At 34.1% G+C, this 72,089-nt stretch overlaps 3 protein-coding genes across 11 annotated transcripts; 1 reads left to right on the top strand and 2 right to left on the bottom strand.

Annotated features, from left to right (window-relative positions):
- Nucleotides 1–2,470: 2,470 nt before the first annotated feature.
- On the bottom strand, nucleotides 2,471–3,498 carry LOC145098938 (uncharacterized). The gene is made up of 2 exons (XM_079036528.1): nucleotides 2,907–3,498; nucleotides 2,471–2,850 (listed from the first exon to the last, which is right to left on the bottom strand). The coding sequence occupies exons 1-2, from the start codon at nucleotides 3,496–3,498 to the stop codon at nucleotides 2,471–2,473; spliced, it is 972 nt and encodes a 323-aa protein (XP_078892654.1).
- A 34,464-nt stretch (nucleotides 3,499–37,962) lies between these two features.
- On the top strand, nucleotides 37,963–43,120 carry LOC145102822 (uncharacterized). 9 transcript variants are annotated; one of them, XM_079040295.1, is made up of 16 exons: nucleotides 37,964–38,119; nucleotides 38,772–38,870; nucleotides 39,314–39,492; nucleotides 39,578–39,712; nucleotides 39,839–39,905; nucleotides 39,999–40,086; nucleotides 40,176–40,202; nucleotides 40,285–40,381; nucleotides 40,466–40,549; nucleotides 40,620–40,642; nucleotides 40,721–40,786; nucleotides 40,874–40,933; nucleotides 41,075–41,126; nucleotides 41,375–41,515; nucleotides 42,591–42,852; nucleotides 42,934–43,120. In XM_079040295.1, the coding sequence occupies exons 3-14, from the start codon at nucleotides 39,333–39,335 to the stop codon at nucleotides 41,461–41,463; spliced, it is 948 nt and encodes a 315-aa protein (XP_078896421.1). In that variant the 5' UTR covers nucleotides 37,964–38,119; nucleotides 38,772–38,870; nucleotides 39,314–39,332; the 3' UTR covers nucleotides 41,464–41,515; nucleotides 42,591–42,852; nucleotides 42,934–43,120. The 9 variants fall into 9 exon arrangements, with proteins under 9 accessions (XP_078896424.1, XP_078896428.1, XP_078896421.1 ...); XM_079040297.1 differs by lacking the exon at nucleotides 42,591–42,852 and adding an exon at nucleotides 38,958–39,048; XM_079040294.1 differs by lacking the exon at nucleotides 42,591–42,852.
- Nucleotides 43,121–63,950: 20,830 nt separating this feature from the next.
- On the bottom strand, nucleotides 63,951–64,863 carry LOC145100411 (uncharacterized). The gene is made up of 3 exons (XM_079037694.1): nucleotides 64,558–64,863; nucleotides 64,344–64,471; nucleotides 63,951–64,202 (listed from the first exon to the last, which is right to left on the bottom strand). The coding sequence occupies exons 1-3, from the start codon at nucleotides 64,714–64,716 to the stop codon at nucleotides 64,127–64,129; spliced, it is 363 nt and encodes a 120-aa protein (XP_078893820.1). The 5' UTR covers nucleotides 64,717–64,863; the 3' UTR covers nucleotides 63,951–64,126.
- Nucleotides 64,864–72,089: the final 7,226 nt, after the last annotated feature.

Below are 72,089 nucleotides of genomic sequence, written 5' to 3'. Positions count from 1 at the left end.
TGATGCTTTTGACGCTGCCATTGAAGTTATGAAAAAGACAAAAGAACCAGTATGGGAGTACTTAAAAAGTATAAATCTAGAAACTTGGTCTAGGGCAACCATTTCGTAGTCCATATGCAACCATTTCACAGTCCAAATGCAACCATTTCGTAGTCAAAGTTGTAATTCATAGTCTTGTATTTATTAATATAAATAGATGTTTAAGATCTAAAAACCAAATACCCATATCACCTAAACGAAACCAACTCCCATATTTAGAAATGTCGTCGAATGCAGCAACTTCTTCGAATGAAGTACCTGGTTCCAATTTTGAACGACCATGGACGAGAAACGAGGTGTTGGTTCTAACACGATGCTGGCTAAGTGTTAAGGAGGGTGTACCGTTACTTGCTCCCCCGCATTGCCTAGTAGGTGATGAATGGACCCGCATAACATCCTTCTTCAACCATGAGATGGGAGAAGGGCAACAACAACAACAATTATATGTTGTTAGTAAATGGATAGATGTAAAGGAAGAAGTCACATGGTTCAATCGAGCGTGTAATTATGCGAAAAGTCCCAAACTTCGTTGTCGAGACAAAAAAGAGTTCTTGGAAGTTGTTACAGATTTTTACATCTTTGAGCGTGAAGACAGAGACTTCGAATATGAGGAAGTTTGGAAGGTTGTTAAAAATAAAAAGTATTTCATGTAGACCGCTCTATTTTCCGTTAAAAATAACCCATGGACTTGTTTTTTATTTTAATGCTTTGTTTGTAGTAATATTATAAGTTTAATGTTTCATGTAATGGTTGTTAGTTTAATAGTTTAAGTTTAATTCGTTGTTTTTAGTAATGTATGTAATGTTTTAAGTTTAATGGTTCATGGAATTGTTGTTAGTAATGTATTGTAATGTATCGTGAAAACTAATACAATGAGCATTTATTAATTAAAATTAAACATAGGAGGTGCATCCAATACATACGTAATACATGAAAATAACCTAGTACACACCTAATAAATTGAAATAGATATTAAATAAACGAGATATATTTCAAAATATTTCAAGGGGCTTCAAACTGGAATTCTAACTCGTCACTTAATGACTTGTATTCCTCCTTAGCAGCTTCCAAGATGACCTCCTCGGTAGCATTTAAACGGGTGTCGTCAATTTTGGTATAAAGATCGTTGAATAATAGAACTTTAGTTTTCATTTCATACCATATTGGTAAGATGCCCAATTCATCACGATCGTTTGCTGTAGTCATTCGCTTTTCAACGTTGAAGATATTGGTTAAACGAGTCCAAAACATAGGATCGTTCAACTTGCTGGTCTCGTACACATGAATATATGCACGTGTAAGAACCAAGAACTCCTCATTGCTCCATGGTATAGAACTCATTTTAAGTGAAACAAAGAGACTAAAATTTCAAAAATAATATATGAATAACTGTAACATCGTTTAGTAAACTGTTTTTTTAACTTAATGTCAATTTATAGTAGTTTATATACAATATCACAGTCCAATCTTCTAATTTGTCTAAAATTCACAGTCCAACTTAAACGCAATGTACTAACTGAGAACACAACAGATCACTGTTCGAGTTGACAAGTCATTGCATCAAATGACAACACAATACACTGCTACTTGAGTTGACAAGCCATTACACCTGGAAAATAAAGAGTCGTTATAAATAGTTGTTCATATCCATTTTAATTGTATCGCATTACTTTTTCCCTTGCAACTATGGACTCACCTGTACCACATAGATGGAGCAACGAATAGGAGGTCGCTTTGGTTCAAGCTTGGATTGTAACTGTAGAGGACAATTTTCCACCGGGCCCGCTAGAAGTTCGTGCTGGATCATTTTGGTCTCGTGTCTGTCATTTGTTTCACCATCAAATGGGGCATACTCAATATCGAAGAAGAAGAGATGTCAAAGCGAAGTTTCTAGATTTGAAAAGAAAGGTCAAGCATTTTCAACGTATTTATAACGAGCTGGATAATGAACATGCGAATATGGATGGAGATATTCTCATACATGTGGATTTGGAACTATACCGTTTCGAATCTGATGGTAGAGAGTTTACCCACAGAGATGCATAGAATCTTTTAAAGAATGTCCCTCACTTTTAATATGCATGTTAGTTAAGTTGTTTGTTTTTCGTTAGTTACGTTGCTTGTTGTTGTACGTGTGTTTTGTGAGTAGTTAATAAATCTCTCTTACTTTTTTTTTGAACGACAAATATACTCTATTCTACTCCTACAATTCTCCTAAATCTCCACCTATGTCCCTCAGGGGACTTGAACCCTCGACCTCAAGGAGGGAGGGCAATTAAAAATGAATTAAGATAACAGGTCCGTAATCAATTCATTAAAACATTAACCCATAACTAGTACATAACATGACATAAAATGCAACGTCGTACATAAATAACTAATACATAATAGGACATAAAATGCAAACGAGGTACATTAATAACTATTTCTTTTAGGGAGGTAACAGGACCACCCTTTCATTTGGTATTTCCCAGTGCACATGTGATGGTATAGAATTCACCGACTCAGATCCAAAAGCAACTCGATACACGAAAGCAGTGAACTTATAATCAACCATTACGTGAATGGTTTCAGACGTACGGGTTCTTAGAGATGCTATAGCGTGGCCACATGGTATACTGCTTTTTTGCAATTTCCCACAACTACATACCCTACGTTCAAATTGTACTTTGTTGGTGGCAAAATTGTCATCGACTTCAAATGTATCCTCATACAAACATTTTGCCACCCAATTATAAGACTCGTTGACACGTTTTTTAACCTTATTCTCAACATAAGGGGTCACCCCCACCAGACAACCTCCCTGCAAAACTGGATAATTTTAAAATAATAATACAAGAAAAAACTAAATATAACTATAAAGTTACCCGCCACTTCAGCCCGTTCAACATACTTTGATTGTATCGACGTATTTATTAACTCAATTATCGTTGTTATAGGAAACTCACGTGTGGACTTGGATATAATTTGCAACATTTCAGGGACATCAATCGATTTAACATCGTAACGTACTTTTGGGAAAAATGCTTGTGTCCATTTTGAAATTGCTATATCGTCAAGCCAGATAATTAGACTCCTAAGCAAGGTGTAGAAAGGTGGTTTCCTATATGAACTTTGCAACCTTTCCAGACACAAGTAAAAATCATGAACACTATATGCATTACATGACTTCCAAAACAACATTTCGACTTCCGTATCATTATGTCCGACAAAATTACGTATTTTTCGAGCTATATCTTTAGGACAATATCTATGATACGAATCTGGGTAGACACTCTGAACAACAAAGTCTATTTTATCACATAGATTGCTTATGAAACCATCATCTATATCCTCACCTAAACACTCTTTTAACTTCATGATGAACCATCTCCATGATTCTTCACACTCTAAGGTTCCCAAACCAATTGCTAAGAGTAGGGGTTCATTGTTTCCATCAAAATCCACTTCGAAGTACATTGTTGTCAGATAGTTCCCAAGTAGGGGTAAATAACCCACATATATTAACGGTATCATGCACCTAAGGAAGGTACGAATATGCATAAAAAACAAACGTATATTAGTGATAAGTAAAGAGTAAACAAGATACATTACCAAGAAATATTAATTAACTCAATAAAACAAATATGTTATACTACGCAACCTAAAGCCACAAAACATAATTGAAAGTGGTTGGTATCCATTTTCTTGATGGCTGTGAAGGTGTTACAATTTGTTCTTTGAAGATTATGCAAGAATATTGGTAGCTGAGAAAAGCTTATTTCAGTGTAAGTACTCATTTTCACAAGCAATGAAAGTGTTTTACAATCATCACATGAATACAATTATAATTATATACAAATTGGTGTTTCTTTACAGTTCATACTTCATAGTTCAACCTTTTAAATTCATAGTCAAACCAGTTCATTTCATAGTTAAACATCACTGACCGACAAGACAAGACAAGACAATGTACTTGTCTGCAGTTCATAGTTAAACTTTTTAAATTCATAGTCAAACCATTTCATTTCATAGTCAAACATCACTGACCGACAAGACAAGACAATGTACTTGTATGCAGTTCATAGTTCAACTTTTTGAATTCATAGTCAAAGCAGTTCATTTCATAGTCAAACATACTTGTCTGTAATAAAATTTCTACTATAAATGGGTGTAAAGTCACTCCATGAAATTTATCTTTGAAAGTAATTCATATTTGATAGAATAAATAAGGCGAATGACATACTGTAATTGCGGAGGTGAACGTATCATTAGGATTTCGGGTACATCTAAAAACTCAGGAAGATTATTTTACGCTTGCCCATATCTGGTATCGTGTTCTTAACTTCATTCATATTTACACCCTCATGATTATATGGACTTCCATTGACGTCAATTGTAATTCCCCAAATAACCTGTGATTAGGGGATGAATGAATCGGCATTAGGACCTGTATAAGGATAAAAAAAATATATGTTTACATATCAGAATACAAAAACATAACGACAAAAACGAAAAAAAATTCAAAAAATAAAATTCAGTTTACCGTATCGACATCCCACCAAGTAACCATGAAGTTGGGGTATGTAGCAATACTAGCCATAAACACCCTCCAATCGTACCCTTCCACCAGAACATGGCAAACAAAAAAACTTGGAGGCATTATTGTATGCCGGTCGCTATCAAAATGTCTCTCCATCAATAGTCTATACCAAATGGTGATATGCTGCACAAAATTATGATACTTTTGTTATTAACTAAAAAACAAAAAACTTTTAAAATAATAAATTAAAAATTATTTTACCACTCCCTCCAACCATCCATCATGTGTATGCCCAAACAAGGCGCTCCAAAAATCTCTATCTAACACCAAATTAAACAAACGATGTTGCACGTCATATGAATGAAATAAATAATTCTGGATCACAACCTCACCGCCTGCTACATAAGGTTTCAAGCGCAACACGGAGAAGTCGTGAACAACAACAAATGCTGGAGGAGGAACGGGGATGGAATTGATTTCGTCTTGTCTCCTAAAATGGTCCTGTACTGGGGATGGAATTGATTTCCGTTCACCATATACATACTCTTGAAATGACATATAATAAAAATATGTCATCTCATCATCACTCAGTGACATTTTATTTCTTGGTCATTTTCCCTCCTAAAAAATTGAACATATTAAAAATGCATATAAAAGTATAATAATGAATTTTATTAAAAAAAGAATTATAAACCTGTGTATTTGAAAAAATCTTGTTCACATCAACCCATTTCAATTTTTTTGTGCCACTCCATCGTTTCATCCGAGGCGTGTCTCTATTTTTTCTCAGTACAAATACACAGGCACGAACAGCTGGAAGCATATCATATATCCATATCTACAATTTTTACAATTATAGTAATAAAAGTTAAAATTAAAATAACTAACATAACAATAAAACCATTTAAATATAAATAATTTTTTATACCCTAAATGGAGCCGTAAATCTTGAGACAAGGTATTTTAAAGTTTGATGACGCTCAGACAGTGATAAATATTTATTTATCTTGTTCCACATATCCTCAAGGTCCTCATAGGTAAAATCCCATAAATAGCTACCCCAAGCAAAACAAACAAAACAAAAAAATATTACTTATATTATACATTAACATTAATAATATGAAACTTTCAAAGTAAACAAAAAGTACTTGTTCCAGACATCCAAATTCTCAGCAACAAAAAAAAAAAAAAAAAAAAAAAAAATCTTGTGGCACCCGATCATTTATTTCTTTTCCCAAAAAACTTTCACACAAAATGTATATCAAACATACTCTAACTGCATCAACATCGCCAACTTCTAAGAATGGATGATTTAAAATAAAACTTTTCAGGTCACCGATTTTCACCGAACTATTTGTATGGTTCGGAAATAGACGTTCACGCAATAAACATCTTTTTTTACTACTAACTATTTTTTCTGACACTTTTTCCCCGATATTTTTAGGATACTCGCCAAAATTCGACCCGGTTATGAAACAAAACTCTTCCAGGCCATATACCATTTTCGTATCACTCAGTCTAAAATATAACTGTTTTATTCCATCTGAAGATAAAACAACGTCCGACCGTATCTGATGACGAAACATATTGTGGAACAACAATCCGTCCCCTTGTAAATGAGGCACGTCCAACAAGTAACCAAATACTGTTTCTTTAAAAATATCATGTTTGGCACCATCTAACACATCAAATACTTCTCATATGTTACACCCCGATCTTTTTAAGTTCACAATAGCTTTAACATTTAAATTATTAGAATCATGTTGCACAAAAAACAATAACATATTAGAAAACTAAACAACTATTTCATTTTAAAATACCAATTTATTAAATGCAATAATAATCCAACATTCAAATTACAAACATAAACAATACAAAAACCAACATTTAATGTGACATCCCCAAAATCACGGCCAGAAAAGACCAATTTCATTTATGCTTTTTAAAATAATTTAAGAGTAAATCCTTTTGATTTGAAAGAGTTGCGGAATTTGTTCCCAAAACAAAACATGATAAACTAATATTTATCAAAGCATTTCATCAAGAGATGCATTTTCATTATATAGTCAAAACTCGGGATGTCATGTTCCGATACAGACCATAAAGCATAAACGATAACATTACAAGTCATTCACAAATATATACATATACAGACTTGTAAACAAAACAACTCGATGATTCATCCATCTTACGCCCTTGCGCCACTTCCTGTAATACAAATAAAACTGAGTGGGTCAGGCTTGGGAGCCTGGTGAGCATATCGGGTTTTCAACCCACAATAAATTAATTATATTTAATTTCACCAACCAATCACTATCCTGATTACCCATTCCCGTTTCCTCACTTTACGTCCCTAAAATAACATCTATCTCAAGGGACCTAATCTAGGATTTTCATCGGGACGGACATCACTGCTAAGGGGTTTCCTTAACAATGGATATCCTAAAGGCAACCATGTGGGGGATAGAGTACACCGGTGAACACATCGTTCACAACACCTACAGGTTATGAACCTGCCAGCGTTCCACTGGACTGTCTAGAAAGAGTCTGTGGTCGTTATCCATACTCCGCTGAATAACTAGATCAACAACAACAACAACATCGAGGCCTCTCATCTGTTTATTACACACCAACTATCTACCCATGTTCTACCCAATATATTAGTAGATAAAAATATATATTTTCATACATAGTTTGAAACCTGTATATCATTTTCATTCAATATATATTCCACATAATAGATGAGGCATACCCACGTAACACGTATTTCATAGAAAGCAATTCAGATCTATGAGATAGAATAAAGTGAATATTCATTCATGCATATAATCACAAAATATACACATAACAAGTATATCGTATAAAATACTTCATAGTTACGCGTTAGAAGAAAGTAACTACGCACTCACACATATAAACAGCAATATACTTAATACACTCGAACCATACTTGTATTATTATCGTGTTTAAGAAAGGTAGTATACACTCACTTGATCAGAAGATGATCGGACAGCACTACGACTTGCAGAAGTAGTAATCCTCAGCAGACCTGGAAGATCTCTACAAAAATCGAACTTCTCGCGGGCAGAGCTTCGGCTCGGGAACCGCACTTCTCGGGATCTTCGGGATCTCGGGACTTGAGAATAATACCGGGGCTTCGGGGTATTTCTGGCACGCAAAACGATGCAAAACGGGAGAGAGAAGAGAGAAAATGAACAAAACTCTCGGCTGCCCTCGCAAGCCTTTTATAAAGGCTGAGCCTCGCACGTACGCGGGGCGTACGCCTGTACGCGGGGCGTACAGGTCCGAAATCGTCACTGCGTTCGTCATCCGAAGCCACTTGCTGCGAGTGTCAACATCTTCGGAGTACGCAGGGCGTACACGAGTACGCGGGGCGTACTTCGGATCGGATCGCTGACTCCCCTTCGGATAATGCCGGATTTTTCAATTAAAAATAAATACAAATTATTTAATAAACTTCTCAAATTCATATCTTCTTTATACGAACTCCGTTTTCGACGTTCTTTATATCCACGCGAAGGTGAGACTACGCTCTACAACTTTTATTTAGACTTCGTCGACTAATTTTGACTTTATTTTTATTATTTATTTTTAATAGGCCGCGACAGAAAAACTTCGTTATAAATTCATAACTTCTTCGTTTGACGTCCGTTCTCGCCTAACTTTTTATCGCTTCGATACCAACAACGAGACCTTCGATCCTCGTTTAGAATGCTTCGGCTAAAAACCGCTCGATCTCAAATCGAGTATTTCAGGCTGCATACCGCAAAGTCGAAACTTCGATAAATCATAACTTCCTCATACGAAGTCAGATTTGGGCATTCTATATATATTCGGAAACCTCGTTTCAACTACTACAACATTATCCAAAGATATTAAGTTTATTTTACACTTAAATTTTGACGCTTATTTTTATTCTTAATTAATCAAACCACATAATTACGCAATTAAGCACAAAACACATAATACTCAAATAATACACTCTTATTATTTCAAAACGGGTTACAAAGGTTAACCTAGACTATTACATTGCTAAAAATGGCAAGCCCGGAAACACAGACGTTACATTTAATCAATAATTTCTATATTTACGCTGAAAAAACAATAACATACTATAACAAATTTTCAACTTAAACGACAACTATATACAATTTTTGAAGTTATACGATAAGTTTACAAAAGATTTTTAACTTTCAAATTAAATAAAATAACATATTCTAACCATACTATAACAATTTTTCAACTTAAACGACAAGTATATACAAATTTTCAAGTTATACGACAAATATACAAACGACTATTGTAAACATATTGTAAACATTATTATAACCATTTTTCAAGTTATACAACCACTTATACAATAAGTATATACAATTTTTCAAGTTATACAACAACTATACAAACGACAAATAACAAATTCTAACCATGCTATATCAAATTGTCAACTTAAACCACTAACCAAACATATTGTAAACATTATTGTAACAATTTATTTAACTTTTAACTTAAAAAAATAACATATTCTAACCATTTTATTAAATATACAACTAGCCAATGCACATTCTACGCAGTCTATAATTATACATTCATACAACCACTAACAAAATAACATTAAAACTTCAAGTTTACTAGTAAATAATATTAAAGTTATCAAATACAACAAAATTACTCAATCACAAACAATATGATTTCATTTTTTTACACTAACTGTTACAATAAATAATAAAATAATAAAAACATATATTAAATAAATGTTAATTAAAACATAAAAAGGGTTAAAATCTAACCATATTTTCGGGATTGTTGAAAAAATCGTTTATTTTCTTCAAGAAATCGGCACAGGGAATCGCCGAGATAGAGAGAGTTTTTCTATATTGAAGAGTGAAAAATAAAGGAAAAAAATGGTTTTATACTTTTTTTCGGAAAATCGCAGGTGAAAAACGAAAATCGTAGATGGACTATTCCATCTACGAAGGTACAAGTGCCTAAAGCACAACACAGTTGTGCTTTAGGCGCTTGTACCTTCGCAGATGGAATGGCAAAATCGCAGATGGGTCATTTCCATCTGCGATTTCAGTGGTTATTATTGCAATTTTTTTTTGGCTAAATTTGTAAGGTAATTAGTGTATTTGACTAATTTTGTAATTATCTCTAAATATAAATATTAATTACTAAAATTACTTATCCTCACACATTTAGAGGGTATTTGGCAATGATTGTTAACTTTTGAGTTATAGCTATTACTTTATAACGGTATTAAAACAGAGTTTTTAAAAAGAATGTTTGGCTAAACTTATCCGATGTCAAACTGCTATAAGCTTATTAACTTAGAAAGTATGTTTTTGTGTCGATGTAGATTTATGTTAAGGGATATATTTGTCGATTTCTTTGAATGTTGAAATAAGTAGTTTTTAATAAGTAAGGGGTTTTCTAAGTCGATGTTAGGCTAAGAGGTATGATGAGTACATCCTCATTAGAAAAGTGTTGTCACATCTACGCCACGTCATCTTCATTACATGTTCACTACTACACTACCATCCATTGTAAATGGTTACCACTCCACATTTTTTTATTTTGACATTAGATTAAGCAACCCTATTGTGATCGTTTGGACCATTTCGAAATCAAGCAATCCTATTGGGCATAAACATGCGTAGAGAGGTCCACTATACATGAAACCCACTTGTCCTTAAGAGGTTGTTCACTAGCAGACATGTCCGTCACGTAGGATTTCACGTGTGGGTTTGTACTTTGTATGCCATATCTGATAGCCTTATGATACTATGGTATTACTAAACACTCAAACTTTTGCATATCGATATTACTTTTTCTTAAAAATTCGTATAAGAATTGTATGATTATAGTTTTCTTGAAAGTGAGTCCTATATTGAAGCCATAATTATATATCCGCCATCAAGAAAGAATCCACAATGATTGTTATTCGATTAAGTTGATTAACACTAAATATGATGGATCCTTTTTAACCTTTTTCAATACTATCTAATTATCCACTTGATCAGAATATATATTTAATTAATTCTACATGGCACCTACTTTGAGGACCGAGTTTTTGAATTTTCTCCCATAGTGATATTTTACCATTTATCTTTATTTATGGGGATTCCTTTTTTTTACTTCTAATCTTTGCATCAATACTATCAATTAAAATGAAAATATGTTGTTTTTCCATCAACTAGTAAATAATTATTTTATGTTTTCTACCATGACAAGTATTATTTTGATCATATAACGTCTATTATTTTATTTCATGCTTTCAAAGTAATTATCTGTTTTTTCCATCGATTGATAAATATTTTATCTACATATAAATAATTATTTTATGTTTTCTTCCATGACATGTACTATTTTGATAATATAACCTCTCTTAAACTTGAGATCTTTTGTTCCTCATGATAATTGTTGTGACTTAGGTTTTCCATACAAAACGAACGTAACAGAATTATCCATTTTTTAGAGTGTCGAACATATAACCTAGGATCATACATAAATCGTAAGTCATTTACCACAGATGGTATTCCTAGGAAACACTTTGAAGATCAAATTAGGTTCGAATTTGATAAGTGTATTCGTATGCTTTAGGAGTGAGAAGAAGTATATGTATAACTTAACTTTCTCTGTTGCTGATCAATTTATTTATCTCTTTCTTCTTCTTCCGTTCATGGTAATTGTTGTTGGTTCATCTCCTTCTCCTACATATGCAACTATAATAAGATTGAAAAAGAAAACTACAAAGTATTTGTGTTCCTGCTATACTCGACATAAAATAAGGAAGAAAACATATGGGAAATCTTTCTTGTTTTGATTCAAAAGCTACTACACATTAACCTAAAATCAAAAGGCTTTAAATAGCCTACAATGACTCAAAGGAAGTAAACAATATCAACCTAAAAGCTAGCTACTACCCCTAGAGAATAGGACACTACAAGGACCAAGTACACTAATGTTTATCCACTTTATTAAAACATTAAATAAAACTAAGCAAAGAATAACCTTTTACCTATTACTAAATGCCAAATCAACTCACTCGTATCAATATTACCCAACATTCACCCCCTTAATCTTGGTAGTATTATGTTCGCTCAAAGTAATGTTGGCTCATCGTCATCTTGGATCAAATTAGTTTCTTCTTCCTTTGTTTCTTTCTTAGGATACTCGGTTGCATAATGTTCATATTTTTGACAATTATAGCATTTAATATGTCGCTTATCTCAATATGTACTTTGCTCCCTTTGATCTTCATAGCTTTGGAACCGGCCATCTCGACTTCTACCACGACCTCTTCCTTGACCCTAACCTCGTCCTTGTCCAACTTGATCTTGACTAAAATTACCATGCCTAGTTCTCTCTTTCTAATCACCTTTTTACGGTAAAAGCTTGCTTTGATTATTGTCATCTTCATCGAGAACTTTGATTCTCTCTTCATATGCCTTCAACCCCCTATAGCTTCCTCAAGTGACATTGTAATGCCCACAAATTTGGGCTATAAATTTTAAAGATTATAAATTATAAATAAGAATCCTTCGTATGCGATACGAGTTATATAAATGATATTTATCTATAGTGTACATGTTTTATTCACAAATATTATGGGCTTATAGTATTTGTATAAAATATTATTATAAATTTAATGAATTGCATTAAATAAACGTTTAAAAACAAAATATTATTTAGGCAAATAACTTTAACGAAATGTGTAGTAGTCGTGATGACGATTATGTGGGTATAAAGAATTCTCAAATCGGACTTCATATGAAGATGTTATGATTTTTTGAAGTTTCGCTTTCAGCCCTATACGACAAAGTGTCATAAAATATGAATCAGAGATAGGTTGTTTATTAGCCTGAGTGATCTAGAAGAAATTCGTACTAATCGTAATTACGAAAGTGTGCATATAAACAACGCCTAAATTTGACTTGGTATGAAGAAGATATTATTTGTTGAAGTTTCGGTGTGACACGGTACACTAGTGTGCGACACATAAACTGAAATTAAAATCAGTCAATTGTTAGCCAAAACAATCTAAACGAAAGTCGAAGTTCACATAAATATGAAACTATCAATATAGAGAACGTCGAGAATGGAGTTCGTATGAAGAAGTTATGAATTTTTCACGGCCTTTTTCAGTGTAATCTTCATAGACTGTAAATTTTAAATATAACGAGATTAGCTAAAGGAGTCTAAATGAAAGTTGTAGCACTTGTCGATACGAAAGTGGTGATATAAAGAGCGTAGAAAAAGGAGCTAGTATGTGAAAGATATAATTTTTCTATAATTCAAGAGTTTACTCGACAAAATCGACGCAACACCGACCATCGTTTTCCACATATCAGCATCTTAGAGGAAACCGTGCTCCCCAAGCCAGAGCATGGCATGCCCTTATAGAAGCGTGGCGTACCTCTCTTATGGACATGCTACAAATTAAAGCCAAATGCTCCTCATGTTCTCATAACTTGCAATTTCATTTCCTCTTAAAATTTCTACTCCCAAGTCCGAATTTCTTAAGCATTTGGGGTGTTTTAGCAGATCGGTAAGTCGCTAAGAAGCCCGACAAAAAGAAGCCTTCCGAACCAAAGTTTTGCATGCGAACTTTTCGAGCTTTTGTCATAAAACTCAGTAAGTTAAGCTGCACTTACTACGCTTTGAGTGTAACTTATATCTATATTCATAATCGTTATTATGATCCTATAAATAAGATTTACCAATGATTTCTAGTAATAATACTGATTGAACTACTTACGGGAGTGATATCTTGGCTAGATCTAGTGAGGTGTTTAAAGTGGATTTCCGAACAGTATACTATGTATACCAAACAAATCATACCTGGTTATTCCTTATATAATAGAACTTGAAGTATTCATTAGGGTTATTGAGGAATCTGGAAATAGTTAATATAAGCTTATAAATAGGAACAAATACCGAGACATAATAATACTTGTATACAGGTTATTTTAAATGGATAAGTTGAAGTATTAGCTGAGAAGCTAGTTTACCACGAGTCTTCCACCTAAATCAAGTGAGTGCATAGTTACTTTCATGAACATGATTTTAATACAAGTATTTAATAAAAGTATTAAATATATTTTGAACGTTTATATGTGAATCAAATGCTTATTATCTGGAATGTGTGTTAGATGTATATTTGATGACATATAATGTGCGAACCGGATATAGTTATATATGTGTTAAGGTGTATATATTATTACATGATAATCTTAATAGAAGTATTATTACTTAAAGATTGAATGTATATTAAGTGCCTAACACTTTGTGTTAAGTATATACACTAAGTTATGATAGTGTTGTCTAAATATAGTCAATATTAGAAGTTGATTACATGGATTCTAGTATGGTCTAGTTTCTAAACTAAGACATATAAAGGATGCTTAGATCTAATTAAGTTAGATAATAGTGTAGTTTCATACTGTATTACGATAGTATGGCATGAACAAAAAAACGGTTTTGGATGTTGATTGTAAGCATTATAGTCTTTCATAGTGATGGTGTAAGACTTACAAATGATTCTTAGTTCGAGTTAAGTTGGAAAGGATTTACCTGTTTTGTAAAGATATTACATAGGTAGAAAATTTGTGATAGAGGTTGATTACGGATATTGTAATCTTGTCTAGTCATATATTGAGACTAAAAATGGATGCTTAGTTTAATTAAGTTTGGATACAAGGTAGCATCATATTAAGAGTTTTTGAGATTGGAATGGAGGGTAGAACTTTGTTCGATGACATTAATGATCGGTGGGATACGCGAGCATACTGGAGTACTATATTAGTATTCCTCATCCTTTTTAGACAACTAGAAATGGTATGTTTGTGTAACTGTTAAGCACCTGGGTGACTAGTCATCTACCGAAGTGGGATGATGACCACTGATTAAACCCGGTCTTATGGCATACGGTAGAAGAATTGTAGTCTATAAGTGTTAATGAATTATAATGTTCCGAGGAAATTAGGTTGTATGTTCATTCGATGCACTATATCCCCCTCATGGTTGCCTATATTGTAACGTCTCGAAATTTAAAGGCAATTTTTTTCGTTTTTATTTATTAAAATATAAGTTTTACAAAACATCAGAATTCATTATTATATAAAAAGAGTATCTTAGTGGAAGACTATAAAATTTTATTAATGCTTCAATGTTGATACAGTCATGCGGGAGCCTTTCCACAGTCTGATGAACAACCTACAAAGTAGTTATTCAATAACTGTAATTTGAGGCTTAGTGAATTCCCTCAATATGTTCCATACCACAACACATATACAATGCATACACATAATGGCCTTCAACATATAGTTGGTCCGCCCTATCTTGCCTACAACATATAGCTATACCGCACTTTGGCCTTTAGCATAAAGCTAGTCTACCCGAGTCTATTGGCCTTTAGCTTAAGGCTGGTCCGCCCTCAACTCTATATATAATCACATACACATATAACAACAGTCCACATAACTGGAAACTAACTATCCTAGCCTAATTTCCTGAGTGCATACTATAGGGTAGCTATATGCTAACATATAGAAGATACATATTGGAGTAAATAATTTAGTGAGAAGAACTCACCCGATGGTTGACTGGACCCATTATATGTCGGCATTCAAACCCGATGGTTAAGGGGCTTGGGGTATTCCAACCTGATGGTTGATTGGACCCATAGTATGCTATTATTATATATGTTTTGTGTTGTTGGGTATTGGTATTTTGGGGAAACTCACTAAGCTTTGTGCTTACAGTTTTTTATTTATGGTTTCAGGTATTTTCAGAGAATCATGGCAAGGTGAATGTGTGACCATACACATCATGATCTTATGTCATTGATCTTGGGAGACACTAGTTTTTAAATAATGTTTTGAGAACACTAATTTTTTAAACATTTTTATTAGTAAAAGGGTCGTTTTGAAAAGTTTAAAATTGTTGAAATTTTTGGGGTGTTACAAGTTGGTATCAGAGCCTTGGTTTGAGTGAATTGGAGGAGCACTCGTGTGAATCCAATCTTAAACTAAGGAAAAAGATTTTCCAAAATAATCAAGGGGTATGCGATATATATGATCAGCTGGAGCCAGTAAGCATACCCCAAGTTACCACACTGTTATTTGATTTTGTGATATGATAGAACATCATGCTAGTGATAGGCTAGGGATCTTCAGGAATTGAATGATAGGATTGTCTGATTATATGATGCCTTATCTCTTATAGAATCCCTGATTGATTATTATATGACTCTTTCATGTGTGAACTGGCTACTGAGTGAATACGCTAAGTCACATGCTACATGGTTTAAATGATCTTAGGATAAGGGGTTTGGTCCTGCTGTGCAACTCTTGTCTGAGTCCAACCATTGTAGTATTGAATCTTTTAGCCTAAGATTGTTTAAAATATGGGGCATTTGATTGTATTCATGCGATAGTCATCTGGCACCAATGGAGATTCGTGTGGCAGTTAGTGGTTTGTTGAGTCGTGTGGGGTCAGCCGACCAGTTGTGTTTTGGGATGAAGAGGCAGTGGTTTCCTTAGAATGGGTGTGATTCATGGCAGGTCAGTGTGAGGAATGATTAGCCACTCTTGAGAGGGCGAGGGCAAGGCAAAGGTGCACTCGAGTTGCTGGGAGTATGAGATCAAGAGTTTCGTATGAGGATCTGTCTGATTTTATGTGTTTTAGTGCTAGTCGGCTCCTTACTCGAATGTTTCTTGCTTTGTGCTTGGTAGAAACCATGTTGATGAGAGTTAACCATCAAATGAATACATTAAATTCCATGTTATTGAGGTTAAATAATCTTATAATGATGGACTTGGACCTATTGCGCAGCTCTTGTCTGAGTCCAACCATTGTAGGGTTGAGTCCTTCAGTCGAAGGATTATTTAAGCTTTGTTGCATGTAATTGTATTCATGAAGTGGTTAGATGGCATTGGTATGGTTCTTCTGCAGCTGATGGCAGAGGGGTATGGGTGGAATCCTAGAGGAATCGAGATGATCTTTGAGGAAAGTATGGATAGGTGTGGAAAGTAGTATTGGGCCTGTACTACTGGAAGCACAGGATCCCTACTCGAATCAAGGAGAGTCTCGAAGATTCTAAGGAATGGTCGGGGAGATAGAATGGTTTGATACCATGACTCGTTGCAGTGGTTCCGTACATGTTGATCTTTTGGTCATTGTTTCCTAGGCATGAGGATGGGCCTGGTAATTGTTTTGGGCCCCAGTGGCGATGTTGGTTTGGTTTGAATGGTTCAAACCAAGATGAATATGTTGGTTTGGAGGTCTCGAGGGTTTTGCTCGAGGTCGTGTTTGAGTTACGGGATTCAAGAAGGAATAGGTGGTTATGATCGGCTTAGGGATTTCAGCTGGGAGTTGAATGGTTAATTAACAGATTGGATTGTCGCTATCTGTGGCAAGGATCTTGCCCTTTCAGTTTCCGATTTTGGAGGAGTGAGCAGGCTTGTGACTTCCAGAGTGGGGTCTGTTGGTCACAGTGGTTGGCGACAATATGTCAGCGTCAGTGCGTGCAGGTGGATTGATGTAATATGGGTACTTTGTGATGCGAGCAAGGGCCTGTATTCTTGGGATATAGGAAATACAGGTATCGGATTGTCGTTTGGGGTTGCAAGCAAGGATTTTATGTTTGGATCGTAAGTCGGTAGTTGCTTATACTTTTGTGTGAATCCTTTAATATTAATTGGTTATAATTGGAAATTTTTCAGAGGTCATCTTGTGTATATTATTCTTTCCAGGATCATGTATGGTCATACATGGTTAAGCCAGTTGGGTTATGATTTGGTTTCAAAACTAGTGGGTGGTAATTCGAGCTCTAAGTAGGGGGACCTGGGATTCTCGGGTGAAGTATCAGTCATTGAGGGAATTTTCAGTTCGCTGTTTGGATTGCTATTGTCAGATTAGTTTAGGCAGATATTGATCGGTGAACCATTTACAGAAACATGTATGTTCAGTTCTAGATGGGTTTGTGGTTCTCTGGGTTAAGTGTCAGTGTGTTCTAGACCATTGGTCGTTAAGTTCATCATTTAGCGGAGATTCTCCGATGGATCCAAGTGGTGATAGTTAAGGTTCAAGGAATGTGTCAACTACCATCAAGTTCAGTGTGTTTATGTTCCTTTTGCTTCGGGGTATGTTTACCCTCTTTGGGGGTGTGAATTTTGGGTTATAGCAGGCTCAGGGTTTTGGTAGCATTCGGGAAGCCTTCAGGAGCTAGATGCGTATTGGTGTAACCTGTCAGTCTCAATCAAAGGATGAGGTCTTATTCCGATATTTCATGGGGATGTCTTTTGGTTATGTTGAGAATTGTCGTTTTGTTGGAACCCTGGTATTTCTTCCTTGTTTGATCGAGGTTATGGGTCTTCTAAGGATGTTCATTGTAGTAAGTTCATGATATATTTCCAAGGGGGGTGTTTATGGGCTATGGACCCATGAATCATGATTGCTCATTTCTCCTGCTTGTGGTACCTTTGGTTTTGGAACGTTGAAGGAGTTCGGGAAATCTCTTAAATCAGCTAGTTTGGATAAAGGAAACAGTAAGGGCTATTGGGTGTATCAGTCAGGTATCAGAAAGTATCGGTGGAATGTATGCATTATATTTCCATTTGTTCGCAAGCTGTTTTAGGGGTTTGATTATCAAGTTTGGGATCGGTCTTGAAGCCGCGAATCATAAAGTTCGTCGTGAGTGTCTCGAGTGGTTTACTAGGTGGGGGTATACCTGAGCGGATAGGGGTTGGATGCGATGTGAAAATTTTTGGATTGATCATTTCGGCTCGTTAGAGCAGTGGTTGGTAATGGCATGTCAGAAAATCAAGGGTTATTTAAGGTTGTGGTACGTCATATGGATTTGGATTTGGGTGAAGTTCATAATCGATATGTTGGAGGATCATTTCTGCATGTTCTGGTAGTGTCTCCGGTCAGGACTGGGTGTAGGTTCATAAGTGGATGCTCATCAGTTTTAGGGAAGGGTCTACCAGAAGATATTATGAGTTGCCATTTTCGAGTGGGCTTTTGGTGGAAACTCGCATTGGAATCACAAGTGTATATGTGCAAGATATTATGTGACTGTGCTCTGGAATGGTTCTGCCTATGGGAAGGTCGGGCAAGTAATGGGGTTTCAGAATTATATCAGTAGCGTATCAGTCCGATAGTTAAGGTAAATAAATATCCTTTATCTCATTGTGTTCATGGAATTGTTATCATCAGGAGTTGAGTAGATAGTTTGATGGATAAGTGTCATGGATTTAGCATTGGTTCAATACGGGTGGTCTGTCGGGGAGTCAGACCAATTCGAGACTTCATATTTCAAGTAAAGTAGGTTGGGTTTCTACATGGGATTATGGATTCGTCTTCTTTGGTTTGGAAAGTTCTGCTGGGTTCGGTTGCCTTAGGAAGGTCGTTATATGTTCAAGGTTGTGGTTGTGTCCCTCAGGTTGTCGAGCATACCGGGGATGGTAAGGAATGATTTCGAGGACGAAATCGAATTTAAGTGGGGGAGAGTTGTAACACCTGGTTTTGAATCGCTTCATTATTCGGGGTTGTGGCCCAATCATCGGTTATCATAAGGCTTGGGACCATGGGGAATAAAATATTTGGACCTTTTTGGATGAGGGTGTTAAAGTCTAAGTGATCCGAGTGTTCGATGGTGTTTCGGAGTCCAAGGGCATAATTGTAATTTGTTAACTAAGTCCTTTATGAATTTTGGGTTTAGTTCGGGGAGTTTTAAGGCTAAGGTGAGTTGTTAAAAGTGTATGGAGGTGAGTTGTTAAAAGTGTATGGATTCTCGTTACCTTTTTGTGGATATAAAGTTCGTCGGAAACGGACTTAGATCGAGGAAGTTATGGCCTTCAGAGTGTTTTAGGGTTTAAGAGGGAACCCTAGTACGCGGGGCGTATTGTTGTGGAGGTCAGTACGCTTGGTGTAAATTGGTGTATGATTGGCATACTGCTAAGGGTGGTGCGGGAGTGCGAGGCTTCGTACGTTGGGCGTACGGGGGTGAGTAAGAAAAACCCTAATTTTTGTGTTGCACCCTATATAAGCTTTATGTTAGCCTCTTTTGATCATTTTAAGCCAACCTCTATACCCTAAAAACCCTTATTCTACACCTATCCCATGTTTGGTGATCTTGAGCTCTTGTGAGGTTTTGTGGATCTAGAAGAAGAAGAAGCTTGAAGACTTGTTCTTTGAAGGAAAGCTTTGGGATTCAGCATTAGCATCTCCTTTTGGTGGCTTAGGAGGTATAAAGTCAAAACCTTTCCTTTTCATTTCACGGATCTTCTTCTTAGTTCATTTTTGGTCAATTTGGTCCTTTTTGGTTGATGATTGGGAGTTAAGGTCGTTTTGGGAACTTGTATTCGAAGATCTGGATATTTTATGGGTTCCTTGGTCATAAAGGTGCAAACTTGATGGTGGTTTTGGTTCTATGCATGAATTAAGCCAATTATTAAGCTCCTTTGAGGTCTAGAATCCCATTTAGCCATGCATGAACATAAAGTTGGCAACTTTATGTGATTAACAACCTTGGGGAAGTCAGATATGAGTTTAGATCAAAGTCTTAATTGATTTAGTGCTAATTTGGAAAGATGGCAATGGCTGGTGAGTACGATGGGCGTACAAGTATGTACGCTGCGCGTACAAGCCTTTCATGATGGATGATGAGCGTACAACCTGAGTATGCCCGGCGTACCCAGCAAACTTGGGCTCCTTCGTTTTTGGCTTCGGTTTTGGACTTGGTTGTTTTGGGCCATGTTGGGCCATCTAGGTTTTTATGGTTGGGCTGTTGTGACTTGTGAACTTTCTTGGGTGAAGACCCACAAATAGAATTGGGCCCAATTTGGAAAACTGGGCTGTATTTGGGCCTTAGATACTTATTTTGGGTTTTGGACCTTTGGTCATCTAGTTTGGGCCTTGGCCTTGGGTCAAGCTTAAGGAAGGGTAAAAAGGTTTTTTTACCCTTATTTGGACTCATAATGTGAGTCAGGGGCTAGATGTTAATGGGTTGTCATTTGTGGTATTTGATAGCACGCAAATTTTAGTGGATCTGCAGTCAAAGATTATTCGTGGGATCAGTTGTTGATCGGGTATTGTCTTGATATTGATAGTTCGGGGATCTGTTGTCACACCCTCGAACCAGACGACGGAAACATGTGAGGGCTTGGGTGTGACTTCATCTTGTAATATCATCACAATGTATATAATTGAAACAAGACAACACTGTCATCATACATATCAAAATACAACCATCATTGTTTACATCAAGTATAGTATCATAGATTACAATGCCAAAATATTCAATGTAGGATGATAACAATATACGACAAATTCCATATGTTCTTGTAGACCTTTCCGCTTAACGATTCCATGAAAATACAAGTTATTTTGAAAATGTCAACAAATATAATGTTGGTGAGTTTATAAGCATGTTTGAATGAAAAGCTTTGTATTGTTCGTAAAACACCAGAAAATCCGATATTTATTGAAAAATGGTTTTGAAAGTGATGTGTCAAAATCAAGTATTAACGCATGTGTGTTTTCTATTTTTGGAATGTATGTAATAATGTATTCCGGAAAAAGATTCTGTATTTTCTATTGTAAGTAGGAGGTATTGTTTAAGTGTATATTTCCCCAAAAAATCCGATATTTTCTGTTTATAAAAGTGTCGTGGTCTCAACCTTAAGATCGAATATCAGTGTATGTATGTTTTCGTATCAACAAGATTTTATATGTGTTCCATAAAATTATGTTGGGAAGAATCTCTATGTGAGTCGTTTTAACCATATTTGATTATGACGAGTTCGCCTGTCGTGGCGTTTTTCAGGTGCCGACTTGTTTAAGGTAAGGTTTGTCACCCTAGACCGACCTAGTCTAACTGTAGCGAACAACTCAGGTATGGGGTGCACCCCGTATAGATCTATACACAAACTCTCGCTCTCCATCCAGGAGACTCTGATTATAACTACAAGCTACGATTGTACACTCAAAAGGTGTCAACCGACATGTCTCACTAGATTCTTAACTGAGTTTACGCGAATATTGTATTCATGTTGTGTATAATGTTTTCCCGTGTACATTTTATGTTTGTAAGGTCCAACGAGTACGTATGTGAATGTACGAGGCCCAACAGACATGTAGGAAGACCACTAAGGCCCAATAAACATGTAATGTATAGTCTAGGCCCGGTAAGCATGTAAATGGGCTACAAAGGCCCAATAAACATGTGATGTACATTCCATACCCAATAAGCATGTAAATGGACCTTTAAGGCCCAATAAACATGTAAGGTAAGTATTAGGTCAAATAAACGTGTAATCAATGTATTTAGTCTCTTTGTTATTACGTTGTTTGTTTTTGTTCGATTGTTTACCAAAATAACATAAAAAACCTAATTTTTGTAATAGTAATATTTTTGGCCCATTAAGCCGAAAGTTTACAATTTAGGCACATTTTTAGTAACGTTGGCACTTTAGGTCCCTTAAGATCAAAAGTTTACATTTAGGGGCTTATCTAAATAAAATGACATTTTTAGCCCACTTTGATTAAAAATAACATTTTTGGCCCAATATCATGAAAATTGACATCTTCGGCCCAATTGTATATAAGTTGACATTTTTGGCCCAAGTATATATAAATCGATGTTTTCGGCCCATTATTATAAAAACTTACATTTTCGGCCTATTTATATATATAATTTACATTTCCAGCCCTTTTTAGATAAAAATGTCATTTTCGGCCCAAGTTTTGTAAAAATAACATTTTAGGCCCAAATCCAAATAAAGTGACATCATAAAACCGTAAATTTACATTTTTAGCTCAAATTTGTGTTAAATGACAATTTAATCCATAAAAATCATAAATTTACAAATTAAGCCTAAAGAAACCGTGAAGGCCCACATTAAGGCCCATTATACGAAATTTTAATACTTTTGGCCCTTTTGAAACTATGATTAACATAAAGAATGGGCTAGGAGAAAAGGAAATGAGCTAGTTTGGCCCTCTCTTGTCTTATTTCGAGTTTATGGGGCCCAAAATAATTATTTTTTGGCCTATTGGGCCTTTATGAGAGTTCATGACCCAAAGAAGCCCAATAATATGGTTTACGGCCTATTAGGGCTATTGAAACTAGTTATGGCCCATCATGGGCCATTAAAAATAAGATGGATTATTCGAGACCCATATGACCCAAAATACCCTAATTTCATGGATGTGGGTCCAATTAGAGCCTAAATAGGGTTCCTAGGCCCAAAGTAGTCAAATTAAAAGTTTATTGGTCCATTATACCCAATAAGAGAATCCTAGTCCATATTAACTTGAACCGGGATTTCTAAGGTTTTCAGCCCATAGTTGACTATATGAAACGTATTGTATTAGATTTTGAACTTAAATCAAGAGTTTGGATTCAAATGGATGGTTTCATGTTGGCATATATCGTGATATTCACTTAGAGTACAAGTCTTACAGCAGTTGCCGTTTAAATGAAAATGGAATTTCCTAGCTGAAAATGCTAGTTGTGACATCTGTCAGCCATCAGCCATGAATCGTCTGTGTGATTCGGCAGTGCGATGTGAGTTTTCCTCACTGTACTTGTGGGTCAAAGGCACCAATGCCGACCCATTGGATTGATATACTACTATGCATGTTGTTATGTTGTTGTGATTTGTTAGATAAGTATCCTGTTAGATAAGATGTTGCTATGCTTAGTGATCTATAGATATGTTGGACTGGCTGTGGACTGTTATATGGTTATATTTTATATGTGCACATTGATAACGTCTATTTTATGCATATATTTATGACATTTTCTTATTATTTTATAGTAAGTTTTTATGCTATTTAAAACTAAAAGATAATTAATATGCTTTGAAATGTTAAATTCCAGTTAAAATGGGAGTTGGTTTGCAAAAGGAGGAGAACGGAGCTAAAAAGACGCAAAAGGGGTGTTGCTGGACAACTTGACCCCTTGTCAGTTTTTTGACCATATCCCATGACTCGTAAATCCGATTGACGAGATTCAAAATGTTCTGAAAACTAGACACAATTTTGGAGGACTTTCGTGTTTTGAGAAAACGTTGATTCCAAACAAACTCGTCAACTTGGGTCCTTTAACTCGATGAGTTGATCAGAAGCTTCACGATTCTTGACGTTGACTTGGGGAATACAGGATTTTAATGAAGAACTCGCCGAGTTGGTGTCCAAACTCGTCGAGTTGATGTTGAAAACTATAAATAGAGCCGAAAATTATCCATAAGGAGAGATCTTACACCATATATTGATTCCTGCGATTATAAACCCCCAAGAAGCCGTTTTGAGGGTCTAGAAGGCGGCCGAAAGGCCACTAAGCTGATATGGAGCGAAGATATGAAGGATTAGAGGGCAGATTCATGTTGGTAATCTGTAGTTTGTTAACGTGAACATGTTTAGCATTCCATTATGATTCTATATGCAATTACTTTATGATTTGGGTGTTAAAACCCTTTGCTTTGTGTTTATGATTATATGAAACCTTGATTTATGGTTTAATTGATATTTGGATTATTTTATTCGTGTTTAGTTTATCTTGTTAATCTTGTTAAAAGATCCTCATGTGTTAATGACAATTATTTTCTGTTAATAACCAATTATATTGAGTTATATGAACATCTTCTTGATTTCTTGAATCTTATAGTTTTGTGAAAACAAGATTGTATGCCTAGTATTAATGAACATGAACCTAGGGTTAAATAGAAATAAGTAAGTTAATGTGTGAGCATGTGTCATGACCAACCACATATGAATTAATTGAATCAATCAATATGATTAACTATTATTACAAGTCTTGCTTGATACGAACTGAACACTAGGAAACTTGTTAGTTTAATCAACCGATCACTACTTGAATTGACTTGTTTGCTAAACGATTAGTAATAGTGAACATGAACCTAATCATATTAGAAATAGATGAACATGAATAAATAAATCTGTTTGTGCAATTATCCATGATTTTCAAGATGTAATTTTTCTAAACCAAAGTACCTAAAGAGATTTGTGTTCCAATCAATTTATCGAGATTTGCTAATTAGTCATTTGTGGAGATTTAATAAAACATTTCTCTTTTTATTGCTTTTATGTGTTTTGTGTAACCTATAATAAAACATTCTAAATTAATTCACTACCGTTCCCCTTGAGTTCGAAACCCTTGTTTATCAAAACTATAATATACTCGATAAGGTTCACTGCTTGTAAGGTGTGGTTTAGTTGCGATAACTAGGAATTATAAATAAAAAACTAGTGCATTAATAATTCACATCATACATGTTTGGTCGGTGGATGGGGCTTCACTGCTTTGTGTGTAAGCCAACAGCCCGGGGCATTCCAAACTGACGGTTGAATGGGCCCGATGGTATTCCATCCCGAGGATGATTGGACCCATAATATGTTGGCATTCCAACTCGATGGTTGAATGGGCCCGAGGGTATTCCATCCCAAGGATGATTGGACCCATAGTATGTTGGCATTCCAACCCGATGGTTGAGGGGCATGGGGTATTCCAACCCGATGGTTGACTGGACTCATAGTATGTTGGCATTCCAACCCTGATGGTTGAGGGGCTTGGGGTATTCCAACTCGATGGTTGACTGGACTCATAGTATGTTGGCATTCCAACCCGATGGTTGAGGGGCTTAGGGTATTCCAACCCGATGGTTGATTGGACCCATAATATGTTGTTATTATATGTGTTGTATTGTTGGGTGTTGGTATTTTGGGGGAACTCACTAAGCTTTGTGCTTACAGTTTTTGGTTTATGGTTCAAGTATTTCAGAGAATCGAGGCAAGACGAAGACGTGACCATACACATCCTGATTTTATGTCATTGATCTTGGGAGGCACTGGTTTTATGTTTTGAGAACACTAATTTTGTAAAACATTTTTATTAGTAAAATGGTCGTTTGGAAAAGTTCAAAATTTTTGAAATTTTTGGGGTGTTACTCTATTATTTCGGGACAAATCAAAAAGGAAACATGAACTATTAATATGGGACAAAGTGAGTAACAAAAACACTATAAATGTAAAATTTTAATATGCATTATCTATAAATTAAATATTTCTACTAGATGACAAATCATGTATAATACTAGACTGCATACCAAGGTTGTAAAAAAAACTCGACGTTAACTAGTCGGCGAACTGAGGTTAAAGGATTAATTAGCCAAATGAGGATTAATCAGGGACCATAAATTGCTAATTTTTTGAATTAAAAAAAACAAAATATAGAAAATACATCCAAAGTAGGAGTTGATATCAATTATAATTATAATTTCTTATTTTATCATCTTTTTTCACCCACAAACACACACACACACAATATATATATATATATATATATATATATATATATATATATATATATATATATATATATATATATATATATATATATATATATATAGGGAGATGATTGAATGAGAACACCTAAAATGTTGAGAACGCGAGAACAGTTGTACACCAATCATTTTATGAGGGCATAAATAGAATTTTACCATCTAATTAAATTGATTTCCTAAATTTTAGTGATTATGATGACAATTACCCAAAATATCTCATTTTTTAGATTTTATTCTTTTAATGAACCAATGATTAATAAAATCATGATTTAATGTCTATCTGAGAAAACATTTTTTTTTTCAGTTCATTTTTTATTTTTATGTTTCACTTTTAGCAATCAAATATCAAGAGAATGAATAATTTATCGGTTTACGTCATTTATTTTTTTAAACAAATATCTTCATAAATAATGATTTATACATTTCATTTTAAAATGAATAAAATTGTAAATTATAAATGAATTAACTCTGTTGACACATAAACTAGTAATACAATTACAATCATAAATGAATAAAACACATTTGTGCTCCTTCCGAAAGAGGTACTGGTGTTGGCGTTTCATTTGGTAAATCTCCCACCTTTAACTATATGCATGTTTATTAATTGTATCTACAAAAATGTTAAAGAAACAATTATGTATAATTATATAGCCATTCACACATAAATACACTGATATTCACAAATAAATACACTGCTATTCATAAATAAATATAAAATAAAAATAGTGTAAAAATTATCATTTCTTCATAAAATGAATACCCCTGATCATAAATAAATACACTTATTGATCACACATGAATACCCTGCTATTTATAAATAAATACAATCATTCAAACATAATTTCACACATAAATATACTGATATTCACAAATGAATATAAGAAAATAGTTGTTGCCATTTCGTTTCAACCCTCAATTCATCTCTTTTCTCATTAATTTTTGTCAAGTGTTACCACACCAAAAGTACCCTTTTAATGCTTAATTTGCTGGTGAAATCAAAGACAAAGAACAACTACAAAAAATTACCATTCTAGTCATCGTTAGTTGTTGAATTTCGAGTATATCAAGACCCAAGAAACCTCCATTGAACCCACTTTTTGCTGTTGAAATTGATGAACTGATTTCTGCTCCTTTTTCCACTTCTTCTTCTTCGTTCCCTGCCAAGAATAACCACCAGGACGGGGTTGTGTTTCTGGTGAAATCAAAAGAGGCAGCATCCCCTTGGCTTTTTCCCCTAACCTGCATTGTTGTGGCTGCTTGCCTTGCTCCTCTCGGACCAGCCTCACGGAGTATTCATTGATGATTAACTGCAAATGAGACATATGACATTGTATTCATATAAGATTACAACTAAATATTTATGGATAGATTCACATAGCCTACACAAATAGATTCCAAGTATAGATTTGAACATTATATATCATTATAAGGCTCAAATCAAGAGAATAGATGGATTTCGAACAACATTTGCAAGGAATAAAACATAATGTTACCTGATTCAGAGAAATTCGTCGCTACCCTGCTGCTCCAGAGTGGAGGATCGAAGTCTGGTAGTGTACTGCTGCTTGCTACCGCCGATGAGTAGCAGTCGAGTTCATCAAATTGTCGACAATGTTAAGAAAAAGAGTCGTCGGTTGTAAGTCTCACTCTGTATGCAACGATGACGATGAAGAACGAAAGTCATTGCTGAGGTCTGCCACTGTTCGCTGCCTTGCGCTGGTGAGTAGATGTTGCAATTCGCCGGTGAGTAGAAGTCGTCAAGCCGATGGGATCTTTGGCGATGGAAGAGACAATGTGTATAAAGGGGAAACGGGGAGTGAATGTCGGTTGTTTAGTCGATGCATCTTATGAAACCCTAGAGAGAGATATAGAAGGGATATAGATACGAGAATTAAAAAGGTAAGAGGTGAGAGGGTGAGAAATTATAGGAAATAGGTAAAGTTGCAATTCCTATAATACCTTTATGACCATTTAAAAGTTACACTTAAATGCCAGTAGTTTTAGAGTTTTTCATAAATCGCCCGTTTTATATTAACCATAGATCTTAGTATTTAGATGGTCTAGATCTGTTCTCCCGTTCTCAACCTTTTAGATGTTCTCATTTGATCCTACTTATATATATATATATATATATATATATATATATCAGGGTTCTAAATAACGCGCACCAAGGCGTGTCATGGTGCCGATGCGTGATAGAGCCGTCACGAATACGACATCCCTGGGTAAAGCTTGGCGGCAAAAAGCATGGTAAGGCGCTCCATTTCGAGATTTTTTGGTATAACACGTTATGGGCCAGATGAATTTGGGCTAAGGTAAATAAATAAAAAATAATAACTAAATATAAGTCCATTTAGTAAATTGAAGGGGGAAAGTGAAAACCTAAAATTACAACTCGCATTTTTCATGTCTATGGTAAAGGCTCTCAATCGAACTCATTCAAAGTTTCGAACTCATGACAACGATCTTCACCTACATCATAGGTCATCAGCTATTGATCTTCACCTTCAACTCTTCATTCAATGTAGTCAAATATTAATCTTCACCTGCTTCAGTTCTTTAGTTCTTCACCTCTTCACTTGTGTGTATCGACATTGGAGGTAATTAGGTAACCATATTTGGATTTTGTAACTGATTCACTCAATCTTCTCTTCATCATCGTTTCAAAACCTTCCTCGATTTTATATAAATCTTTTAAATTTTGATTTCTTCATTGTTTTTATTTCACAAAATTCCACAAAGGTTAAGAACTATCAAACGATTGTTTGTGTGATTTCTTCTTTTCTTAGTTAACGAATGAATGTTACTTTGACTTTTCTTGTATGTATGGTTGTTTGGTTACTAATCAAACGATTGTAGGATTTTAAGAATTCGAGTTTCTTAGTTTTAATTAATCTGATCAAAATTGTATCTTAGATTGCATTTAGTTCATGGTTTTTTGCACTCATTTGATCTAAATATCTAATATATAATAAAAAATTTCCCCCCTATCACGCATTGAAAAAAAGTCATGACTCGTATGCCGCCAAAGTCACGCTTTATGTTATTTAGAACCATGATATATATATATATATATATATATATATATATATATATATATACTAGCCGTTTACCCGCGCCAAACAACGGGTGCGAAACATAATCGAATGTGAAATTGTTTTTCTCTTCGGCTTGTATGGGAACATGTTATCTTCAGACAGACATACATGAATCCTTGGACTGGAGTATGTGTGGAAGATTTGCAATAAAACTGAAGGCCATTTGAACCGCTAGACTGGACCTGGACCGGTATCATTTTATATAATGGGGGTAATAGTTAGATTGTCAATTTTTTAGTTCAGTTAGGCCGTTTGGGCATTGGACAAAAATTGTACCATAATTTTGCAGTTCGTTTAGGCTGTTTGGGTATTGGACCGAAAATTGTACCATACATAATAAATGTTGTACCGGAAACAATGAATGTTGTGTCAGTCCAGCAAAATAAATGTACAATACGCTTCATCGACAATGGAATATTGTATTGGTATAAAAACGAATGAAAAATTAAAATAAAGATTCATAACCTTTCATCACAAAGTGATTATATTATATAATAAAAACAAAATAAAAATTCATAACCTTACGTACAAAAAGTTAAAGTTTATTAATTTTAATAAAAGATTTTGAAAATTCAAATAATACATAGAAAAATAATCAAAGTTTTCTTTCCTCAATAGTTCTTTTCGCCCGTAGCCAATTTTTTTAACAATAGTTTCTCGACGGGTAGTTAATAGGTTTGTTTCAAAAAATAGTTTCTTATCATAAAAAAAATATCATATTCAAAGGAACACATCACCCATTACCTAATACTCCATCATTTACTGTTAACGATTAATTTATTTTTGATGGTCGACGAATATTGCACTATTGGTCATATTTATGTCCAATTGTCGTAGTTATTTGTCGTAAATTTGAAATAGTAAACTTGAAATAGGACCATATATATAAATTACAATTTTGTTTAGAATTCAATATTATTTTTCATAAATTACTAAATCCACTTGTCAAAAATATAAAGTAAGGTGTTAAATGTGGATACTTGGTGTTGTAATATTTTAATTGACTCAAAATAGTTTTTAATTTTTTTTTTGTTATCTAATAGTTTTTTATTTCCTTTTGTAAGTTTATAAAAATACTCAATTCTTATTAAGGTATCAATAAAATTTATAAAACATCATAGTGATGTATACAATTTTTAACCTTTTTAAAGTAATAATTGGTTTGCAATAAAATATTTTTTTATCAAGTCAAACATAGAATGAGCACTATTGAGGGGTATTGTATTTATAGTCAAAGATTACAATAAAATTATGTGTTAAGTAGAACAATAAGATGGAGTAGGATTGAAGGATATTTTAGGTATCGGATCTCTATAGTCAAAGATTTCTATTAAAGTAAGATGCAGTGGGTTGGTAGTATTAAAGGGTATTTTAGGGACCAAAGAACACAAAACATATTGGAAATCAAGAATGATGCACAATCTTCAAAATCACGGTATATATACCTGGTTATATGCTTCCTCAGACTTGCAATTAACAACCATACTGGTATAATTATTGTCTCGTATTTTCTAACTTCTTGGGCTGCAATGCCCCTAAGTTCAAAATCCCCATAATTTTAACTTCAACTTCAATCTTTCCATCCTGTAATCATAACCATCATTCAAATAAGTGGAAGTTCATAATGGGGTTTTGAATTATGTATATAAGAAAATTACATGGTGAGAGTGTCAATAGAAACTGTAAATGTTAGTAACATTTAATTAAATATCATGAAATACTAAAAAAAATTAAATAAAAAAGGGTTATATTACAATTTTCATTCCAATCCAGGACATAATGAAAATTAACAAAATGGAAGGAATCAGAATTCAAATGCCTTTGGGAATGCTCAAATCCATTCCATTCTTCCGATTCCATCATACCAAACAAAACAAAATAATTCTTAATGTAAAAAAATAACTCGATAATAAATGAAATAAAAAAAAGATATTACCAGGACTTCAAAACTAAGTTTATTAAATAAATAATAAATAAAATAAGAAGGGTATAAATGGCAAAGGAGAAAAGTAAGCTACCCTTCTTTTTGGCCAAAGCCTGAACCAGGGACAGTAGAAATGTCAGTGGTTTCCAAGAGCTTGAGGCAATAGAAAACATCAGGAACTTTTCCAGCACTTTTTGCAGCTTCAATTGCTTTTGGGGGTAGTTTTATTTGTGGGAATGAATACATGGCAACTGATTTCAAATTTAAATAGATAAGAAAGAATTAATATCAAGAAATATGAGGTCAGAGAACAGTTTTATCGGAAAATGGCTAACCTTCTGTGAAATTACAAACAACACTTTTGCAACTGTTGAATCCATCTGTCATCATGCGTGCTCTCTTCCTTAGTGATTCAAGGATACCCTTGCTGCATTTGTTTACCAAGAGAATTGTCTAAAATACCCCTCCATAACAACAATACTTTGTAAACAAGTAATTTTATCTTTAAACTACTCTAATCATCTAATTATTATACCTTTCAGTGATGACAAAATAAGTGATTTTTTTTATAAATCAACAGTTTGTGAATGATGAAATTTGAAAATGGACAATTAGGTAATTTTACCTATCTGTAAGAAACTGCTCATACGAGATATCACCTCCGAGTGTAAGTTCTTGAGCTGAAGTACTAACTTCCAACATCCAGGTAGCAGGGTTATATCCGTCTTTTTCCTTACTTACGCCATCAACAGCCTGTTTTATCAAAACATTCACTAAGGTTAAATCTCAATATCTCATTTCATGTCTATATGACTAATAACCCAAAAGATTTTATTTGTGTTTTAGGATCATAGTAACATTTGCAAACAAAAATCTAGATTAAAAATGTTACCTAAGGTTAAATCTCAATATAAAGATCATTTAGAGAAGTTCTCAAGCATGCTGCCTCCTGTGAAATCAAAAAATTGATGATTATAAATAGTTTGTTGAAATCGACTTACTGAAATCGTGAAATATCTTACTCACAGATCAAGTATTGATCGGAGCAACCTGAGCCCTGGTGTCTTCGTCGTCAACAGCGGATTTCAAGATCATTTAGAGAAGTTCTCAAGCATGTTGCCTCCTGTGAAATCAAAAAATTGATGATTATAAATAGTTTGTTGAAATCGACTTACTGAAATTGTGAAGTATCATACTCACAGATCAAGTATTGATCGGAGCAACCTGAGCCCCGGTGTCTTCGTCGTCAGCAGCGGATTCCTCCTCCTCTTTGTGTTCGGGATCATTGATAGCCATTATAGTTGAGGATCGAAGATGTTGAGACCTGAGAGTGTATAGGGTGAAAATCGAAGGCGGGGAAAGGGTTTATATTGGAAACGCTGGAGAGGCGTCAAGGTTACCTCGACTGCTTTAAGCCTGACGATCGAAGCCACCTGAGCCCCGGTGTCTTCGTCATCATCAACAGCGGCTTGCTCCTCCTCTCTATGTTCGGGATCAATGATAGCCATTAGTTGAGGATCGAAGATGTTGAGTAGCATTAGTCTCCGTTACAGATCTAAAAAATCAGAGGTTTGATTGATTTGTTCATCACCGCCTCCGTATGAAGTTGGAAAATTGATCTGTTTATCACCTTAGAAAAAGGGCATTTTGGTGGTGTCGATGTGAATAGGTTAGATGGCAGTGTGTTTAGGAGATTAGGTAAGGTCCTTGTACTGTATTAGGGTGTAGTCTTATGATCCGTGTAGTGTTTAGTATAATAAGTATAATGCTTAATATGTTGTATAAGAGGTAATATATGTCGTAACTCTTAATTTTCAAGAAATGAGCAATATCCTTAATAATATAGTAAAGATATACACACACACACACCCCCTGCGTATAGCTTTTTCATAAATTAATTTTGTGTTAAAAAAATTATCTAGGATTTAACAGATAAAAAAACACAAATACGTTTTTTAAATTTGATAGTAATAATTGTTTCAAATACAATTTTTTTTTTAAATTTCATATTCACAAATCTTGACGTTACCGTCAAGTCAACATATCATTAAAGATATATTCACACGCATCGTTCATAATATTTTGTTAATAAATCAACTCAATAACATCATATTATTCTATGTTTATTGAAAAGGAATTTTAGGTAAATGACATAATCTATTACCTATAGTATATATATCCGATATAAGGGACATGCAACTTATGCTTAAATAACAAAACACCAGTGGAATAAAGACAACTTCCAGAAATTAAAAAAACCATGTCAAACTCTTCTACAATCTTCAAATACATAAATATTTCTACAAAAGGGTAAATTTATAAAAAGAAAGTACATTAAAGCAAGCTTATCTTTGTCATTGCCTTGATTTTATATTGCTTCAGTTTTAAGATAAGATATCAAGAGCTTCAAAAGCAACATCTTAGTTCAAAAAATGAACAAACTCCATCACAAATTCATAAATTAGGGAAATCTAGTTTCATGAAAAGAAACAAATAGATTTAGATTTTTTTACCAAAAAAAAAATGCAATATGAAAGGTTTTTTCTAGGAACATGGAGAATTTTATGACCTTAAGTCATGCATCACCAACATCCGTAAAATATTGACTTCATGAGCAAACACCACCTACATCAGTTACATTATCAATAATTTAACCAATCTGGTAAAACAACAATGTCAGTTGGGGTAGCCTAGCAAATTGATACATGTGTGGAAGTGACAAATTCTGAAAATGATAATGGTTACAAGGTGGATTTGGGAGGAGACCATGGAATGCATGCTACCTTTAATGTGGGAGATCTTTCACCTTTATCTTGATGATGATGGACTTGATGAATTGAGGTCAATTCCTTTCAAAGGGGGAGGGGATGATCCATGCATGGATCATGAAAGCCCAAAATGTGATCGTGTAGTGATTACTAGTGGGCTAGAAGGTGGTTTGGGCTCAATGGTTAGGTTGTGCATGGTAACCCACAAATTGAATTAGGGTTGCATGAAGGCTAGGGCAACATTTTTAAGGTTTCATAAGTGCTAAAAACGTTACTTTTTACTTCATAAAGCCTCGTAGCCGTTTTTATCACTCTTTGGTGGATTAGGGTTACACTTTAATGCTTCTTATGGCTCCTTAATGCTTCTTATGATTCCTTAATGAAGCATAGACGGTTTTTTTTTTCATTCTCAAGTGTCTTGGACGTTTTTTTGTGTTACTTCAAGAGTTTCCTTAAATTTCATTTACTAGTTTTAATGAATAATTGGTTGGTTGGCTTGTAACCACCAAGTTTGTAATAAAGGCTTCATATAAAGCCAAGTTTATGCATGGGAAAGATAATAGACGAATTTTTAAGAAAAAAACCTTTGTTCAATTGGAATTATTGTTATAATTCACAAATTATCTTGTTAGGACGTGTTCTTGACTTGATACGAACTCAATCCAATAGGTCTTGGATTGTTTTCACCGGTATACAACTTAATAGGTCTTGAGTTGTTACTAATCTATCCATTTCTTTCCATTCAAATATCATTTGTGGTTACTATTCTCTCTTAATTTACCTAAACACTACCCTACTCACCAAATCAAGCCCATACACGCATCACAAATACTGGAAAATATTGAGATAAAACATTTTCGAAGTACATTGTCATTTTAGCTTAATTTAAGAATATCAAAATACACATTTATGTACATAAGTCACATATACGATTCAAAATCAAAATCTATTCCCACACCCTTACACATGTTTAAGGTAAGCATCATCTTTACATCCAAATCAAGTAAACCATTAAGCCCTTACATTTTTGTACTCTACCCGCCAAATATTTGATAATTTCCCAAATAAATTTGACAGTATCATACAAACAATATATATTGGGAAGAGATACACCTTGGCATGTTTCTTCTCTTTATGATCCAACCTCTCCATCCCAATTTATAAGAAAAAAACTAAAAAGTCTAATGATGAAAGTGTGTGTGTGTCTAGAAAAATAGAAAGTATGTTTCTATTTGTTTAATTAAGTCACTAATTGGGCTAAATGCAAGATAACATAAACTTGACAAAAAAGTATCATAAGATCCTATTCGGTTTAAATAGATCCATATGGAAATGACCATCCCTATGGTTGTCCGTTCGCACCCTATTTGGCAACTAAAGATTGTTTATGGCTTGAGATCAGCTCTCGAAGTTCTATCAACATATAAAAATGATGACACAAATCATACATAAAGTATAATCTAGGTTATATATATATATATATATATATATATATATATATATATATATATATATATATATATATATATATATATATTCATTTTCATTTTGTTAATTGAAAATAGCACTCAGCAACATATCAAAATCATGTTCCTACTTGAACTCCATGATGACCTCTTTCCCTTAACTTCCTTCAATCCACACAAAAGAAAACTCAGAATTACCAATTCAAAATTTTGAAAATCTACATAAAGTTTATGAAGACATCTGCAAAGAACTTTCAATGCAGGTCGTGCTTATAACTGAAGAAAATATTAAACCTAAAAGGTGCCCAAGTCATGAAAAGTCAACATACCATTTATAACTAAAGAACCATTACCTCCTGCTTTTGACCAATTCTGTGAGTTCTAGGTTGTGCTTGTAGATCAACCTAGCGACAGGGATAGACATAAAATTATTAACGAAAAATTCAATTTACTATAATACAATAACTATTTTTTTTACATAATAAAGTGTATTTTAATAAAATATGGTAAAAAAGAAGCAACAAAAAATCGAGACCGGTCGTAAAAGAATACTAACCTTACAAAATCGAGACCTTGCAGCAATAAACTAATCGTCAAAATCCCTTTCTCTCTCCATTCCTACTACTCATTCCTCTCCCACTTGTAAGAGAAAATTATGTTAATAAGCTTTACCTCATATATAGTTATTGGCTATAAAATCCGGACCCCCATCTTGTTGTGTTTAATGTTTGCATCAAATGGTAAAGTACTTAGACATCTTTACACATAATATAAGTCATATATAGAAGTAGGATAAACTAATTTCAACAGTTATTCTTTTTCCAAAAAAGGTCAACCTGGTCAAAATCAAATAAAAAGTAGGAAAACAAAGATGAAATATGAAACGATTATAGTCGTATAGGCATGCCTTTCAAACTTACATCCATCAGTTTGATATCCAATTAATTATATTGCACACAAATTGAATCTGCAAATGGAGAAGAAAACAAAAATAAGAAAGCATAATTAGAATATCACAACCAATTGTAATGACCGATTTGAAGGTGATGAAAATGGTGGTAGCAGGAGCGTCCGATATAGATTTTATGGATGTAAAGAAAAGGTACATGTTACCTGCTTGATTTCTGATTTGTTGAGTTTAGAAGGAAACACAGACAGTCAAACATCCATAATAGCAGTGATGAAGGGTGGCCTCCGATGCAGGTAAGCGATGTCGTGATGGTGATGATTGGTGATTGGGGGAGGCAGTGGCAAATGGGTTTTTGGTTAGGCTTCTACTTTTCAGGGAGAGAAGGAGGATGGCGAAGAGTGAATGATCTGGTCATAGTGGTGATTGCTTTTTGGTGTTCGCTTAAGTTGTGACCTAACAGTGGTGAGAGAAAAAGATGTTATATAAAGGGTAGTTGTGTTGACCGATTTATTAGGCTGAAAGCGTGGAATACCAATTCAAAGGCCCGATTGATTTTTTCTTTTCTTTGACCGAATAAGATTTGGATGCATCAATTCATTGTACAAATTGCATTATGTTTTGTACCTCTTAAAATTCAGCATTTGAGGGTAAATGCTTATTAAGGTATATATATATATACACACACACTTCAATTGTACCTTTCAATAAAAATGTTGGATGTCAATTAATAAAATTTGATATTGAATATAAAAATAAAAAATTAATTATTAATGAACTAATAAAGAAAAATAAAAACATAAATTTGAACACTCAAACTTAATGATAAATTATGTAAATAATGAGAGTAGTAATCCGATTGACAAAGTTTCGTTCAAATTATTAATTAAAAGAAAAAGAGAAAAACCAGAGTAAAAAAGTCAAATAATAAAAATACAGTCCAAACAAATAATTACCCTACTACACGGTGCTAGTAACAACACCCCTAAAGTATTTCGAACCCACTTATATTTTTCATTATTTCATTTATTTCTTCCCTCATTCATTCCAACCATAAACTAATTTATTTTTTATCTACTAATAATAATTAAATGTAATATTTAATACTCAAAGTATTGTGCTGTATATTAAATTATATTAATTAATTATAAATATAAAGGTTGTTCTTTGTTTGTCAATTTCATATAAAAATTTAAATACATATTAAATTTTTAAACATGATAATGTATTTTATAAAAGTTTATAATTAATTATTATAAGTATAATCTTATTTATTTAATATTTTTGTAATGAAAAAAATATAGATTATATATTTGTTAAAACCAAATTAATAAAAAGGAAGTGTATGATATTTATATAAATTAAAAGATTTAAATATACTATGAATATATTTTTTTAAGATGAAAATAGAATAAAAATAGAATAAGGGGGGTGTTTGGATAAATAATTATTAGCTTATTAGCTTATTGCTTATTTCTTATTTGCTTATTGTGGTGAGAATAAATACTTTTTTAAAATGTGTTTGGATTAATTATTGCGGTGAAAATAAACAATAAGCAATAAACATTTTAAGTGTTTGACAAACAAAATGACCAATAAGCAATAAACAATAAACATTTCTCCTTACTTATTAAAATCAGCTTATTTAATTTATTCATACCGTAATAATCTGATTTTTAAAAACTCCTATCCAAACACTTAAATTTGGTTATTGCAATGGGATTAACCACTAAACAGTAAACATCCCCTAAAATTGAGATGAAATAGTTTTTATTCTATTTCTTACTATTTTTTATGGAAAAAATTGGAAGTTTTGGTGTGAAGGGGCAGAATGAAAAAACAAAAAGACACGCTATGCCCTATAAACTCTTTCTGTCTCGCCTCCCACATTCGTTCTTCTCTATCAGGGGACTGTCCAGCCACGCTACTAGACCACCGGCGCCACTGTTCCAGACCTCCGTCGCCCACCCTTCCAGACCTTCGGTCCGACAGCAAGGCATCAGGTTTGGCTTTCGTTCTTCTCCGGTCGCTGAAAAAAAAAGACACGCTATGCTGAAATCTTGCTGATTTCTTTTATTTCTGAAATATTGCTCATTTGTGATTCGTTCTTTTCCAATCGTCTGAAATCTTGCTGATTTGTTATATTACCAAAATGTTGCTGTAAAATCTTTTCTGAAATTCGATCACTCCTAAATTTTCTGAAATCGATTTTTTGAAATTGAGTTTTTGAAATCGATTTTCGCATAACCATGCGTTCCCAGCTCAACCCAAGTGTAGTTTCAAGAACATTACCGACTATTACAGGCTCCCCTTTTGACCAATGCCACTGGAAAAACTTTAAATCTCCAGGTTGAATGTCTATTGCCACCGAAAGCAGCTTTACATAACTGCTGATCACCATCATTACTTTCTTTCACAAAATCTGAACAAGAGCAATGTTGCTCAAGCATCTCTCGCATATCTTATCTTCTGGTTTATGCATCTTTAAGAGCTTTTGTGTTTAATCCCCAATTCAAAAATTGAACCTTTACAGCAATTACTGCATACATCAGGTAGTAAGAAAATTAGGATATAATTATATGTAAACCCTCACATACTTGCACAAACATTACAATGACATACCAAGAAGTATTTGGAACATGATTACCTCAACAGATGGACTCTCTTTAGTCTTTACCAAGAAGATAAAGGGATGAAGATATGAGATAAACCTGTGGATATTTTAATCATGGGGAAATTGTTTCTATTTGCCAGGTATGCAACTATCCATTTCTTTCTTTCATACCTTAGTAGTATCATGAGTACCCCTGCAATGTCATTATTCTAAATATTAATTTGTAGGTGTAGAAAACGTTATAATCACCAAGAATTATGGATTTAAATGAATAAAACTTGATTCCAAGTTGTAGGCATTGTTGATTCAAAGTTTTAGGTAATATTTCTTGATATCATTATCCTCAGATCTCTTCAACTATCTTCAACTGATCGCTTTTTCTTCATCACCACCGCTCCTCTTCTTCCTTACTCGATTCCTCGGATTGATTCATGAAATCGATTTCATAAAATCAATTTACAAAATGAAATGCGCATTTGTGCTCATAAAATTAAATTGGCCTTGTAATTGCAAAAAGGATCATACGATAACCCGATTCGAAGCTGTTCGCAACTGAAACACACAAATCGATTCATATATGCAGTTATATTTGGCGTCTGTAAATGGAAATTTTCGTGCGTCGGAGAAAGCGTAGGGATCCATGGAGGTTAATTGGCCGGAGCACGGTGTCCTTCGTCTGTGTTTGCTTGGCGCAGTTAGCCCTTTACCTGATATCTTCCTTCTTCGCGTCCTCCAGTATTATCATACCTTTTATATTCTCAGGTTCTCTATCGCTATCTATGTATGTAGCAGTGGTGATTTTTATTTTTGCGATTTTGAATTAATTTTGAGGTTTTTCTGTGCTCAGTGATGACATTGATAGCGATGGCAACGTTAGGGAGAAGATGCAAGAGGTTATTTGGACTGCGTGGTTCAGCTCCTGCTTTTGTGATTGCGAATCTATTGTTCATTTGGTTTGCTTATGTGATTGTAATTCGACAAGGTAACCTCTTGACTCTGTTTATTTATCTTTAAAATTCATAACCAAAACTAAAAAGAAATCAAACAAAGGAGTAGGAATCATAACATCTTCTTTCATGTTTATCAAACCAACTCCTCTGTTTTACAGCTGTCTCTTCTTTATTGGACATTGTCTTCAATGTAGAGCTTATTATGCTCCAAATCGGTCTATATAGGTCTGTATATATATGTTACATCGTGCTTAATACCTGTTCTTATAGTCAAATTTTCATTTCACACATAATACATGAGTGTCTTCTTGATTGCAGAATCCTATTAGGTGATCCTGGTTTTGTTAATTGCAAACCTCCTAATGAAAACATAGATTCTCTCTCCAACAATGAAACATATCAGGAGGTAACTAACTAACTATCACTAATTCACTACAAGTTATTCCTATTTAAATTGCTAAATGTTGTTGATGATGATCATGTTTACTCATTCAGGGATCAGAGCTCCTAATATCTGATGAGGTTGCTATTATATTTCCGTTACTTTTGAGGTGTTATATATGAACTGAAGATGTTGAAGTACTTATTATTTTTGTTATAACAGAGTCCATTATTACTTCAAAGGGTAAGATATTGTAAGCATTGTGATGCATATGTTAAGGGATTTGATCACCATTGTCCTGCTTTTGGGAATTGTATAGGTAACAACTTTAACACATTATTGCAGTTGAATGTTATGTTAAGAACCATATTTAGATAATTGGGATGCTACTGTTTTAATACAGGTCAAAACAATCATCTACTTTTCATGATTCTCCTAGCAGGATTTATAACAGCTGAAGCTTGTTACATTATGGGTGCATCTCAAAGTAAGCTTACAAGATTTATAAATTTGCTTATGTTGAAAGGTCATCTTTCTCACATCATCTTAAATTCCAGTTTTGTCCGAGAGTAAAGAGAAGGTATGCCACTGTTTTCCCAATGATTTTGAATCTTGTTATATGGCAAACTTGTAATTATTTTGATATTGTATCCGAAAGGTTGGTTGGAATGAAACATTAGTTTCTAGCACAATGATATTTTCCATTCTGCAAGTGCTATGGCAGGTGTATACTTGGTTTCCATTACATTCTATTCTTGGAGATATACTCATATACCATAAATACTGACCTTTTATTTTATGAAATTATTAGGGGGTATTTTTGGCATGGCATATATATTGTGTGTGTTTCAATATCAGAACAGATGAGTTTGTAAGTTATATAATCTTTATGACCATATATATATATATATATATATATATATATATATATATATATATATATATCTATGTTACCATTGGCTGGATTAATAATGTTTAAAAAATATTTGAGAAAATGATGTCATACTTGCAGATACACTGGAAAAGATATCCAGAGTTCCAACATATTGTACAGCTTCAACCAGGTACATTTAATTATGTGCATCCATTATTTTAAACAAAAAAAAATGGCACTTTGACTTTTGAGCCAAATGTATAAGCAAAAAAAATGCATATAATATATTATATATGAAAAGTATATGTAATATGTATGCTGCTGTTATGGGTAAAGATATGTAACTACATTGAAATTCTGGTAAAAAGTAAAGTATATTTCCCATATTGGTAAAAAGAGTATGTGATCATTTACTGAATAATATTTTTGATCATTCAGGGGAGACGATAACAACAACAAAGTTTATAAATCCATATGACAAAGGAATTTTGCAGAATTTGAAGGAGTTCATTGATGTCAGAGGCTAAACGAATTGAAGCTTATTGTTGTTGTAAATTAGTTAAAGCATCAAGTTTTAAGGTAATGTTCATATTTTATCATCACCTTTAGTTATATCTGTTCTTGAATATAGATTAATAAGTTTCTTGAAAGTAAACAGTTAAGTAACATACGATTTTATTGCTTGACAAACACGTTACACATTTACTTATAGTTGAAAATAGAATAAGATCACTAGTTAGAGAGAACAATAGCATTCCGAATGGCTAAAAAACATTTTATGACATGGCAATGGAGTCTTGCTTATTATGCTATATCTGATCAACCATGAAAATTGATGAAAAATAGGATTTTTGACACTAAAATAATTTTTTAATCTTTTGAATAGATGTGCACATACTGGATTTTATATGGCGAACTTGTCATCGTTGTGTTGGTAGTAATAATAGGGGTCGTTGGTTGTTTAGTAAATATTCAATTTTTTGTAATTGTCAATTTAGTCGTCAATGTTGTGTGCTTATTCGAAGGGATCGACATTCATATAGTTATTTTTTCCTTATGTATTTGTTGTTCGATCATATGCTATCGAGTATACCCAAATTATAAGAGATTTTTTTAATGTAAACAATGTTTTTAGGGAAAATATGATGTGTAGACCTTAATAAAATGGTTGTATAGTTTTGTTTCTAATCATTCTCATCACTCATCATGAGCAACTACACTACAAACAACCCATAGGTTTGTGTCTGTGTGTGTTTAATAATACATATATGTAGTCCTTGCTTTATTTCTCTGCAAGTTTTTGTTTGTTTGTTTGTTTGTTTGTTTGTTTGTGTTCATCATCATTACCTGTTTGAAGTCATACCAGATATGATACCAACTTTACTTAATTACAAAGTGGATCTAATTATGTGCACATCTAAAACACATATGGTTTCCATTTAATAGTATATATATCTGCAGTCTTCGATCCTTACTTTGCAGTCTTCGATCTTTACTTTGTTGACAGTGAATATAAAAGTCAAAAATTCTAAATCTTTTATTTAATTTAAAATATAATTTTCTATATAAAAGAACGAGAATGGCATGCCCTTTATGGTGTCTCTCCATTTGCTTCCTTATCTTACTGTACCTGGTGGTATTTTCCCTAAAACAGGAATTACATCATTTTGTCTTCAATTCCCATTTTTCCTCTGCTCCTCTACCAATGATGCAAGAATGGTTCCAGAGTGTTATGAGTCAGCTTTGTGTTATGAGTCAGCTTTTTCAATATGCGAGTTGTTGCATCTTTAGCCTTAATTACATTTATGACTTTTGACTTAATTTATATACTTTGTTGTGATGGAGTTGTTGATGATGACATGGAAAACATCATTGTTGCTCAGTTTCTATACGTTGATGTTATTGATTCTAACAAGGTTTGACGAGACCTAGATCCATGTCTTTCCTAATTTAAATGTTGTAGAGATTTTAAGTGATGCATTGAACATGATTGACAGGATATTGTGATGTATGTGAACTCTCCTGGAGGATGGTGGTATGGCCATCTTTGACACCATGAAGCATATGTGAAACAAGGTGTCCCTTACTAGCAATGTAGTATCACGGTATATAGTTAGCGAAAACCTCTTAATAATATGTACTATTGGACCCCCTTAATATCAATGTATTACAATTTTTTGATAATTTCTTTGACATGCCGTTATTGTATGAAATTGTTTTTTTGGTATATATTTGTTTCTATATTTTTGCATTATGCATAAATGAGTATTGTAAAAGCATGTCGTAACGCCCGTAGATTCGAGCTGGTCAATTTAGATGACTTTTTGATGGAAGATTATTTAGAAGGAGTAATCTTAACTAAGTTGTAGTATATGTTACAAGGATTCCGTACATATAAAGAACGCCGAAATCCGAGTTATAACGAAGAAATTATGACCCGTCGAAGTTTCGCGACAGAACCGGCACGACACAGCGCGATGTAAATAGTGAATTTACGTTAGAGCGATATAAATGAAAGTCGTAGAATACGTTAAACTGAGAGCGTGCATAAAAAGAACGTCAAAATCTGACTTTGTATGAAGAAGTTATGATTTTTCTAAATTTCGACTTGGCAGTATGCAACCTGAAACTTGAATTCGAGATCGAGTGATTTCTAGCCGAACAATCTAAACGAGAATCGAAGATCTCGTTGATAGTAGTCAACGGTAAAAAGACAGACGAAAACGATTACTCTGATTTAAAAAAAACAAAGCATAAACAAATCGGTCTTTTCTGGCTGTGAAATTGGGGATGTCACATAAATGCATATTGTAAATGGCTGTTGAAGTTTATGACACGCAAATACGTGTCATCTACATTTATGACAGGGGCTTTAATGATACACAATGCATGTCATAAATATGTGTCGTCTTTCTTATGACAGGGCCTTCCTTAACATGCAATGTGTGTCGTAAGTTTATGATATGACCTTCCTTAACACGCAAAAGCGTGCCGTCTTCCTTTATGACATGCATTTGCATGTCATTTGTGGCTTTTACAACACACAATGCGTGTCATCTGTGGCTTTTACGACATGCAATGCGTGTCATTAAAGGTATTTTTGTAGTAGTATTTTTTTTTTGACATTAGATTAAATAAAAAACATAATTATTTAAATAATATTTTATATTACTTAAGAACCTATTACATTATTTTAAAAACATAGAAATTTATAACATAAATTACAAAAAAAAAAAAACATAAAAACATAGAAATTTAAAACCTAAATTTCTAAAAAAACATAAAACATAGAAAATAAAACATAAGTATTAAAAACCTTAGAACCTAATTGCCATATTTGTAACATTCGAACCTTGTAAGTTTCTTCTTTAACCCTCATAAAACAAAATCTTTGCATTATTGGTCCCTTGGCTAGTACGCGGGGTGTACTTTATGAATACGCTTATCGTACTAGCTGGAGCTTGATCACATGCATCGCCCATGTACACTGGGAGTACGTGGGGTTACGCTGGGAATACTCATGCTAGAGGCAAACCCTAAATTTTAGGGTTTGCACCCTATTTAAAGCCCTTAAGTCCCTCATAATCTTCACCCTCCCAGCCTCCATTGTCCTTTTAGTGTTAAATACGAACCTTAACCCTCTTGCATGCATTTTTTAGCTTACCTTGGTGATTTTGCTGATCTTTGTTGGTTTTGAAGAACAAGGAAGGAGCTTGTAGATCCAGAAGTTTGGCACCATTTCTAGCTCTTTGAATGTATAAAGTTTGAACCTTGTCAATTATAAGCATAGATCTAGGTTTAGGGTAAAATATGACATCTTTTGGTCCCATAGTTTGACTTGTTAGTGTATGAGTAACTTCAGACCATTTGAGCTGTCATTTTGGAGTCTTGGAGGTGTTTTGAGTCATAAAAATCTTATCTTGATGGTTAAGCCACTACCATGCAAGAGTTAGGAACCATCCAAGTGTGTTTATGGACATAATTCATGGTTTGAGTCCCATCCCTGAATGCAAAAGCATAATGTTTGCAACTTTATGGCTTATGACGTTTATAGGGGCTTGGATCTAAGTTTTGGACGTTAGGTCTTAATGGATTAAGTCATGAAGGTGGTTTTGGGTTGGCAGATCTGTATGCTGGGCGTACTCCCATGTACGCTGTGCGTATTGGGTACTGGGTCAACACCCCGACTCCAGGTCAACACCAGCGTACGTTGGGCGTACATGCCGAGTACGTAGCGCGTACGCAGTCAGTGGGTTAAAAGGATTTTGGGCTTTCAGTTTTGTTGGGCCTTAGGCCCAACCTGTTGTAAGAAGGAATTTTGGGCCTAGGACAATGTTAGATGTATTTAGGCCATTTTGGGCCTTAGAAGCCTTTTGTTGGGCTTGGATACTTTTGGGTTATTATGAATTTGGGCCTTGAAGGAAGGAGGCCCAATAAGGCAACGATAAAGGAACCTTTTTGCCTTAAGTCAAGGATTAGGGTTTTGGACCTTCGAGTTAGAATGTGACCTAATTGCTAATTAGGATTTATGCTTGTGCGATAGGGATAGGAGTTCGCAAGTCATCCGTTGAGTACGATTTGACACCTACAGTTTGAGGTGAATCTTCCTTCGTAGTAGCCGTGGGTCGAAGGCACCAAGGCCAACCCACTAGTTTATGTATAACGTGATGATTGTCTTTTTGATAATTGTAAGTTATGTCTGTATTTGCTTGATGAATCTTTGATTTCTGTTATGGTATTATGTGGTAGTAGTAGGGGGTGAAATAGACCCGGTATCTGGTTGAAATAGGCTGAAGGGGATTGCAAGCACCCATATATGCTTGATAGTATCCGGTTGAGATAGACCGCAGGGGTAGTTAGGCACCCATATATGCCTGACAGTATCTGGTTGAAGTAGACCGAAGCGGTAGGCCGACACCCATATATGCCTGACAATATGTTTGTTTAGTATGTGGTATTTTGGGGAAATTCACTAAGCTTTGTGCTTACAATTTTCAGTTTCTGTTTCAGGTACTTCCAGTTCGAAAGGGAAGGGCCCGACCTGATCGCACCACATCACTTTATGTTTTTTCCGCACTAGTGACTTTGAGACTTGTACTCTGACAACATTTTGCTATGATGTACTTTTGACTATTTTGATGTGATTATCGTATGATTAACTTGAATTTAAAATTGACAATTTTATTTGAATTTTTGGGCTATTACAATATTTTTCGCGAACTTGTCGTTGAACTTTTAAAAATGTTGTTAGATTTTCCGAGTCGAGATTCGGTTGGGGCTGTGTGTTTATAATTTGAAGATCGGTAAGTACTATTTTTTGGCGATTAGCTTCCTCCATTTTTCATATTTTTTTTTAGAAAAAGTAGAGTTTTTCTTTTAATATTCTTTTCGAAACTATGTCTTCGCTACTTGCTTTTCCGGATGAAGACACCTCCCGTTTCCCTTTGTCATTTCCCGGTGGTCGACAAAGTTGGACTTCCGGTGGACCCCCCTCGGTGCCGTCGAAGTCATCATTGAGGTTGAAGACAAAACCCACATCCGAATCGGAAGTTCGTGATGTTTAGTTGGAGCCGGTGCTCGATTTCAAATGTGCCGTCTCCGGATTAAGGATCCATTTTGGGCCCTTAAAACAAACATTCCACGTTTTTTGGTGACCAAATGTTTTACTGCTGTTGGTAAGCTTGTATCGGTAGCATGCAGTTGATAAAATATTGGGTTTGTGCATATTTTTAAGATTTTCAAATATGCCATTAAATTTGGTGCAAGATGCTCGTAGGCCATGCCATTTTCCATTGACTGCATCGTAGGTCCATTAAATTTGCCTTTTTAATAACGAGTGAAAGTGGTCCAAAACACGATTCCAAAAACTTTGTCTCGATTGCGCATTGCCGGTTTGCACGTCTTGTGATATGAAAATCCAAGCTTTCGATAAAGCTTCCTACTCTTCTTCTCTCTAACCCGTAGCTCTTTTTTTTTTGCCTTTTTCTATTTGTTGCAATTTTCTAGACGGTGGTTGTGTTTCTTGGACCGTTTCGTCGTCGTCACTGTCAAGGTTTATATGTTGGGATTGCGAAAATGATAATTGAGATGGTTGTGTTTGAAATTGTTGAGGTTGAGAAGGTTGTTGAAAAGCTTGGAATTGAGGTTGATTGAATTGTTGTGGTCTTTGTTTTAAGTAGTAGTTTCAGGGGTATGGAAGGTTGGTGAATAGAGACTGTTGTTGGATTGGGGATGTTAAAATTTGCATGTAACCAAGATGTATACGTCTCCGGCTTGACACCGTTTTCTTTGATGGCCGCAGAAGAAAAGCCTGAGAATCACAGTACAAGAGAAGAAATCCCTTAGACTTCGTCCGGGAGTGATCCCGGAACGAAGCTCTGACGGTCAAGTTAGTTCCTTTCCTTGAGAGTTCTAATCTATTCAAGAGGAGGAGGGTAGTGGAAGATTATTCATCCCTTCTCTTGGAGGAGAAGGAACCTTTTTATACCTCTCTTTGGGGGAACAGATCCCTGACAATATCTTTTACCTTTTCAGGCTCAGCAAGTTGTGGAGGTTTTTCATTGGTAGGACGTGTCCCGCATATGGCTGTTTGCTATTGGTGCGACGTTGTCAGGAGGTGGGGTTCAGAGCACTATCCTTCTCTCTCGGGGAGTCGGAAGTACACTTTTGTCCAGTGGGAGACATGGTCCCCAATTATGGGGGCTTGTCTCTGATCTGTGGAGTTTCGGGGATGAGTGTGCGAGGGCTCTTGGGCGATGGCCTGGGTCTGGCGCTCGCCTAGGTGGCGCTCCTTGATCATGTTGCTTTTTGGTTGACGCTCCTGTTATCCTTCGATGTATTCTTGGTGAGATACGTCAACAAGTCCCCTAGGATAGTAAATGCTAGCATGTTCTAGGGCTACCTGAATTGTTCTAGCATGGATTTGGGCACATGTTTGGTGAAATGGTTCGTGACACATTTCTAAAGTAATATAGCCGTTCTGGCCAGACAGTTTCTGCCGTCAGAACGGTTCGGTTCCATCACTTCACGAATTATTTAAGGGTCCCCTATTTTTAGGAATAGTTATGTGCTTCATTTCTCCGTATACTAGCCATCTCGTTTTCCTTTATCTCTTTTTCTTTCTCCTACGCCTTTCTTCTCTGATTCCCGATGGCCTCCATCAGATCTGAAACCACCCCTACGCCTGAGGAGTTCGAGTCTCTTCAGTTCCGGTATGAGTTTACGCCTGAGCATGGAGTTCAATTCCCGCTAGAGGGGTCTACGATTTTATCAACCGCTGACGGGGAAGGTTGGTATTCCGGTGGCAATTTTTGAGGTCGGGTTTCGTATTCCTGTTTTGGACTTCTTCGACGAGGTTATGCGAGAATATGGTTTCTCTATTCACGACTTGACCCCAACGCCGTGAACAAGATAGTGGGGTTTGAGTTAGGGTGTCGGGCGTTGGGAATCCTTCCCCAACTTCGAACATTCCAATCTTTCTTCAATTCGTCTACCCATTTGGGTGTTCACACTTATTCTCAGCGCCGCAGTACACATGCCTTTATAGTTAATCAAAAAGCGCCTCGGAAGAACTGGCAGGATCGATGGTTGTGGGTTAAAGCCGATTTGGTCGGACCTAGCTATCCTCATGTGCCTATGTCTTCAGACCGGGCGCTCCAATTGTCTGGGGTAATTCTGTCGGTGGCTTGCGCATTAAGAGGGATTTGTTTCAACAGCGGGGATTGTCCAGATTGCATGTTGGCGGCAGCCGGAATGAGTGCTACTTGGCGTTCGCGTGGGATGATGCCTCAGTTTTGGTAGAAAGTGACGGGAAGCGTTACCTTCTTACCCCCATTCTTCTCCCTTTTTTATGTAAAATTTCTTTGATGAAGCATGGGGGGGGGGTCTTTTGTTATTGTTGCAGGTAATGAGTAGCTTCTATCTCATGAATAAGTGATGCGGGGGAATTCTAAAGGGGATCTTCAGTATCGTGAGGTCCCTTTGGTGGAGACGCTCCCGACTCTCGCCAGTGTCGGCCGGGTTTTTGTGACCGGTTCCCCAGCCGTTGACCTTGGGTCGAGGCTTGTTTCTTTGGTTCGGCCTGGTCTGATGGGTTTCTCAATGGGCCCCTCGGACGGAGAACCAGGCACATATAACAATCAAGTGTCTTCCAAACGTCGGTTAACTACTGTGGATGCTGCCCTTGCAGAGGACGTTGGCAACAACACCATCAGCATGCGATTACGTCGAAGGCGCAACATCGACTTTTTACTTTCTAAGTCACCCGTTGTCATTGAAATTGCTGACGGTGACATCCCACAACAAACAGAAGTGGTGGATTTGTGCCCCTCAGGGGGATCAAGCGTTGTGGGCGCTTGTTCCGACCCACCTTCTGCTTCGGGTGATGTCCACATGGAGGCCGGTCCTTCGCCTTTGAGTGCTCCTGGTGTATATCTTCCTGTTTGGAATCTTATGCACGGTTCCCTTCTATCAAAATAGGGCCCTGCCCGTGAGTGGTGTCGTCATGCATTTCCTTTGGCTACCTTGGAGCCCCTTAATCTTCTTTTCGAGGAGGAAGGTCTTGGAGTCTTATTTGGCCTGCGTCCTTCAAAAGGGGGTGGTTCGCGTGGTTGACTGTGTTGTCGAGAGCAGTGAGTTCGTTACGAAACGGTCCCAGAATTATTTCATAGTTCAAGAAACGTGACCTTGCAATTTCTCACGTCAAGCTTCCCAAAAATAAACGAACTCTGAGCAACCCCAACTCACGCTTCAAGGGTGAGTCTTATGACAACTTTTTAATTTTTTAATTATTTTGTGGGGGAATACATGTGACTATATACTTTCTTTATACAAATATATTATCCTTTATGCAAAAATACAATAAATTTAGTTTATAAAAATGTTATTTAACATATTGTTACAAATAAACTAGTATAAACATTTCATATACATATTATGCTTATTTTATCGTGAAATAACTAGTCCACACACAAAATGCTACATGATACAAAAATATATGATTTTTTATGTGACATTGTATATCATAAAAAACGAGTCATAAAACTTTGTGGTATTTCTAGGATTTAAACTATTACTATGCATGTATATTTATATGTTTAATTACACAACATTTATACATGTACGTATGTTCATTACTTTGAAACATACATTTTTATAAAAGCGATTACATTACACTTTTATATGCATACCAAGCATACTTGGCTTTTATAAACTTTATAGAATGAAATTCATTATGCCTAGTGACTTAATCACAATTAAGTTAGGGCTGAGAGCTATTCACATACTTTAGTTAATGTCTTTATAGTGAGACTATATTTATTAGCTGAGTCTAAACAGTTAGCATACCCACACTACAATAACCGTTAATCTTCAGAGCGAGATACATATGTATAGATCTATACGGGGTTGATCTCCCCACCTACAATTGCTAGCTACAACCTTAACCGATCAATCGAAGGGGGTGATAAGTGTCTATAATTGTTAGTATAACGTCCATTGAAGCATTGTAGGGGGTACATGCAGTTACATATCTCGGTTATAGGACTCACTATAAACATTAATTGGAATTTCTCTCTCTCACTACAAACCATGGGCTTGGTTGCTTTCAAAGCTATTTTAAGTATGAATTACTTATGTAACAATAAAGTTTCGTTTTCAAGTATATTCAAAGATTCGTTACAAAAAAAGTTTAAACTATGGATTTACTTATACAAAAAAAATACATTTTTGGCTTTTAAAGACTCATTGCAAACACTGTTTTAACTATCATTATACTTACAAAGAAAATACTTTTAGACTTTTAAAAGTATCACTGATGTTAGTAGAAAACCTGTAATTCTCACCAACCTTGTGTTGACCCTTAAAACTACATGTATTCTCGGGAAATAACTAAACAAACATTCAAGACGGATTGGATTACAGGTGACCTAGTTTACTTGTTGTTGTATTATATGCCTACCTGATAAGGCAATTCATGTACTATTATTATTTGTAAAAACCTTGTATTCAAATATCAAGATGGAACAGGAATGCTATTTTGTTTATTGTTGTACTTGTGCTATATATTCAGTTTACCTGTGATCCATGAACTTAATCGCACAACCCAGTGTGTTCTGCCGCCTCGGTCGGGGGTGTGATAGGATGGTGCAACATCCTTCAAGCTTGGCGCAACTTCCTTCTAAATGGTGCAACATCCTTCCAAGGTGGCACAAGATCTTCGAGGTTGGCGCAACTTCATCCACGTCAGCACAACATCTACTAGAGTGGTGCAACATGGTCCAAAGTGGCGCAACATGCTTTCTAGTTGGCCCAAAACCTAATCAAATGTCGTAACTATGCATCAAGTTGCTCCATTCCACTCCCAAGTTCTCTAAACCTCTTCCAGGTGCTCCATACCCCCTTTTAGATGATCCTTTCCTTTGGAACTTGATCTGTTCATTTGTCAGATGATTCATTCCCTTCTCAGTTGATCTGTTCGTTTGTTACATGCTCCATGAATCCCAAGCGCTCCATTGAGTTCCCAGTGCTTCATTGAACTCAAATTCTCCATGAGAATGCTCAAAACTCTCAAGTCACATTTAACAATAAGCTCGAAATGATCCGCACTCGAGCTCGAGCCCTATGAATTTTAAACGACCCAAAATTGAGCCTATCCGTCCTCGAGCTCAGATCTCTTATTTACAACCCTAGGTTCATCTACATCTAAGCACAAAGAAAAATGTTTCTAGCCCAAAATCAAAAGTAGAAAACAAAAATAAAACATAAAAAAAAATCGTTAAATATGGTCAATAAAGAAAAACCAAATAACATCCCTCACGAGTGAACTCCAGATTGTAACGTCCTAAAAATTCCAGAGAGATTTTTCATTTATAAAATAGATTAAATGATTAAAACGTTTATCTTTAAAACCACTGAGTGACATTTGATTGATTGAAACCATACATTATCAGAGTTGAATTTACCAAATTGTAGAAATAGATATCTTTGATGCATATGAATAGTTTCGCTGAGCTCTTCTCATGAAAAACATGTAAAACATTTAATCGATAACTTTAAGCATAAAGCTTAGTGAGTTCCCAAATATACCACACATTCCACCATACATATAATGCATCCACACAAAGTCCTCGGCTATAACATCGATCTATCAACATAGATATCAATACCGAACTTGTGAATGCTATGGTGCTCCTACAATATTACACTCACTTATTGTTGCATTCCTCCTGTAGAATTAATTGTTATGGTGCTCCTATAGTCTTATGTATAGTTTCCATGGTCCTCCCATGGTCTTTCATACAAGTGTCATGGTCCTCCCATTGTCTTTCATACAAGTGTAATGATTCTCCCATGGTCTTTCATACAAATACCATGGTCCTCCCATGGTCTTTCATGTAATTTACAGTGGCCAAATCTTGGTCTTACATGCAATCCATAAAGTCGTATGTGGTCAGAGATCAGATAAACATTCTAACCGATGGTCCGCCCAAAAGCAAATAATCAGACAAGAACATCGCAATAAGGCATTATACGAAGAGTTCTCAGGCTATTGAAATTAAAATACATAAGAATTCTATAATTACCATATACCCATGTAACAAAAACAAATAATATACACTAGAATATTACATATCCTTGGAAAATAGCCTTCCTGAGTTATCTGCCATTGACTACTTCTCAATTAAGTCCTTCACTGGTCAATCATACATAGTCTTGATAACTGGCCTTCCCTAGTTACCCTAACCAAACATAACTCCTAAAAGTATCATACGATCAATATGCAAGACCCTACCAGTCTAGCATACCAATACACCAAGTGTCCTAACTGCACATGCATAACAAGGAGTTATCCTATTCAACTAGCATACTTGTAATCTGAAAGTACCTTTATCCTATCATGCAAAGGATATACAATGGCATACGCGACATAATGAGAAACTCACCTGAATCGAAGAACCGGAGAAACACATCAACACTCTTACCCCTGGTACTGATCAATCCTACGATCCGACTAACACCAAAAGAGGTGAATCCTCAATCAACAAGCCAAATCCTCCAAGTTTGACCCAAAGTCAAACTGGTCAAAATTCAACAGTCAACGGTCAACAAAAGTCAACAGCCAACCAAGCCAACCATTACCATGATATGGTGACCTCTTGGCCACGTTGTGGGCATGTCCAGACAAAACAGTAGATATGCAGGATATCACCACAACATGGTCATTCCTCGGCCATGTGGTGGGCATGTCAAGACAAGAAAATTATAACACTAGACTCCACCACGTGGTTCTCATTCCTTGGCCACATCATGGTTATAGGTAGATTTCCAATTTCTTCATTAAGAGCTTAATCCTTATAGATCAAAGCCCTAAACTTCAAATCTAGTCCTTATCAATGAGTTAATGGATAAAGTTTACAGCTTTATCCATTAGGACCTCACCTTAACAAAAGATCAAAAACCCTAAGCCCATTAAGTCCTTATTATGTCCAAAACTTGCTCATGGACACAAGAACATTCAAACCAAGACCTTTTTCTAACTTAATCAGAAGTCCTTGATCATAAGAATGTCATATCAAGCTATGGAGTTCCTCAAACTCCAAGAGCATCCAAGAATGGGACCAAAATCAACCAACAAGGATCATAAACATGAATCTCAAAGAACAAGGTCAAGGTGTAATCTTTATACCTCCAAAGACTTAAAAACTTGAAGAAGATGATGGATCTAGACTTGCTCTTTGCTTCCTTGCACCAAGAAGAAGTTCATTCCTTCATAAGCTTCACCAATTCAAGAAAATAACTTCAAAATCAAGCCAGTAAGCTTATAATCATGGATAGGAGGCTAGGGTTTTGAATGAAGAGATGAAGGCTGATAGAGATCACAAAATCCAAGAATTGAGGTGCTTATGTAGGGGAAACCCTAAAAAATTTAGGCTTAGGATGCAACAGCTACCATGTTGTGGAATCCTCCTTGCCACATCGTGGTGTCCATTAGGACACATGCCCAATATATGTCATGTCGATTCGTGGTCATCCATTTACCACATCGTGGCATATGGTTTTCCTCAAAACCATATCTTTGACCCTATTAAGTCTTCAACTAATCTCATCTGGAAAACGGGTGTTACATAGATCCTTTAAATTCCTGTTCCTCATCAGCCTTCTGGTCTTGGAATCAACTTGTGGACTCTTAAAACAACACCTTTGATGTTTTTCCCCTATCCTCTATGTAACACTCAAATTTTATACATCTAATTAACTACGAATTATCAAAGTTATTTCTAAAAATTTGCGGAATTATATTAACTCATAAAAATAAAAGCATTTTATATCCTAGGCAACAATCATGGGTTTACAATAAACTCTCATCATAAAAGAGCATCAAGGAAATACATTAAAAACAACAACCTAGTCTAAGTCCTTGTGATCTTATCTTCTTCACATACACCGGCTGATACTTGAACCTGTCAAACATGAAACATCTCTACTATATCAGATAACAATGTTAGTGAGTTATAATCTATTATGTTTTCATGTTAATCTACTCTTGCTTTCTTTTCTCTTCTTTCTCTTTCTTTGCAATTTAATATCTTTCTTTCATGCGTACACTGCTACTCTCTCTTATCTCATCTATCTCATACTCTTTTCTCATCTCATCTATCACATACTCTTTTTATCTACTCTTTTCCTCTCATCTCTAATGCCTTATAATTCTATTATTTAATTCTCATATTATATCTTCTATTCTTTTTTTCTAATAGCATAAACTGTTGTATCTAATTGCAACTCTTTTTCTTAACAATTTGTTTGTGCTCGTGCACTAAATTTTCATATCCATCTCTCTTCTACTCCCAAGACCCCAAGTCTAAATCTAGACATTGCATATTCTTCCAAGTTTCATGCTAATCTTGTTATCCCACCACTTAATTTTTACTTAGCTTAATGGTCCCATTGAACCACAACAAGTGTAATGTGTTTGCAATGCCCATACACTACATACATACTAGACTTATATGGATTCAATATTACTATTCCATTACCTGGTTCACAAGTATTATATCTCTTACATGGTAATTCTTCTCAACTTACCATGCTATCACTTCTCGTCTCAACCCTCTTGATCTTCATGTAATTTAATGGCTCCATTGAATCACAATAAGTACCATGTTTCTACAGCGCCCATACACTGCATGTACATAATACTTATCTACTTTCAATATTACCACTTCATTACTGATTCTCAATAACTCTATCTCTTTTCTCATAACCCAAATTTTCAACATGAAAATTTCTTGGGTATTCATATTCCTTAGTCCTCAACTGCTTATAAGCCATTTGTTATGAATTCCACATTTCTTCTTACCAACTATATACTTGATACATCTAAAAGATGTATTTATGCATACCTACTCATCTCTTACATCATGAGTCCATTATCTTCCCACTTCTCTATGCCACTTCTAACCCTCTTTCTATTTGTTCCTTATTAAACATAAGGTTTTATCTTTCTTCTTCCTCTAACAGTTACCCACTAGTATAATGTTATTTAACACATACACATCTACATAATCTCACAAGTCTATCTCTTCTCAATTTAGGAGTTACACCTCCTATTTCTTCTCTTGTGAACACACTATGACAGTGTCCCCTTACTCTACATACTCTACATCTCTTACTTCCTAAGAAGTATTGACTCGTTTTCTCATGTTTCTTGGTTCTCATTGTCTTCACTGGAGCATTCTTACTACATGTCAATCATGACCTTTATTGCACCTCTTTCTCTCTATCTACATATATGTCTCATTTATCTTCCAGTTTATCTCTAGTCAGTGCTATCACTATAGCATCAATGAAATGGTGCAAGCTCTACTCATCGTATCTTATGCACTTTCCATATAACAATGGACTTTCTTCTTTGTATGGCCACTTGCTGGCAAGCAATGCCAATAAACTCTTTTACTCATCAGTACATTTCTTTCACCCTTTGTCTCTTTGATTCTTTGACTCCTTGACATGAGGGTGTTTCTAAGATAGGCTCTCTCTATCTTTATTTTCTTTCTCTGGGCACACCAACCTTCTTACTATTTTCTACTTATTTTCCCCTATTTTGCTACTTTTTCTACATTTTTATCTCTTTCTCTTTCTGTCCCTTTTTTTGTCCCAATTCTCTCTAAATCTTAACTATATCATATTCTTTAGGAAACATACTCTATCTATTGTCCATCTACTAGGACACATCATCTACGATGCATCTTTCTATCATGATACCATAATATCATTCTTTCTACATATATTTGGTATCTCTTTAACTAGAGAACCTATTCTTATGTAATTTCAGAAAATGAGCATTCCTTCTTTCTTCTCTAACATTCTTGACCCAACCCCTCTTGGTTGGTCTATCTACTAATCTCAAACTTTTTAGGTTCTTTATATATACATATCTATAGCCATATACCTTACATCTCATCACATGGTTTATCTCAAAACGATTTCATACTTTATCTCTTAGTCGTGTACAAGACACTAACTACTACATACACCCTTAGTGCTCAACACAAATAATGGTCATGGACCCTTTGTTTCTATTCTTCTTCTAAAGTTTAAGTCTAGTCATGGTCAATCCATCCTAATTCACTTAAACTATGGCTCTGATACAAATTGTAATGATTCAAATTTTCTACATCTAATTAACTAGGGATTATCAGAGTTATTTCTAAAAATTTGCAGAATTCTATTAACTCATATGAACAAAAACATTTTATATCCCATGTAACATTCATGGATTTACAATAAAATCTCATCATAAAAGAGCAACAAGGAAATACAACAAAAATAAGAACGTAATCTAAGTCCTTGTGCTCCTACCTTCTTCATGAATATCGAATGCTACTTAAACCTACAAAACATGAAACAACTCTACTACATCATGTAACAATGTTTGGTGAGTTATAATCTATTATGTTTTCATGTTAATCTACTCTTATTTTCTTTTCTCTTCTTTCTTTTTCTCTACAATCTAATATATTTCTTTCATGGCATACACTTCTATTCTCTTTCATCTTGTTTATCGCATACTCTATCTTCTACTCTTCTGTTTTACTCTTTTCCTCTCATCTATAATGCCTTAGCATTCTATTATTTGATTCTCATATTATATCTTCTAATATTCTTCTCTAATAGCATACATCTCTATTCTTCCCATTCATTTATCTCTTTTATTTTTCTTAGCCTCTTCCCAGGCTCATCTCATAATATATACATAATCTATCTCTGCCTCTACCTTTATATCTTCTCTACTCTTCTCTTTATACTTCTATCTCTTTCCACACTCTATCTCATCTCATCTTTCTTTGCTATTCTCTATGCATTCTCTTCTCTATCTCTTACTTTTTTATTCTCATATCTCTAATTCTTACTATTCCTTCTCATAATCATCTTGCCTCATCCTATATTTATCATCTTGATCCCTTACATACCCCTTGACATTCTCTTTATTATTTTGAATCTCTCATAGATTCCTTAATCTTATTCCTTTATGAATTATCTCTAAGTTCTTAAAAGAACTCATTACCTTGTTCCAATCATGAAACATTTTCTCTATCTTTTCATACAATCTTTATTCCCAAATAAACATGTTTCTCTTATCTACTATTCTCTTCATTTTTCTAAACATTTATGTCTCTATTATGTGACTCATCACCTAATACTTGTCCCATATACATTCTATCTCTTTATCTCATCAAGAGATATTCTGCTACACATCTAGTACTTAACTCATTAACTACTTATTCTTTATCTATGTTTAATAACATATAGGTATTCTATACAATATCATTCATGTCTAGACATACATACATACACTTATGATTGTACTACATATAATCATTATCTATCTCTATCTACAATCTCTTAGATATCCACATATACCTTTTCTCATTATCCACTCATACATAGGATTATAATACATATAATCCCATTCTTTTTTTATCTACTCTTAAAGGTATTACTTATGGTACCCTTTCTCTTTCTCTATAAATCTCTACATAGTTTAGTTATACACACATGCTCATTCATATGACCTTAAGTGTATATCCACAAATATATAATCTTACATAAGATTATAATACATATAATCTTCTTCTTTATTTCTCTTGGTCATGCTCAGATACATGACTCTCATATACAAACACACACACACATACACACACACATATATATATATATATATATATATATATATATATATATATATATAACACATCATAAAGAGAGTGTGAGAGTTTTAACTTACCTTAGTAGTTAGTGAAGACTAACTACCACTTGGATTCTTTCTTCCATTGATGCATTTTTCATCCATCTTCTTTTCTATTAGGCCTATTCATACACATATACAAGTTCTCAATACTTTGTTGGATTAGTGTCTAAGTCCATAACTATTTTGGTATGTACTTGACCCGATGGTGCATGGTCCTTTTGGGTTGCCTTCACCAAAGCAACTTGATAGGATGAATTATGGAGAGAAAGGATTAAATATGATTTATTAATATATTATGAGAATAATATATTAAAGGAGAAATCATATTGTTTAATTAATATTAGTCAATAATTAATTGGTAATTAGTTTTGTGACTAAAAGAGATTAATTAAACTTAAGGGACTGGAATTGTAATTATAAGATAATTGCAATTTGGGCCATGGATTGCCTTATATTAAGGAGTGGACGAATTCTATGGGGAAACCCATGGGGAAATCGTCCAAGGCCTTAAGGAAAGGAATCTATGGGTTGCTTAGGGCTTAATCATCCAATTTAGGGTTTCCTTGTTAGATAACCCTAATAGCCTCCTATATATATAGATCCCTTATGACCCAAAAACGTGGAAAAACTTCTCTTCTAGGGTTAGAACACGTTTTGGGCAGCATCCATCCTCTCTCCTCCTCATCCTCTTGCTCTTGGTGTTTGTGAACCATTAGAGGAGTGACATTTGTGACTCTAAGCTTTCTAAAGTCAATACAAGGATGAATTGGGATTGTTATTGCTATTTAACAATCAAGGTATGATCTAAACCCTAATTATATGTCATATTGATTATCATATTCTAGATCTAGGGTTTATAGTCTTGGATAAATTGCATGTACAATAGAGAAACCTAGATCCATGCTTTAGGGTTTGTATGAGCACATAGGATGTTCTTATAGCCAAAACCCATCATACTTGTCTTAGCCTATTAAGAGTTTAATGACTTTTATGGTTAAAATGACCACTTAATGGATCATATTTCTATCTTCTCATTTTCTACCTCTTAATCTTTTCGAACTAATGAATTAAGCATCCCATACTACATAATTCATTATAATCTACATGTAATGTATGAATTCACTAATCACTAGTTAGGGCATCAAACCCTAACTCTCATTTGATTGATTCCATAATGGAAATCACTTTCTAAGCTCGATAAAATCATCTAAATACTCTCATTTACATCATAATCAAGCTATAGGTTGATCAATTCATCCAATCTACACAAACTAACAATTTCACAAAATTAGAGAAATATTACCTTATCGTGAAGAGGATGAAAATCCTTACAATCCACCATCTCTAGCTTGTCTTGGCACCACTTGGGCAACAAAATCACCCTTCTAAGCTCTCCAATCGATTTCTTCTTTGAAATGATCAAAATATGCTCCAAAAAGTTTAAAACCTATGTTCTGATTACGTAACCACGTTGTGTTTATACTCTTACCATTTTGTGGTGCGGGTTGTTAGGCCATGGTCAACCTCTGGCTGTGTCGTGGTGCTAATCTCCCATAACTGTCTACTGTGGTCACCCAATAAACAACTAGAAACGATCTTTTGTTTGTTACTCCATGTTTTTTTATTACCATAACTACATGTGAAACGACCTTTGTCCTAAACTCCTTAATAAGGTTAATGACCTAGGAGGATAAGGAACTATGGTTTTTGTCCATATTTACGTAACTATGTTTTTTTGTACATGCTTGACCATTAACTTGTTTGACTTATTCAAGATAGGGTAATATGGCTGGTAATTGCCGGTGATGTTAACCTATTATGAACATGACAAACAAGTTTACTGGTTAAATATATATGAAAAAAACATGGTTAACAAAATATAGACAAAAACCAAAGTTCCTTACGGGTTTTGGTAATATTGGGTTCTTTTTATATGCTAAGTGCAAGTAGTCATAAGACCTACTGATGCGACGTAGAATTAGGCCATCAGGTCTTTTTGTCGGATCTAGAGTAGGTATTGTTAGCGGGTTCCTGACTTGATTCATAACTGCCACCAGAGAACAAAACCATTAGAACCGTGTCAGGGATTGTGCCCTAGGAGCAGGCTGCGATAATCAAGTTAGATCAATGTGTATAAGGAGATGGTTTCTCCTAGATGGAGAACCATCTTGTTAGGAAGAGTATATGTATACATGAAGGCTCATGTTTGAGAATAAGAGATCTTCCTTATGGACGATGAGGTGTTCTAGTTATAGATCTAGGTCAACAGACAACTAGGTTAGGCTTGGGTCATCCCGGTTCAGGCACAATTAGTAGTGTGCTCGGTTGTGCTACCAGGCCTCTAAAGTGCACACAACCTAGCCCCTGACTAGTTGGGCCTAAACTAGGCTGTTGACGAAAACGCGTACTCGCAAGTATACGAGGTCGTGCAAGTAATATAGTCGTAAGACCAGATATCGAACCCACAGGGACTATCCTAATCTAAGGAAGAGTGAACTAGGCAATTGATTGCAAAAGTGATTGGTTTTATTAAACTAAGGAAACAACTAAAATAAAATTAAACTAAATTCACCAAGATAAAAATGAAAACTAAAATAATCGAACAAACAAAGAAAACAATTGAACAATTTAAGAATTATGAGAAAAACGGGATTCGGTTGACTTATACGGGTTCAATGATTCTTCTAATGCAACTAATTTGTCAAACCAATTATATAGAAACGAATAACTTAACACCAACAAAAGTTATCAATTACCTCTCGGTCTCATGATTCGATAAAAAAAACATTCACTCATATCTCTATGTAGTTTATGATTTTAAAAAAGCATTAAGTCCAATGGTTTTGTTAAAAATGCCCTAACACACGTCTATGTTAAGTTTAAGCGATATAACGAAACCGCACATTCATATTCAAACGACGTCACAAATAAAGCTTCTCTCGAAGTCAATATAAGCATGTAAATATTAAATTTAAACCAAGAAACTTAACCCTAACTAACATTGATCAAGTGTTAGCCAAAATCAAAGTTACCCATCAAAATTTATATTTTTAAAATAAGAACACATTTGAATATGCTATTCGATTTCAACAAAATTGGTTCAAACAAAATCAACTACATTAAAATTATCATCTCACCCTAGTCAACCAAACCCTAAAGATTATTACTCCATAAAATTAAAATTGATAACAGTGTATAAACAAAGTTTAAACATCATATTTAAAACAACCATAAAACTAACACACAATGAAAAACAAGTTATGAACCGAAAGCAAGTTACGTAGCAGGAGAAACAAAAGTAAATAAATAAACAAAATAACTAGAAAGTCAAATAGAGGACCAAATTGATTTACTTCGTATATGTGATTGCTGCATATGTAGCCTCAAGAACGAAGTCATATGTCCTCTTCAATCGCAACAATCGTGGTGGCTGAAGGAATGGCGGCCATCTTATCTTCGTAGGTATTTTCCGTGCGTATTTTTTTTTTATTCGTGCCACCCCCCATTTGATCGCCTAACAAATTACATGAATGATCCTCCAACCTTCAAGCATTGCACAACTTTATCCCTTTGCTTTCAACTTTCAGCATGTTACAACTTTAGCCCTTTATCTTTCAACTTTATTTCAAAATTTACTTTAGCTTTTGATTTTCGTCCAGCAAACTAACTTCAACTTCCAAGTCGATTTTGAACTGGAAAACGACTGAATTAGTGAAAACTCAAAACACGAAACTTGTAGATAATTGTGTCTAGTTTCCGAAACATCTTGAATCGCCTAAGTCGGAGTCCCGAGGAGCCGGATATGATGAAAACACTGAGACGTGGTCAATCTGCCAAACATCTTTTATTCGCCTTATTTTCTCGTGATGAATTTATCTTCTTTCAAATCCGTCAATTCCTTGCAGAAACCATTTGGACATTATAATATGAGTCCAACTCCCACCAAGACTTATTGAATAAGTGGTGGGGACCTAAGAAGCTTAGGCAATCTTGTATTTACAAGATAAAATTCGTTAATTCCTTTTAGATTTTTGAACTTCATAAGAGGAAGTCAAACTCCCACCATGACCCGTAGACTAGGCGGTGGGGAACCCATGAAACACAGGTTGCACTTGCATTAACAAGTAAAATGAATACCGTCAATTCCGATGCAAAGCACAATGTGCTATATTCGTGCAAGAAAACCATCTCCTACCAACCTGTAGAATAAGAGGAGGGGACCTAAAAAACTTAGGTGAACTTGTAAAAACAAGTTAATGAGCCGTCAATTCCTTTAAGAACTTTAGACTTCATAAGAAGAAGCCTAACTCTCATCGTCCTGTAGAATAAGAGATGAGGAACCCATGCAAGACAGGTCAAAAACCCAACTAAATGGGAACAAAAATATCAACTGGGAAATATTAGGTCATTATATTCATTAACATAAATTTAACTTTTTAAGCTTAAAAAAATAACAAAAATTGTAAAATTCGGGGACAAAAATAATCTTTTTAGTTCATTTAGTGATCGAAAAACGAGCACTAAACAGCCCAAGACTTGACCATCTCCACATACACATCGATTTATTTTTAGCGTCAGATCCTTGTCCCGAGTTACAGTCCCTGAGGCGGTCTAATGGTTTTGTTCTCTAATGACAGTTAGGAATCAAGTTGGGAACCCACTAACAACACCTACTTCACATCTACAATCCAGATCTGACACCAAGATCGGATAACCTGATTCCATGTCACATCGGTGTCTCTTATGACTACTTGCATTTAGCATAAAAAACCTAATATTACCAAAACGGGTAAGGAACTTTGGTTTTGTCCATATTTAGGTAACCATGTTTTTTTTCGTACATATTTGACCGATTCACAAAACTATCCATAATATGGTATTATCATCGGTAATTACCAACTATATTACCCTATTTTAAAAAGATCAAACAAGTTTAATGGTAAAACGTATACGAAATAAAACATAATTACCTAAATATAAACAAAAACTAAAGTTAGATACCTTGCTAGGTTATTGACCCTTCTTAATACTTATGCATGTTTATACAAGCTTGTACGTACGTAGCATTATTAAGAACTTTTTATTTTATTTTGATTATATTACATCATTAACATAAAATACTTTAATTTTAATAACATGGATTATTTTAGATATATTTCACATAGCTTGTTGATTGGAATATTAAAATTTAATTTATAACTAGAAGAAGCCCATGCTCCGCATGAGGTGAATAGAATTTTGACGTTAATTGAGTTTTGAATTGAAAAAATAGATAAAATGGATAAAACACAAAGAAATGTGACCAAAGTCAACAGAGTTGGAAAAGTGGTGGCGCAAGTATAAAAGAAAAAAACAGAGGGGGCAGTTTTGAAAAAAACTATAAAAGTGTTACAAAACCAAAAAATAATAACTTTAAACAACTAGGCAAATGTATTACCACTATAAAAGTTTGTGGCCAAAGTAAGAAAGTTAAAACTTTACTGTTCATTCATGCCCACGGGATTTTATATATATATATATATATATATATATATATATATATATATATATATATATATATATATATATATATATATATATATATATATATAATTTCTGTACCTTCCTCCTTCCTTCACTATTTAACCCAATCAGTGGCAAACAGATCCATTCTAAATTAATTCATTATTTTTTTCCTTCAAAAGTCAAAACTAGCTTTCATTGGCACACAAACCGACAAAAGTCTTGCCTTAAAAAAATGAAAAAGAAAAATAAACTCATGAATTCCATACAAGTAATTCCGACTTTTATAAACAAACTACGTACATATATAGCCAAAGTCGATTCATCAATGACCTGATAATTACAGCTTTTGTTTGATTCGAATTCTATGGACTAAGAACACCATAAGAAAAGAACAACGATTATACATGTTAGAAATGGTCAGCAGTACTCCATGATTAGTTGACTTTACCAGCACCTCCTATGACTAAAAGAAGACTTCTTTTAAGGAGACGTATCATGGCTTCTCCATCTCTGAGATTTCAAACGAAAAAAATCAATCTATCAATACTCAAAGCTTCATAGTATATATCTAAAGCATGCCAAGAAATCAATATAATATATATTATATATACCTTTGATGAGAAGAAAATCTTGAAAACATATTATATATACCTTTGATGAGAAGAAAATCTTGAAAACAAGGTTTGGGGAATCCTAGGTCCTTCATCGTATCCTTCACAAATTACTTCTCCTTTATCATCTCTGTAACATACTATACCACTAGATTTATCTTCAAACACCTGTAAATTACCATTGAAATATAGGTCAGTTTAGATCATAACATACAACTTACTTGATCTTGACATCTTTTTGAGAAGATTCAGACCTTTTGTAGCTTGATATTGGATCTGATCTGAAGTGGAGGTGAAGATGGCTTTTCTGAGTCTGACTTTGCAGAAATGAATACCCTTTTAGAAGTTGATGGTGTTCGATTAGGCTTATGATGTATCGAGACTAACTGCATAGAGGAAATTCTTACAGCCATCGCTAATTATTGAGCTCAATTGTGTGGGAGAAGTGGGGAGGGAGATTAGAAGCAAGAAAGCTGTGTGGTTTTTATATGTACGTATATATAATATTTATAGATGTAGTAAATTATGGAACCTTTTTTTAGTATAACTAATACTATAAATGTTTTGATGGGTCTGTTGACAATAAATTACAATATCTGTAGATTGAAAGAAAGTTCATGCTTAAACGATCTCCACAACTAACTAAACTGAGCCATGTTAAAAGATAAAAAATTCAGCCAAATTCATTATTTGTGGAGTGGGGTAGGCTTTTGTAATAATGGTGGCGATTGATTTGAGTTAGTTTGTTTAATTAGTGGTAAAGGGCTCTCTAAGTTCTGACCATCCACATTTTGCTGTTGTTCTTTGTCATCATCTTTCTTTTTTTAATCTAATTAAGTTTTTTTAAACGATCTTCATATCTAGAAGATTGAGAATTTCGGGTTAAACTTTTTACGCATCAAATTTTGTTAATTTATAACAAAATATTGGTTTGTAACTGGGCTATGAAAGTTGATAATAAATCAGATCGTTTAATGTAAATCAACCATACTGTCTTGTCACATCCAGGCATAGTGTGGATCTGGAGTGTGGCTTTGTGACGTGGTTCAATTTCAAAACCATGAATCCATCTCACTTGTGTAGCACTAGATTACAAAGCATCTTAATGCTTTAGAATTATTAATGTATCTTTTTAACATATACCGATTAATGATAATAAAAACAAGAATATAAGATGATAAATTTAACATTTTGTTTTTTATGTTTTAGCTGATCTTTTTGTTTCATACAAAATTGTATGTTGATTTATTATTATTATTATTAATTGCATAAATATATACGGTTGGAAAACGATTACACTTTAAATTCAATTTTCTTTATATTTTATATTTTTCTTGTTTTACTTCTATTTCTAGGTAACTTTGTACTTTGTTGAAGAGAAATAGGTTGTTAGGTCTCTAACCGTACAAGTTCGGGTTATTTACTATTCAGATAAAACCGAATTGTCCAATTAGACACTTTGTATTGAATTATTTGGTTTGGATAATTGAATATTTGGATTGATTTTTAACAAAACGGAGTTATTATTTTGGATTTTAGATTGATTTTGGTTTATAAAATGAAAATCAAATAGTCCAAAAAACCAAATAACTATTTATATCATTTGTTTATTTATATACATTGTTTGTTTTTAATGTACTTCTTTTAATTATTTTTAAGTGTAAATTGTTTTTTTTAACTAGATTTGAATGTATTACCCAATAAAAAACTTAAATATGTACTTCTCAAATGTTTTTATCCATGAAATATTAAATGATAACACATTTTTCTTAACGGTAGTTCATAAATTTTAATTCACAACTAAACAATTTATTTTTGTTTAATGTTGTCTAACATTCAAGTTTTATAAGTTTTAAATGTTACGCCTCTTGAAAACCGAATTGTAAAAACCGATTCAACCGAATAGTAATTTGGTTTGTTCGGTTTGGAATTGAATTTAATTTGGATTGTTCGGATTCATGGTTTGAAAACCGAAATCCATTTGGATTCACTTGATTAGATCGGATTGAACTGATCCGTCCAAATAAACACCCCTAGTCTAGCCACACATTACAAGAGTGAATTATGGATGTTTGAAAATTTATTAGTTTTTCAAGAAAACCAATAAAATTAAAAAAAAATGTATTTTCTTCAAAAGGTTTTTAAAAAAACTGACGCACTATTGATTTTTGAAAAAAATATTTGTAAGTTCATCAAAAATAATTATCAAATAACTATAATTTTATCCAAATATTTTTTTATAAAAAAATAAAATTTATTATTTTATATCTTATTGCTATCAAATAAATTACTTCATATATTTTTTAAAAACACTTTTTATCATCCATAAACAAATATTTAGTTTTTATAAAAAAAAATATTAAGTTAAATAAGCAACCCAAATACCCTTTAATCTCATCAACCTCAACCCATATTTATTGCTTCCGGTTTCAATAAAAAACACGTGACAATGTCAGCATACTATTTTTCTTCGGTATGACCAGCAACATCCGTACAATACTACTAATCTTTCAATTGTCTCTTATCGTATAAGTTTTATAACTTTTACCCACATAAGTATAATAACATCTAATGGGTCCCATTGACACATAACCAACTAATTTATTATATATATATATATATATATATATATATATATATATATATATATATATATATATATATATATATATATATATATATATATATATTACCGTGTATCGAAAAGTTAATCTAGTTAATTCGATTGTTCATTGATATAAGTATTGTTTTAATATTATATATTTGTGAGTTAAACAAAATAGTTTCGTAAATAAGTAAAATATAGCCATGTAAGATTATGACCTTTCGATTCTTATTATAAATACTAGTCGTTTATCCGTACAAAACGACAACGGCGAATAGTTTTTAGGCGTGATTAATTTATTTCATTGAGTAGTTTCTTTGCGGATATTAGGTCAAACCAAAAAAACGGTTAACTGTGAATCAAGATACAAAATATTCATAATTTGTTAGTTTTTTTTTTGTCCGTAAACACTGATAAATCATTTATGTGTCACTTCATTGCAAATTGCAATTAAACATTCAAAATATTAACTACAAATTACTGTAACATCTAAATTTGTTTTGAAACTTTAACCGCTTTGGTGTGATGTGGGTTCGAAATATTCAAACTTTTTTTTTTATTTTTTTATTTTCGAATATGTCGAGTTGCTTTTTCTGGTCATGAAATCTCATTTTAGAGTTTTTATATATCCGGTCTATGTTGTTACAAACGAAGACTAATATTCTATTTATCCATCATATCATACTATATTATAAATGAAACATTTTTCTAAGCACTACATTGATTTGAAACTTATGTCTTTTCATATTTCTTTGTAATAATGATTTTTAATTACCATTTAAGAGTTGTATACTTAATGGTACTTATGACATTAATTGATTAATCTTAGTATATATCCAGTTCACATTGGTAGATTATTTTAGTAGGATTTATAATTTTTTGGATGATTGTATGGTAGATTGGAAGCTTCAAACAAAATGATTTATGTGAAGAAAATAAATCTTTTTTCAAGGTCTATTTTCATATTATGCATGTTCGTCTTTCGAACAAAAACATTGATTTGTTTTATTTAACGTTTTAACACGATTCTTCTTTTACAGGTAATATTGTCTTACATATATGAAAAAAGTAAGCGGAAGATGATTTTCTTCATTATATGACAACTAACTGATGATAAACAAATCCGAGCACAATAAATGAAGACTATTTCATTATGTTTGGAAAATAACTTAAGATAGATTTCTTTCTCTTGTTCAAAAAGATCAAGACAAGATGCAAAATAGGTAAGAAAGATTTCGTGAAGATGGGTTATTTAAGTTATTCGTGACTAAAATGTTTGTGTGTGTGTGAGTGTACATATATATATATATATATATATATATATATATATATATATATATATATATTAGGGGATAATAATGTTTATGTATACCAAATATATGCTGATTTCTAAATATTTTTATATGATTTATAAGGGTTTAATAAGGTTTGTTGATATAAATGTTATAGTTGATGTTGTAGACGTTTTATATAATTAAAAGTTGTAGTTTTTATATAAGCTACACAACTTAATACGTTTGATATAAAATTTATACAACTTAAAACGGTTTATAAAATTATCAATTTATAGTAGAAATAACCAATGACATAAACCATAGTTGTTTATTAAAAGAACAGGGTAACTATATGTTTTGTTTTGCTACTAACATTGGTTTTTCATATATAAATAATAAATTAAAGTTTGTTAAAAGTTATTATTTTAATTAAATAATTAAATGCTCGTGCAACATGCGAGGATTCGCCTAGTATTCTAATAAATGAATAGTTTTAATATTCTTTTGCCAAATGTCACTCTAATACAACTCCTCATTAATATTTTGTCATGTGTCTTGTAGATAGATTAAGCAACTCATTTCAAAATTCAAATTTACATTTTCAAATTATATGTTAAATTTGAAGTTATAATAACTTTAAAATTTTGATATATTTCTTAATTAATAATTTATTTAAAATAACTTATTTAAAATAATTGATTAATAATTATAAATTTTTATTATAAAAGTCTAATTAATTTTATAGCCGTGGTTTCCACGGGTTATAAACTAGTTTTTTTAATATAGATATCATGTTACTATATGTTTAAGAGATAAAATAACTAAAAACATAAATAATAATATATGGTATACTTTAGAAATTACAACCCTTCAAGGAAATCTAGTGATCATTGATCATTAAAAGTATGTGGGTGTTTTGGGTTTAAAATAAGACTATGTTTAGTTATTGGTTCAAAAATAATAATATGTTTCTAATTTATGTTAAAACTAAAAATTTCAGCAATTAATCTCCCATCGCTAATTAACTTCTTTTTCTTTTTGGTGGTTCCCATCGGTAATTAACTTCTTTTTCTTTTTGGATGGGCAATGAGTTAAGTATTTATAGTCCAAATTGCTTAGCTTTCAAACTATAAACAAATGAATCTTTGACATGATTTTTTTTAATGTAATTGTATAAAAATAATCTTTGAGAAATTAAATATCCTCCTACGTTTTGATACTATCAATCCTTCTACCCATTTAAATGATGACATGTTACACATGTCATCATTTCATTGGGTATGATGATATGTAGGAACAAAAAGTAAGAAGATATTTAATTTCTCATAATCTTTTGATATCAAGTCGAAACTGAAAATCTATTGGTAAATATTATGTATCTACGATTATTTACTTAGTTACCATGTAAATGTTTAGTTAGTAAGTGATATATTTAAAATCTAAATATCAAACTACTTATACACATAACTCAGATCGTAAAAGGTTTAATCTCGAAACCAAGTTTTGATCAAAATAGAGAATTTAGTATACCTACTTTAATGTTTTTTTTAATGAGTCATGCAACGTACTTTATTATTTACCAGGACCAAACTTGCATTTATTTACTCATAAGTAGTCCTTTAGATAAAAGTTTTGTAAACTTCTGGTGTACATGAATAAATACAAAGCAAAAGAAAACAATAAAGTCTATACAAATACACCAGGGGCTTGAATAGACACCATGAAAGTTATTTAGGCAAGGAACTATAACTTCCTGTGAGAAATGGCCACAGGATCACCAACCGAATTTGAGCAAAAATGAAAAATTGAACCAGAACACTAATTACTGAGCAAAGAACAACATAGTACTAAATTTGGCTACATACTTTTTGGATACCCTTATTGTAGCATTTGTGATAACCAGTAGAATAGTTGTTGTTTCCCTCGGGAATTAAAACATCATGTAGGAATCAAGTGTTGACAAAATATGAAACAAAATAACTGATGTCTCTTAAAATGCAAAGTTTCATAGTGTTTCATGTTTCAAAATAGGTTGTGTGCAAAGAAATTAATTACATTACTTCTCAATTCTCCACTTCCATATCTAATAACTTTGAAGATCGCAAGATCTTCAATGAAAATTACAAGTTAATCTCCTTGGAACTAATGGTCCATTACAGGCGGGCCTACCTTACCCACCATGCTCATCTGATTTGGTAGTGACACAAATGATCCTGCACACGTTTTCGTAAATCCAACATGGCATTTCACAATTATCATTACATGGAATATTAGTTAACTATAATAAACAATTAGAAACGATTACTGCAAGTCAGGACCATTTAAATCATCTATAGCGTTTGATAAACTACAATTCATCAACAATTTTAAGTTTTGACCAAAATACGACTTCCATCCAAAAAGGTTACAAACCAGATTTTTCTATTTTGATTAAAGTTCCCATTCTGACGTAAACAAACCCTAAATCAAATTTTTAAAAAACTAATATGTTAGTATTATACATAGGGTATTTTGTTGATCTTCACCTCCCACGGAAACATTGGAATCCTCACTAAAACCCTTAAAAACTAACAATACTATGAAATAATTTCAAAAATATGAATATTCAATTGAAAATAAACCTATAGTGACGCACTAGAAACGTTTGGGGATGGGAACAAATTGAACTTGTATTTGGGACTCTTCGTTTTCCTTAAATTTCCTTTGAAACCCGAGTTAGAATAATGCAACTTGCTGTAACATTCTGAGTCTTAGGTATTTTTTAAAAACCCTTCATTTGGTTTTAAATATTTCATTTTGGGTCCTTGGATTATAAAGATGTAGCCCCAGAGGAAAAATGGTAATTATAGGAGCAGGGACAGTACGTTGGGCGTACATGTGAGTACGCTAAGTGTACTAGGGAACACCCTAGTACGTTGGGCATACTAATGTCCCGGTGAAACCCTAAATTTTAGGGTTTGAGGAGTATTTAAAGATCATTATGGACCATCTGCCCTCATCCTTTCAGCCTCCAAGTCCCTGTGTTGTTCTTTCAAAAACCCTAGCCCCCTTGAGTGAGAGTGAGAGCCTTAAAATGTATTCTTGGTGATTTAGAGATAAGGGAAGTGCATCAAGAAGCTTGAGAACGTGAAGCAAGGCTTGGATCTGGGAATTTGGCTTCCTTCTCCATCATCTAAAGGTATAAAGTTCATACCTTTATGATTGTATTGATAGATCTCTTGTTGGGTTCTTTTTATACTTCTTTTTTGTCCCAAATGCTCCATCTTGAGCATGACATGTTCTGGATGAGTTGAGCTGTCCATTCAGACCCTTGGTGGGGTCCTTAATCATAAAAAATGAGGTCCCAATGGCTAGAAGTGTCCCATGCATTCGGTAGAAGGGTCTTAATGGATTAAGACCTTGTATTAAGAACTTTTGGACGTATAAAGTCATAAATTTGGAGACTTTATGACTCTAAAGTGCATTTGGACCATGGATCTGATGTTTGGGCTTAAGTGCTTAAGCCATTAAGCACTTATTGCGGTTTGCAATCTGCGAGGGTACGCCCTGCGTAAGGAGGATTACGCCCCATGTACTCGGTCAACCACCCCATTGTGGGTCAATGCGAGGTTTAGAAGTATGCCCTGCGTACCGAAGGAGTACGCCCCGCGTACGCCTTATGTTGGATTTCAGACTTTGGGCTTCGAGTTTTGGGCCACCTTTTGGGCCTGAATGTTTAGGTTCTTATTAGTCTACGTGAGTATAAGTGTTTTGGGCCAAGTGAGGAGTTGGACCTTAGGATAAGGTCCAATAAGGAGTTTGGGCCCAATTTGGAAAATTGGGCCAATAATCGGCTTTGTGCGATTTTGGGCTTTTGGATCAAGAATTGGGCCTAGGCGTCGGTCCACTTATGGATAGGGTAATGTGG

Source organism: Lactuca serriola, chromosome 4 (genome assembly GCF_051521515.1).
Source record: "Lactuca serriola cultivar US96UC23 chromosome 4, Lser_US96UC23_V15, whole genome shotgun sequence".
Lineage (NCBI taxonomy): Eukaryota > Viridiplantae > Streptophyta > Magnoliopsida > Asterales > Asteraceae > Lactuca > Lactuca serriola.
This window is presented reverse-complemented; position numbering and strand designations above follow the sequence as displayed.

Bases quoted from the DNA above. Each gene is read 5' to 3' on its own strand.
- LOC145102822 (XM_079040298.1), top strand. From the start codon at position 39,333: ATGGAAATTTTCGTGCGTCGGAGAAAGCGTAGGGATCCATGGAGGTTA. The intron at 39,493-39,577 runs GTTCTCTATCGC...TTCTGTGCTCAG, and splicing joins CATACCTTTTATATTCTCAG to TGATGACATTGATAGCGATG. The intron at 39,713-39,838 runs GTAACCTCTTGA...TCTGTTTTACAG, and splicing joins TGTGATTGTAATTCGACAAG to CTGTCTCTTCTTTATTGGAC.
- LOC145100411 (XM_079037694.1), bottom strand. From the start codon at position 64,716: ATGGCTGTAAGAATTTCCTCTATGCAGTTAGTCTCGATACATCATAAG. The intron at 64,472-64,557 runs GTCTGAATCTTC...GGTAATTTACAG, and splicing joins CCAATATCAAGCTACAAAAG to GTGTTTGAAGATAAATCTAG. The intron at 64,203-64,343 runs GTATATATAATA...TTGAAATCTCAG, and splicing joins AGATTTTCTTCTCATCAAAG to AGATGGAGAAGCCATGATAC.
- LOC145098938 (XM_079036528.1), bottom strand. From the start codon at position 3,498: ATGTACTTCGAAGTGGATTTTGATGGAAACAATGAACCCCTACTCTTA. The intron at 2,851-2,906 runs GTAACTTTATAG...AAAATTATCCAG, and splicing joins TGAACGGGCTGAAGTGGCGG to TTTTGCAGGGAGGTTGTCTG.